Genomic DNA, 72,089 nt, shown 5'->3' with positions numbered 1-72,089 from the left:
AACCAACAATATCCTTACCCTCCGCAGATCTGTAACGTCCAACGATGTAAATCCATCTGAAGGGGTTAAAATATTTTGCAGCCACGAGCTTTGCTAATGCAGTCATGCTCATGGCTGCAAAAACCCCGGATAATGTAGGTAAAGTTGGTCAATGACCTATATTTACCTGCATTTGTGGTGAGGCGCCCTCTGCTGGATGTTTCTAGATCGTGGGAACTTTCCTAGAAAGCTCCCAGGCTCTAGTTCATATGAGGACAACCAGCAGAGGGCGCCCTCTTATGAACTAGAGCCTGGGAGCTTTCTAGGAAAGTTCCCACGATCTAGAAACATCCAGCAGAGGGCGCCTCACCACAAATGCAGGTAAATATAGGTCATTGACCAACTTTACCTACATTATCCGGGGTTTTTGCAGCCATGAGCATGACTGCATTAGCAAAGCTCGTGGCTGCAAAATATTTTAACCCCTTCAGATGGATTTACATCGTTGGACGTTACAGATCTGCGGAGGGTAAGGATATTGTTGGTTTATTATTTTTTCTTTGTCACAGGGCGAGGGTCTTCAGATGGATTGAGGGTTCAATAAATTATTACAACAACCTTCGTTTTTATTTCATTAAAATCATTTTACATAATGTGTGTGTGTATTTTTTAACCCTTTACTAAAATTGGATTAATAATGGATAGGCGTCTTATTGACGCCTCTCCATTATTAATCTGGCTTAATGTCACCTTACAATAGCAAGGTGACATTAACCCTTCATTACCCCATATCCCACCGCTACACGGGAATGGGAAGAGAGTGGCCAAGTGCCAGAATAGGCGCATCTTCCAGATGTGCCTGTTCTGGGGTGGCTGGGGGCAGATATTTTTAGCTGGGGGGGGGGGGGGGCTAAAAACCGTGGACCCTCTCCAGGCTATTAATATCTGCCCTCAGTCACTGGCTTTACTACTCTGGCGGAGAAAATTGCGCGGGAGCCCACGCCATTTTTTTCGGCCATTTAACCCTTAATTTGCCTTCAACCATTAAAATTTAATAGCTACAGGCAAGTAAAGGGTTAATGGCGTAAAAAAAATGGCGTGGGCTCCCGCGCAATTTTCTCCGCCAGAGTAGTAAAGCCAGTGACTGAGGGCAGATATTAATAGCCTGGAGAGGGTCCACGGTTATTGGCCCCCCCCTGGCTAAAAACACCTGCCCCCAGCCACCACAGAAAAGGCACATCTGGAAGATGCGCCTATTCCGGCACTTGGCCACTCTCTTCCCATTCCCGTGTAGCGGTGGGATATGGGGTAATGAAGGGTTAATGTCACCTTGCTATTGTAAGGTGACATTAAGCCAGATTAATAATGGAGAGGCGTCAATAAGACGCCTATCCATTATTAATCCAATTTTAGTAAAGGGTTAAAAAAACACACACACAGTCTGGAAAAAGTATTTTAATTAAATGATCACAACAGGTTTTTGACAATTTTTTTATTTTACAGCAAAGGGTTAACTATTCTGGCTGACCGGAGATGGACTGATAAGTTCATCTCCGGTCAGCCGGTGAGTCCGCGCAGCCGCAGTGATCAAAGAACGAGTCCCCCCGAACAGCGCGAGCTGCCTTCGGGAGAACCCGGTATACAATGAACGGGATCGCTTTACGATCCCGTTCATTGTATCGGCGGCCGCGGTTTAGAGCAGCCGCATGTTATGTGGCTGCTCTAAACTGTAGATCATCGTGGGACACTCGTTTATTTGGATGCTGCGGAGGGTAGGTATATGTTGTGGTTTGTTTTTTTACTATTTTTTCTGACGAGGGATTCGTGGAATTGGGCGTATAGGTGAGTATGGGTTTTTTATTTATTTGAGGTGGCGATCGGCGGGGACAGTTAAGTATATTTTATTTTCACAGGTAACCACTGGTCACCAATGAAAGTTTATAGGGGTGTGGGGGGGGGGGGGGGTTTAATACGGGCCACTGGCCACCAATGATACTTTATAGGGAGGTGGGGGGTTAATACGGGCCACTGGCCACCAATGAAACTTTATAGGGGGGGGGGGGGTTAATACGGGCCACTGGCCACCAATGAAACTTTATAGGGAGGGGGGGGTTAATACGGGCCACTGGCCACCAATGAAACTTTATAGGGAGGGGGGGGTTAATACGGGCCACTGGCCACCAATGAAACTTTATAGGGAGGGGGGGGTTAATACGGGCCACTGGCCACCAATGAAACTTTATAGGGAGGGGGGGGGGGTCATCGTGGATATAAAAAAAAGTGTTTTTTTGCACGCAGGAACAGTTCGATGGGAAATACTGCTCCCATCGAGCTGAGCCTGCTGCTACTATAGGGAATAGACATAGGCCGATGGGAGTAGTAGTAGTCTCATCGGCCTATGTCTGACAACACACATACACCATACACACGAACACACACATAGACACTTACCACACTAATCATGAAAGGCACATCCAGCGCCATCCGGTCATACCAGTCCATGCTGGCAGCCATCATCCAGGAAGACGAATATTGTCTTCCTGGATTATGGGATGCTCCTGGCATGATGGGATGGCCATGTGACTTCCGGTCGGCCGCACTGTGTACCTCCGCAAATCTGCTTGAATTCCGCAAATTTTTTATAGATTTGCAGAATTCAAGCGGTACAATACAAGTCTATGGGCACGGAATCGCCGCGATTCCGCAAATTAATGAACATGCTGCGTATTTTACCGCGAATCTTTTCCGCTGCGGAAAAATACTCAGTATGTGCACATAATTTGCGGTTTCCATTACAATTGATAGGATGCTTAATCTTAGCGTTTTTTTCGCGGTTTTATAGCGTTTTTATAGCGAAAAACCGCGGGAAAACCGCGATAAAAACGCTATGTGTGCACACAGCCTAACAATATTAGATGGCGGAGACAGAACAGATGTATTGCTTGTGCTGCAGCGAATACACATCTATACACACATGCATTGTTTTTTCCTGATGACAATACCACTGCCTGTGTTATGAATCTGTTGAAGGGTCTAAAGCCCACTGATTGCTCAGATTATGTCCCACTAATTCATGAAGCACCCAAACTAAAGGTCCCAGGAGGGATAACCGTATTAGCTGATAATTATACCTGCTATAATTCCCACGACACTACAGGTACACCAGTAGGGGTCTTCGAGACAGGTTTCTGTAAAGAGAACAGTTCCCTAGATACTGACTTGCTAGCTAATCATACACAGTACATGTACGACATTTATTGGTTATGTGGAGATGGTAAGCTCCGTCCTAGGTTGCCTAATGCATGGACAGGTCAATGTACCCTTGTTAAACTAGCTGTGCAGTTCAAGATTTTACCTTGGGATCCAGAGATACCTGATGAATATACCAGAAAGAGGAGAAGTCTTGATCAGCTCCATATGAGTTATGAAGAAGATCCATTGGTATATGTCGATGGCATTGGAGTGCCAAGGGGGGTGCCTGACCAATTTAAAGCCCAGAATCAGATATATGCTGGCTTTGCTTCTTTAATCCACAAGTGCAGATTAATAAAAATGTTGATGGGATCAATTACATATATTACAGTGAACAAAGGTTTGTCAATTTTACCTGTGATGCTTTCCAGGGTATAGTTGAGGAGTTAGGCCCTAACACTAGAATGACCCTCCAAAACCGACTAGCCCTTGATATGATCTTAGCTGAGAAAGGAGGAGTCTGTGGGATGGTGGGAGAGGAATGTTGTACCTATATCCCTCAGAACTCTGGGGTAAATGGAAAGACCATGATAGCCCTTAAAAAGATAAATGGGTTAGCAGCAGAATTAAAATCTAATGTTGGAGTAGACACATCTTTCTTTTCCGGTTGGTTGGGTGGGCTCAAAGGATTCCTTCAACAAGCTTGTCTGGTACTGATTGCCCTCCTTGTAGTTGGATCGATAATTCTCTGTTGTGTTATTCCCCTGTATAAAAAGATTATCACTAAGGCAACTCCGACTGGCACCTTTCTCAACCAAGAAGTAGACTCACCTGAGTACGATGGCACTGATCCAGGGGAGATCCCTAAGTACGTCCCCCTCAAGAAATTAGACAAAACCCCTTATTCTCAGATGATGCTAAGAGATTTAGTTTAGGGACAGCAGGAGAACTCCATGTGAAGCTAGTGAAGGGTTCAGCTGCCTGGAGGCCTCTCACAAGGGGAGAGCTTCTGAGGTGTCTGGATGAAGAAATCCACCTCCCCTTTCCCCATCACATGGACAGTCTCGAAGGATCTTTCTTTTTAGGGAAAAACTTAGTGTTTAGGGGGGATTGTCAAGGTGAAAATATATGTCTTTATACTCTTTGTACTTTTATATATTCTTATGCTGTGAAACAATAAGTTTTTCCCCTTCGCTTATTAATGCATATGTAATTGTATTTAACATGGCTGCCAGTATTCACCTTTGCCCCAGGTTTACTGTTATGAAGGCAATCCAGTAACACAGTGTGCCAGTAATCAGAGCACATACAGTGATCTGACAAAAACCCCAAAACAATAGAACGAGCTCTGAGACGTGGAATCTCTGTAGACCGCAATACCTGAACCTATCCTAAACACAACTAAAGGCAGCTGTGGATTGCACCTGACACTACCTATGCAACTCGGCACAGCCTGAGGAACTGACTAGCCTGAAGATAGAAATACAAGCCTGACTTGCCTCAGAGAAATACCCCAAAGGAAAAGGCAGCCTCCCACATATAATGACTGTTAGCAAGATGAAAAGACAAAACGTAGGGATGAAATAGATTCAGCAAAGTGAGGCCCGATATTCTAGATAGAGCGAGGATAGCAAAGAGAACTTTGCAGTCTACAAAAAACCCTAAAGCAAAAAACCACGCAAAGGGGGCAAAAAGACCCACCGTGCCGAACTAACGGCACGGCGGTACACCCTTTGCGTCTCAGAGCTTCCAGCAAAAACGAATACACAAGCTGGACAGAAAAAAACAGCAACAAAAGCAAAGAAGCACTTATCTAAGCAGAGCAGCAGGCCACAGGAAAGATCCAGAAGCTCAGATCCAACACTGGAACATTGACAAGGAGCAAGGAAGACAGAATCAGGTGGAGTTAAATAACAAGGCAGCCAACGAGCTCACCAGAACACCTGAGGGAGGAAGCCCAGAAGCTGCAGTACCACTTGTGACCACAGGAGTGAATTCATCCACAGAATTCACAACAGTTTACTCTGTTGAAGAAACAAGTTTCACATTCCAGAAGCCAAGTATCGTTTCTCTGGAAATGAAACTTAACGTGACGCCTTAGTTTTTGTTCTTGCCAAGAATCTACTTTCGTTTCTGAAGCTAAAGTATCGTCCCTGGAGAAATGGAAACTTAAAGTGACGTGGAGGAAGGAGGATCTATCATATGACGTCAGACCAACCAGAAGGACTGAATACTAGATACATTGCTTAAACCCCGCCTAACCCTGCCCTCTGCACACCTTCCCCCAATGGACCATATAATGTTGTGTATATGAAATAAAGAGTTCAGTTGCTGTGAGGTTACCACTACGTGTGGAAACATAAGCAGGCACTGAGCTTGAACCAGCTTTTGTCTGACTCATTCTTCACTCCGGTACCACTGCTTTTAATCTGATTTGGAATGATTGGTGGATGAAGGGTATTGTCGTGACGACCCCGACAATTCGAGGACGGACACATTTTCAGGATATAACACGAGGACGGACACATTTTCAGGATATAACACGGGGACGGACACATTTTCAGTATATAACACGAGGACGGACACATTTTCAGTATATAACACGGGGACGGACACATTTTCGGGATATAACGCGAGGACGGACACATTTTCAGGATATAACACGAGGACGGACACATTATCGGGATATAACGCGAGGACGGACACATTTTCGGGATATAACGCGAGGACGGACACATTTTCAGGATATAACACGGGGACGGACACATTTTCAGGATATAACACGAGGACGGACACATTTTCAGGATATAACGCGGGGACGGACACATTTTCAGGATATAACACGAGGACAGACACATTTTCAGGATATAACACGAGGACGGACACATTTTCGGGATATAACACGAGGACGGACACATTTTCGGGATATAACGCGAGGACGGACACATTTTCGGGATATAACGCGAGGACGGACACATTTTCAGGATATAGCGCGGGGACGGACACATTTTCAGGATATAACGCGAGGACGGACACATTTTCGGGATATAAAGCGAGGACAGACACATTTTCGGGATATAACGCGGGGACGGACACATTTTCGGGATATAACACGGGGACGGACACATTTTCGGGATATAACACAGGGACGGTCACATTTTCAGGATATAACACGAGGACGGACACATTTTCAGGATATAACGCGAGGACGGACACATTTTCGGGATATAACACGGGGACGGACACATTTTCAGGATATAACACGAGGACGGACACATTTTCGGGATATAACGCGAGGACGGACACATTTTCAGGATATAACACGAGGACGGACACATTTTCGGGATATAACACGGGGACGGACACATTTTCGGGATATAACACGGGGACGGACACATTTTCGGGATATAACACGGGGACGGACACATTTTCGGGATATAACACGGGGACGGACACATTTTCAGGATATAACACGAGGACGGACACATTATCGGGATATAACGCGAGGACGGACACATTTTCAGGATATAACACGGGGACGGACACATTTTCAGGATATAACACGAGGACGGACACATTTTCAGGATATAACGCGGGGACGGACACATTTTCAGGATATAACACGAGGACAGACACATTTTCAGGATATAACACGAGGACGGACACATTTTCGGGATATAACACGAGGACGGACACATTTTCTGGATATAACACAGGGACGGACACATTTTCTGGATATAACACAGGGACGGACACATTTTCGGGATATAACGCGAGGACGGACACATTTTCGGGATATAACGCGAGGACGGACACATTTTCAGGATATAGCGCGGGGACGGACACATTTTCAGGATATAACGCGAGGACGGACACATTTTCGGGATATAAAGCGAGGACGGACACATTTTCGGGATATAACGCGGGGACGGACACATTTTCGGGATATAACACGGGGACGGACACATTTTCGGGATATAACACGAGGACGGACACATTTTCGGGATATAACGCGAGGACGGACACATTTTCAGGATATAACACGAGGACGGACACATTTTCGGGATATAACACGGGGACGGACACATTTTCGGGATATAACGCGAGGACGGACACATTTTCGGGATATAACGCGAGGACTGACACATTTTCGGGATATAACGCGAGGACTGACACATTTTCAGGATATAACACGAGGACGGACACATTTTCGGGATATAATAATAATAATAATTTTTATTTATATAGCGCCAACATATTCCGCAGCGCTTTACAAATTATAGAGGGGACTTGCACAGACAATAGACATTACAGCATAACAGGAATACAGTTCAAAACAGATACCAGGAGGAATGAGGGCCCTGCTGCTCGCAAGCTACAAACTATGAGGAAAAGGGGAGACACGAGAGGTGGATGGTAACAATTGCTTTAGTTATTCGGACCGGCCATAGTGTAAGGCTCAGGTGTTCATGTAAAGCTGCATGAACCAGTTAACTGCCTAAGTATGTAACAGTACAGACACAGAGGGCTATTAACTGCATAAAGTGAATGAGAACATTTTTTTTTTTTTTTTTTTAAATAGGCCACACAGGGATCGTTAGGTTAATGCATTGAGGCGGTAGGCCAGTCTGAACAAATGAGTTTTTAGGGTACGCTTAAAACTGTGGGGATTGGGGATTAATCGCATTAACCTAGGTAGTGCATTCCAAAGAATCGGCGCAGCACGTGTAAAGTCTTGGAGACGGGAGTGGGAGGTTCTGATTATTGAGGATGCTAACCTGAGGTCATTAGCGGAGCGGAGGGCACGGGTAGGGTGGTAGACCGAGACCAGAGAGGAGATGTAGGGTGGTGCTGAGCCATGGAGTGCTTTGTGGATGAGGGTAGTAGTTTTGTACTGGATTCTATAACGCGAGGACGGACATTTTCAGGATATAACACGAGGACGGACACATTTTCGGGATATAACGCGAGGACGGACACATTTTCAGGATATAACACGAGGACGGACACATTTTCGGGATATAACGCGAGGACGGACACATTTTCAGGATATAACGCGAGGACGGACACATTTTCGGGATATAACGCGAGGACGGACACATTTTCGGGATATAACGCGAGGACGGACACATTTTCAGGATGTAACACGGGGACGGACACATTTTCAGGATATAACACGGGGACGGACACATTTTCGGGATATAACACGAGGACGGACACATTTTCAGGATATAACGCGGGGACGGACACATTTTCAGGATATAACACGAGGACAGACATTTTCAAGATATAACACGGGGACGGACACATTTTCAGGATATAACACGGGGACGGACACATTTTCAGGATATAACGCGAGGACGGACACATTTTCGGGATATAACGCGAGGACGGACACATTTTCAGGATATAACACGAGGACGGACACATTTTCAAGATATAACACGGGGACGGACACATTTTCAGGATATAACACGGGGACGGACACATTTTCAGGATATAACGCGAGGACGGACACATTTTCGGGATATAACACGAGGACGGACACATTTTCGGGATATAACACGAGGACGGACACATTTTCGGGATATAACGCGAGGACGGACACATTTTCGGGATTTAACGCGAGGACGGACACATTTTCAGGATATAACACGAGGACGGACACATTTTCAAGATATAACACGGGGACGGACACATTTTCAGGATATAACACGGGGACGGACACATTTTCAGGATATAACGCGAGGACGGACACATTTTCGGGATATAACACGAGGACGGACACATTTTCGGGATATAACACGAGGACGGACACATTTTCGGGATATAACGCGAGGACGGACACATTTTCGGGATATAACGCGAGGACGGACACATTTTCAGGATATAACACGAGGACGGACACATTTTCGGGATATAACACGAGGACGGACACATTTTCGGGATATAACGCGAGGACGGACACATTTTCGGGATATAACGCGAGGACGGACACATTTTCGGGATATAACACGAGGACGGACACATTTTCAGGATATAGCGCGGGGACGGACACATTTTCAGGATATAACGCGGGGACGGACACATTTTCAGGATATAACACGGGGACGGACACATTTTCAGGATATAACACGAGGACGGACACATTTTCAGGATATAACACGAGGACGGACACATTTTCGGGATATAACGCGGGGACGGACACATTTTCAGGATATAACACGGGGACGGACACATTTTCAGGATATAGCGCGGGGACGGACACATTTTCAGGATATAACACGGGGACGGACACATTTTCAGGATATAACACAAGGACGGACACATTTTCAGGATATAACGCGGGGACGGACACATTTTCAGGATATAACACGGGGACGGACACATTTTCAGGATATAACGCGAGGACGGACACATTTTCGGGATATAACGCGAGGACGGACACATTTTCGGGATATAACGCGAGGACGGACACATTTTCAGGATATAACACGGGGACGGACACATTTTCAGGATATAACGCGGGGACGGACACATTTTCAGGATATAACACGAGGACAGACACATTTTCAAGATATAACACGGGGACGGACACATTTTCAGGATATAGCGCGGGGACGGACATTTTCAGGATATAACACGGGGACGGACACATTTTCGGGATATAACGCGAGGACGGACACATTTTCGGGATATAACACGGGGACGGACACATTTTCGTGATATAACACGGGGACGGACACATTTTCGGGATATAACGCGAGGACGGACACATTTTCGGGATATAACACGGGGACGGACACATTTTCAGGATATAACGCGAGGACGGACACATTTTCAGGATATAACGCGAGGACGGACACATTTTCAGGATATAACGCGGGGACGGACACATTTTCGGGATATAACACGAGGACGGACACATTTTCGGGATATAACACGGGGACGGACACATTTTCAGGATATAACACGAGGACGGACACATTTTCAGGATATAACGCGAGGACGGACACATTTTCAGGATATAACACGAGGACGGACACATTTTCAGGATATAAAGCGAGGACGGACACATTTTCGGGATATAACGCGGGGACGGACACATTTTCGGGATATAACGCGGGGACGGACACATTTTCGGGATATAACACGGGGACGGACACATTTTCGGGATATAACACAGGGACGGTCACATTTTCAGGATATAACACGAGGACGGACACATTTTCAGGATATAACACGGGGACGGACACATTTTCAGGATATAACACGAGGACGGACACATTTTCGGGATATAACACGGGGACGGACACATTTTTAGGATATAACACGAGGACGGACACATTTTCAGGATATAACACGAGGACGGACACATTTTCGGGATATAACACGGGGACGGACACATTTTTAGGATATAACACGAGGACGGACACATTTTCAGGATATAACATGAGGACGGACACATTTTCGGGATATAACACGAGGACGGACACATTTTCAGGATATAACACGAGGACGGACACATTTTCGGGATATAACACGAGGACGGACACATTTTCAGGATATAACACGAGGACGGACACATTTTCGGGATATAACACGGGGACGGACACATTTTTAGGATATAACACGAGGACGGACACATTTTCAGGATATAACGCGAGGACTGACACATTTTCGGGATATAACGCGAAGACGGACACATTTTCAGGATATAACACGAGGACGGACACATTTTCGGGATATAATAATAATAATAATAATTTTTATTTATATAGCGCCAACATATTCCGCAGCGCTTTACAAATTATAGAGGGGACTTGTACAGACAATAGACATTACAGCATAACAGGAATACAGTTCAAAACAGATACCAGGAGGAGTGAGGGCCCTGCTGCTCGCAAGCTACAAACTATGAGGAAAAGGGGAGACACGAGAGGTGGATGGTAACAATTGCTTTAGTTATTCGGACCGGCCATAGTGTAAGGCTCGGGTGTTCATGTAAAGCTGCATGAACCAGTTAACTGCCTAAGTATGTAACAGTACAGACACAGAGGGCTATTAACTGCATAAAGTGTATGAGAACATTTTTTTTTTTTTTTTTTTATAAATAGGCCACACAGGGATCCTTACATTAATGCATTGAGGCGGTAGGCCAGTCTGAACAAATGAGTTTTTAGGGCACGCTTAAAACTGTGGGGATTGGGGATTAATCGCATTAACCTAGGTAGTGCATTCCAAAGAATCGGCGCAGCACGTGTAAAGTCTTGGAGACGGGAGTGGGAGGTTCTGATTATTGAGGATGCTAACCTGAGGTCATTAGCGGAGCGGAGGGCACGGGTAGGGTGGTAGACTGAGACCAGGGAGGAGATGTAGGGTGGTGCTGAGCCATGGAGTGCTTTGTGGATGAGGGTAGTAGTTTTGTACTGGATTCTATAGCGCGAGGACGGACACATTTTCGGGATATAACGCGAGGACGGACACATTTTCGGGATATAACGCGGGGACGGACACATTTTCGGGATATAACGCGAGGACGGACACATTTTCAGGATATAACACGAGGACGGACACATTTTCGGGATATAACGCGAGGACGGACACATTTTCGGGATATAACGCGAGGACGGACACATTTTCAGGATATAACACGGGGACGGACACATTTTCAGGATATAACACGGGGACGGACACATTTTCAGTATATATAACACGGGGACGGACACATTTTCGGGATATAACACGAGGACGGACACATTTTCAGGATATAACGCGGGGACGGACACATTTTCAGGATATAACACGAGGACAGACACATTTTCAAGATATAACACGGGGACGGACACATTTTCAGGATATAACACGGGGACGGACACATTTTCAGGATATAACGCGAGGACGGACACATTTTCAGGATATAACACGAGGACGGACACATTTTCAAGATATAACACGGGGACGGACACATTTTCAGGATATAACACGGGGACGGACACATTTTCAGGATATAACGCGAGGACGGACACATTTTCGGGATATAACGCGAGGACGGACACATTTTCAGGATATAACACGAGGACGGACACATTTTCGGGATATAACACGAGGACGGACACATTTTCGGGATATAACGCGAGGACGGACACATTTTCGGGATATAACGCGAGGACGGACACATTTTCGGGATATAACACGAGGACGGACACATTTTCGGGATATAACACGAGGACGGACACATTTTCGGGATATAACGCGAGGACGGACACATTTTCGGGATATAACGCGAGGACGGACACATTTTCAGGATATAACACGAGGACGGACACATTTTCGGGATATAACACGAGGACGGACACATTTTCGGGATATAACGCGAGGACGGACACATTTTCGGGATATAACGCGAGGACGGACACATTTTCGGGATATAACACGAGGACGGACACATTTTCAGGATATAGCGCGGGGACGGACACATTTTCAGGATATAACACGGGGACGGACACATTTTCAGGATATAACGCGGGGACGGACACATTTTCAGGATATAACACGAGGACAGACACATTTTCAAGATATAACACGGGGACGGACACATTTTCAGGATAGCGCGGGGACGGACATATTTTCAGGATATAACACGGGGACGGACACATTTTCGGGATATAACGCGAGGACGGACACATTTTCGGGATATAACACGGGGACGGACACATTTTCGTGATATAACACGGGGACGGACACATTTTCGGGATATAATGCGAGGACGGACACATTTTCGGGATATAACACGGGGACGGACACATTTTCAGGATATAACACGAGGACGGACACATTTTCGGGATATAACACGGGGACGGACACATTTTCAGGATATAACGCGAGGACGGACACATTTTCAGGATATAACACGAGGACGGACACATTTTCAGGATATAACGCGAGGACGGACACATTTTCGGGATATAAAGCGAGGACGGACACATTTTAGGGATATAACGCGGGGACGGACACATTTTCGGGATATAACACGGGGACGGACACATTTTCGGGATATAACACAGGGACGGTCACATTTTCAGGATATAACACGAGGACGGACACATTATCGGGATATAACGCGAGGACGGACACATTTTCGGGATATAACACGAGGACGGACACATTTTCAGGATATAACGCGGGGACGGATACATTTTCAGGATATAACACGAGGACAGACACATTTTCGGGATATAACACGAGGACGGACACATTTTCAGGATATAACACGAGGACGGACACATTTTCGGGATATAACACGGGGACGGACACATTTTCGGAATATAACGCGAGGACTTACACATTTTCGGGATATAACGCGAGGACGGACACATTTTCAGGATATAACGCGAGGACGGACACATTTTCAGGATATAACACGAGGACGGACACATTTTCAGGATATAACACGAGGACGGACACATTTTCGGGATATAATAATAATAATAATTTTTATTTATATAGCGCCAACATATTCCGCAGCGCTTTACAAATTATAGAGGGGACTTGCACAGACAATAGACATTACAGCATAACAGAAATACAGTTCAAAACAGATACCAGGAGGAATGAGGGCCCTGCTGCTCGCAAGCTACAAACTATGAGGAAAAGGGGAGACACGAGAGGTGGATGGTAACAATTGCTATAGTTATTCGGACCAGTCATAGTGTAAGGCTTGGGTGTTCATGTAAAGCTGCATGAACCAGTTAACTGCCTAAGTATGTAGCAGTACAGACACAGAGGGCTATTAACTGCATAAAGTGAATGAGAACATTTTTTTTTTTTTTTTAAATAGGCCACACAGGGATCCTTACATTAATGCATTGAGGCGGTAGGCCAGTCTGAACAAATGAGTTTTTAGGGCACGCTTAAAACTGTGGGGATTGGGGATTAATCGCATTAACCTAGGTAGTGCATTCCAAAGAATCGGCGCAGCACGTGTAAAGTCTTGGAGACGGGAGTGGGAGGTTCTGATTATTGAGGATGCTAACCTGAGGTCATTAGCGGAGCGGAGGGCACGGGTAGGGTGGTAGACCGAGACCAGAGAGGAGATGTAGGGTGGTGCTGAGCCATGGAGTGCTTTGTGGATGAGGGTAGTAGTTTTGTACTGGATTCTATAGCGCGAGGACGGACACATTTTCAGGATATAACACGAGGACGGACACATTTTCGGGATATAACGCGAGGACGGACACATTTTCGGGATATAACGCGAGGACGGACACATTTTCGGGATATAACACGAGGACGGACACATTTTCGGGATATAACGCGAGGACGGACACATTTTCGGGATATAACACGAGGAAGGACACATTTTCGGGATATAGCGCGAGGACGGACACATTTTCAGGATATAACACGAGGACGGACACATTTTCGGGATATAACGCGAGGACGGACACATTTTCAGGATATAACACGAGGACGGACACATTTTCGGGATATAACGCGGGGACGGACACATTTTCAGTATATAACACGAGGACGGACACATTTTCGGGATATAACACGAGGACGGACACATTTTCGGGATATAACACGAGGACGGACACATTTTCAGTATATAACACGAGGACGGACACATTTTCGGGATATAACACGAGGACGGACACATTTTCGGGATATAACGCGAGGACGGACACATTTTCGGGATATAACGCGAGGACAGACACATTTTCAGGATATAACACGGGGACGGACACATTTTCAGGATATAACACGGGGACGGACACATTTTCGGGATATAACACGAGGACGGACACATTTTCAGTATATAACACGGGGACGGACACATTTTCAGGATATAACGCGAGGACGGACACATTTTCAGGATATAACACGAGGACGGACACATTTTCGGAATATAACACGAGGACGGACACGTTTTCGGGATATAACACGAGGACGGACACATTTTCAGGATATAACACGAGGACGGACACATTTTCAGGATATAACACGGGGACGGACACATTTTCAGGATATAACGCGGGGACGGACACATTTTCAGGATATAACACGAGGACGGACACATTTTCAAGATATAACACGAGGACGGACACATTTTCAGGATATAACACGAGGACGGACACATTTTCGGGATATAACACGAGGACGGACACATTTTCGGGATATAACACGAGGACGACACATTTTCGGGATATAACACGAGGACGGACACATTTTCAGGATATAACGCGAGGACGGACACATTTTCAGGATATAACACGAGGACGGACACATTTTCGGGATATAACACGAGGACGGACACATTTTCGGGATATAACACGGGGACGGACACATTTTCAGTATATAACACGAGGACGGACACATTTTCGGGATATAACACGAGGACGGACACATTTTCGGGATATAACACGGGGACGGACACATTTTCGGGATATAACACGGGGACGGACACATTTTCAGGATATAACACGAGGACGGACACATTTTCGGGATATAACACGAGGACGGACACATTTTCAGTATATAACACGGGGACGGACACATCTTCGGGATATAACACGGGGACGGACACATTTTCAGGATATAACACGAGGACGGACACATTTTCGGGATATAACACGAGGACGGACACATTTTCGGAATATAACGCAAGGACGGACACATTTTCAGGATATAACACGAGGACGGACACATTTTCGGAATATAACGCAAGGACGGACACATTTTCGGGATATAACAAGGGGACGGACACATTTTCGGGATATAACGCGAGGACGGACACATTTTCAGGATATAACACGAGGACGGACACATTTTCGGGATATAACACGAGGACGGACACATTTTCGGGATATAAAGCGAGGACGGACACATTTTCGGGATATAACACGAGGACGGATACATTTTCAGGATATAACACGGGGACGGACACATTTTCAGGATATAACACGAGGACGGACACATTTTCAGGATATAACGCGAGGACGGACACATTTTCAGGATATAACACGAGGACGGACACATTTTCGGGATATAACACGAGGACGGACACATTTTCAGGATATAACGCGAGGACGGACACATTTTCGTGATATAACACGAGGACGGACACATTTTCGGGATATAACATGGGGACGGACACATTTTCAGGATATAACACGGGGACGGACACATTTTCAGGATATAACACGAGGACGGATACATTTTCGGGATATAACACGAGGACGGACACATTTTCGGGATATAACACGAGGACGGACACATTTTCAGGATATAACACGAGGACGGACACATTTTCGGGATATAACGCGAGGACGGACACATTTTCAGGATATAACACGAGGACGGACACATTTTCGGGATATAACACGAGGACGGACACATTTTCGGGATATAACACGAGGACGGACACATTTTCAGGATATAACACGAGGACGGACACATTTTCGGGATATAACGCGAGGACGGACACATTTTCAGGATATAACACGAGGACGGACACATTTTCAGGATATAACATGGGGACGGACACATTTTCGGGATATAACACGAGGACGGACACATTTTCAGGATATAACATGGGGACGGACACATTTTCGGGATATAACGCGAGGACGGACACATTTTCGGGATATAACACGAGGACGGACACATTTTCAGGATATAACGCGGGGACGGATACATTTTCGGGATATAACACGAGGACGGATACATTTTCGGGATATAACACGAGGACGGATACATTTTCGGGATATAACGCGGGGACGGATACATTTTCGGGATATAACACGAGGACGGACACATTTTCGGGATATAACACGAGGACGGACACATTTTCGGGATATAACACGGGGACGGACACATTTTCAGGATATAACACGAGGACGGACACATTTTCAGGATATAACGCGAGGACGGACACATTTTCGGGATATAACACGGGGACGGACACATTTTCAGGATATAACACGGGGACGGACACATTTTCAGGATATAACACGGGGACGGACACATTTTCGGGATATAACACGAGGACGGACACATTTTCGGGATATAGCACGGGGACAGACACATTTCTGTCACATATATAGTTCCTTCAGGCGATATCCCCGTGTAAACCCCCCAGCAGACCTCCACGGCCCGCACACCCATCACCACACACATCCTCCTCAGCCGCCACCAGCTTTACACGTTTTCTCTCAGTTGCCCATCCGCTTTATATACGCGGAGGAGTCAGGTTACAGAGACGACGCATGCGTGCAACAAGGAAGACGCCTAGCATTAAGGTACGCATGCGCATTACTCATCCGGGAGAGACTGCTCAGTAGATGGACTTTATTTGGCGCAATCGCATTGAGAAGCCGGCAGTGAATCCGCGCAGGCGCAGTGGTGACGTCTCCGGGGCGGAAGTGACGCGGGCGCTCAGCCATGGCGGCTGTCAGACGGCTCCGCGTCGGTCCTGTGGCCGCAATGTGAGAGGAGGACGCCGCCTGCATCCGCCCGTACTCGCCCGCTGCCCAGCCGGACCCCTCACCTGCACGCCCGGGATGATGCGGACTCCGGGACTGCTCGGCCTGCGAGGATTCCTGGCGTTCACGGCCAAACTGTGGAGCTTCCTGCTGTATCTGCTGAGGAGACAGGTCCGCACCGTGAGTATCCGCTGCTGGGAGGCCGGAGAGCGGAGGGCGGACAGCGAGAGTGCGGAGCGTGGGGAGAGCGGACAGCGAGAGTGCGGAGCGTGGGGAGAGCGGACAGCGAGAGTGCGGAGCGTGGGGAGAGCGGACAGCGAGAGTGCGGAGCGTGGGGAGAGCGGACAGCGAGAGTGCGGAGCGTGGGGAGGGCGGACAGCGAGAGTGCGGAGCGTGGGGAGAGCGGACAGCGAGAGTGCGGAGCGTGGGGAGAGCGGACAGCGAGAGTGCGGAGCGTGGGGAGAGCGGACAGCGAGAGTGCGGAGCGTGGGGAGAGCGGACAGCGAGAGTGCGGAGCGTGGGGAGAGCGGACAGCGAGAGTGCGGAGCGTGGGGAGAGCGGACAGCGAGAGTGCGGAGCGTGGGGAGAGCGGACAGCGAGAGTGCGGAGCGTGGGGAGAGCGGACAGCGAGAGTGCGGAGCGTGGGGAGAGCGGACAGCGAGAGTGCGGAGCGTGGGGAGAGCGGACAGCGAGAGTGCGGAGCGTGGGTTGAGCGGACAGCGAGAGTGGGTTGAGCGGACAGCGAGAGTGGGTTGAGCGGACAGCGAGAGTGGGTTGAGCGGACAGCGAGAGTGGGTTGAGCGGACAGCGAGAGTGGGTTGAGCGGACAGCGAGAGTGGGTTGAGCGGACAGCGAGAGTGGGTTGAGCGGACAGCGAGAGTGGGTTGAGCGGACAGCGAGAGTGGGTTGAGCGGACAGCGAGAGTGGGTTGAGCGGACAGCGAGAGTGGGTTGAGCGGACAGCGAGAGTGGGTTGAGCGGACAGCGAGAGTGGGTTGAGCGGACAGCGAGAGTGGGTTGAGCGGACAGCGAGAGTGGGTTGAGCGGACAGCGAGAGTGGGTTGAGCGGACAGCGAGAGTGGGTTGAGCGGACAGCGAGAGTGGGTTGAGCGGACAGCGAGAGTGGGTTGAGCGGACAGCGAGAGTGGGTTGAGCGGACAGCGAGAGTGGGTTGAGCGGACAGCGAGAGTGGGTTGAGCGGACAGCGAGAGTGGGTTGAGCGGACAGCGAGAGTGGGTTGAGCGGACAGCGAGAGTGGGTTGAGCGGACAGCGAGAGTGGGTTGAGCGGACAGCGAGAGTGGGTTGAGCGGACAGCGAGAGTGGGTTGAGCGGACAGCGAGAGTGGGTTGAGCGGACAGCGAGAGTGGGTTGAGCGGACAGCGAGAGTGGGTTGAGCGGACAGCGAGAGTGGGTTGAGCGGACAGCGAGAGTGGGTTGAGCGGACAGCGAGAGTGGGTTGAGCGGACAGCGAGAGTGGGTTGAGCGGACAGCGAGAGTGGGTTGAGCGGACAGCGAGAGTGGGTTGAGCGGACAGCGAGAGTGGGTTGAGCGGACAGCGAGAGTGGGTTGAGCGGACAGCGAGAGTGGGTTGAGCGGACAGCGAGAGTGGGTTGAGCGGACAGCGAGAGTGGGTTGAGCGGACAGCGAGAGTGGGTTGAGCGGACAGCGAGAGTGGGTTGAGCGGACAGCGAGAGTGGGTTGAGCGGACAGCGAGAGTGGGTTGAGCGGACAGCGAGAGTGGGTTGAGCGGACAGCGAGAGTGGGTTGAGCGGACAGCGAGAGTGGGTTGAGCGGACAGCGAGAGTGGGTTGAGCGGACAGCGAGAGTGGGTTGAGCGGACAGCGAGAGTGGGTTGAGCGGACAGCGAGAGTGGGTTGAGCGGACAGCGAGAGTGGGTTGAGCGGACAGCGAGAGTGGGTTGAGCGGACAGCGAGAGTGGGTTGAGCGGACAGCGAGAGTGGGTTGAGCGGACAGCGAGAGTGGGTTGAGCGGACAGCGAGAGTGGGTTGAGCGGACAGCGAGAGTGGGTTGAGCGGACAGCGAGAGTGGGTTGAGCGGACAGCGAGAGTGGGTTGAGCGGACAGCGAGAGTGGGTTGAGCGGACAGCGAGAGTGGGTTGAGCGGACAGCGAGAGTGGGTTGAGCGGACAGCGAGAGTGGGTTGAGCGGACAGCGAGAGTGGGTTGAGCGGACAGCGAGAGTGGGTTGAGCGGACAGCGAGAGTGGGTTGAGCGGACAGCGAGAGTGGGTTGAGCGGACAGCGAGAGTGGGTTGAGCGGACAGCGAGAGTGGGTTGAGCGGACAGCGAGAGTGGGTTGAGCGGACAGCGAGAGTGGGTTGAGCGGACAGCGAGAGTGGGTTGAGCGGACAGCGAGAGTGGGTTGAGCGGACAGCGAGAGTGGGTTGAGCGGACAGCGAGAGTGGGTTGAGCGGACAGCGAGAGTGGGTTGAGCGGACAGCGAGAGTGGGTTGAGCGGACAGCGAGAGTGGGTTGAGCGGACAGCGAGAGTGGGTTGAGCGGACAGCGAGAGTGGGTTGAGCGGACAGCGAGAGTGGGTTGAGCGGACAGCGAGAGTGGGTTGAGCGGACAGCGAGAGTGGGTTGAGCGGACAGCGAGAGTGGGTTGAGCGGACAGCGAGAGTGGGTTGAGCGGACAGCGAGAGTGGGTTGAGCGGACAGCGAGAGTGGGTTGAGCGGACAGCGAGAGTGGGTTGAGCGGACAGCGAGAGTGGGTTGAGCGGACAGCGAGAGTGGGTTGAGCGGACAGCGAGAGTGGGTTGAGCGGACAGCGAGAGTGGGTTGAGCGGACAGCGAGAGTGGGTTGAGCGGACAGCGAGAGTGGGTTGAGCGGACAGCGAGAGTGGGTTGAGCGGACAGCGAGAGTGGGTTGAGCGGACAGCGAGAGTGGGTTGAGCGGACAGCGAGAGTGGGTTGAGCGGACAGCGAGAGTGGGTTGAGCGGACAGCGAGAGTGGGTTGAGCGGACAGCGAGAGTGGGTTGAGCGGACAGCGAGAGTGGGTTGAGCGGACAGCGAGAGTGGGTTGAGCGGACAGCGAGAGTGGGTTGAGCGGACAGCGAGAGTGGGTTGAGCGGACAGCGAGAGTGGGTTGAGCGGACAGCGAGAGTGGGTTGAGCGGACAGCGAGAGTGGGTTGAGCGGACAGCGAGAGTGGGTTGAGCGGACAGCGAGAGTGGGTTGAGCGGACAGCGAGAGTGGGTTGAGCGGACAGCGAGAGTGGGTTGAGCGGACAGCGAGAGTGGGTTGAGCGGACAGCGAGAGTGGGTTGAGCGGACAGCGAGAGTGGGTTGAGCGGACAGCGAGAGTGGGTTGAGCGGACAGCGAGAGTGGGTTGAGCGGACAGCGAGAGTGGGTTGAGCGGACAGCGAGAGTGGGTTGAGCGGACAGCGAGAGTGGGTTGAGCGGACAGCGAGAGTGGGTTGAGCGGACAGCGAGAGTGGGTTGAGCGGACAGCGAGAGTGGGTTGAGCGGACAGCGAGAGTGGGTTGAGCGGACAGCGAGAGTGGGTTGAGCGGACAGCGAGAGTGGGTTGAGCGGACAGCGAGAGTGGGTTGAGCGGACAGCGAGAGTGGGTTGAGCGGACAGCGAGAGTGGGTTGAGCGGACAGCGAGAGTGGGTTGAGCGGACAGCGAGAGTGGGTTGAGCGGACAGCGAGAGTGGGTTGAGCGGACAGCGAGAGTGGGTTGAGCGGACAGCGAGAGTGGGTTGAGCGGACAGCGAGAGTGGGTTGAGCGGACAGCGAGAGTGGGTTGAGCGGACAGCGAGAGTGGGTTGAGCGGACAGCGAGAGTGGGTTGAGCGGACAGCGAGAGTGGGTTGAGCGGACAGCGAGAGTGGGTTGAGCGGACAGCGAGAGTGGGTTGAGCGGACAGCGAGAGTGGGTTGAGCGGACAGCGAGAGTGGGTTGAGCGGACTGCGAGAGTGCGGAGCGCGGGGAGAGCGGACAGCGAGAGTGGGTTGAGCGGACAGCGAGAGTGGGGGGAGCGGACAGCGAGAGTGGGGGGAGCGGGGAGAGCGGACAGGGAGAGTGGGGAGAGCGGACAGCGCGGACAGCGAGAGTGGGGAGTGCGGACTGCGAGAGTGCGGAGCGCGGGGAGAGCGGACAGCGAGAGTGCGGAGAGCGGACTGCCAGAGTGCCGAGCTCGTTCTGTGAGGAGTGCAGGCTTCCGGGTTGTGTATAATGAGACAACCGCTCGGTGCTAGCGGGGTCTCGGCGGGGTCTCGGCAGCTCTTTCCCCAGCGGCTCTCAGCCGGGCGGTCCCATCTTGGCGCCATCCAGGTTGAACACTTTCTCCCCAGACCTGGGTTGCGGCGTGGGACAGAATGACGGACGGCTGCGGGATATGGTTTATTTTACTTTTATTACAGGAGATTGAGAGCTTCAGTGCAACTAGGAGTTATGGCTTAATTAGGAATTTTAACCCCTTCTTGCCGCGGCCTTTTTTCGTTTTTGCGTTTCCGTTTTTCACTCCCCTCCTTCCCAGAGCCATAACTTTTTTATTTTTCCGCCATTATGGTCATGTTGGGGCTTATTTTTTGCGGGACGAGTTGCACTTTTGAACGACATCATTGGTTTTAGCATGTCGTGTACTAGAAAACGGAAAAAAAATCCAAGTGCGGTGAAATTGCATATAAAGTGCAGTCCCACACTAGTTTCCTGTTTGGCTTTTTTCTAGGGTCACTAAATGCTAGAACTGACCTGCCATTATGATTCTCCAGGTCAGTACGAGTTCATAGACACCAGACATGTCCAGGTTACGTGTTATCTAAGTGGTTAAAAAAAATTACAAACTTTGCTAAAAAAAATAAAAAATAGCGCATTTTCCGATCCCTGTAGCGTCTCCATTTTTCGTGATCTCTGGGCGGTTGAGGGCTTATTTTTTGCGCGCCGAGCTGGCGTTTTTAATGATGCCATTTTTGTGCAGATACGATCTTTTGATCGCTCGTTATTGCATTTTAATGCAATGTCGCATCAACCAAAAAATGTAATTCTGGCGTTTCTAATGTTTTTCTCGCTGCGCTGTTTAGCGATCAGGTCAATGCTTTTTTTATTGATCGGATGATTCTGAACGCGGCGATAACAAATATGTGTAGATTTGATTTTTTTTATTTTGAATGAGGGGCGATTTAACCCCTTAATGACCGCCAATACGTCTTTTAACTGACCTGAGATATGAGACTAGCCTCTCCATACAGGTGACAATCCAGCAGATGTCGCCGTCCACTATAGCTGACAACTTGCTGCATCAGCCACCATCAGTGTTTGTCCAAATCTGTTTAACCCCTTAGATGCTGCTGTCAAGTGACTACATCATATAAATGGTTAACAGAGTGTGGGGGCTTCCTCTTTATCCCAATTGGTGCCCTCAGATCATGATTTTGTGGTGCTGGTGTTTGCTATGGTAATTCATGACCATATAGCGGCCTTACCATCTGCCGGCTGTTGTAACCTGTTCAGAGACATTTAGGTGGTAAAAATACACATTGTCATTTCTGTCATGCCACTTTGCATTAATTCCTGTAAAGCACCTGAAGGGTTAATAACCTACCTGACTGCAGTTTTCGATATCTCTGGGGGTGCTGTTTTTAGAATGATATCACGTTTGGGGGTTTCCCAATATCTGAGACCCCTAAAGTCACTTCAAACATGGATAGGTCCCTTAAAAAATAAATGTTGTAAATTTCCTTGAAAAAATGAAAAATTTCTGCTACATTATTAATCCTCCTAAAATGCTAAAAAATTAAAATCACATTTTACAAATGGCGCTGATGTAAAGCCGACATGTGGAAAAAGTTATTTATTAATATTTTGCTGTGGTATGACCATCTGGATTAAAGGGAGAATCATATAAACTTTGAAAATTGCTAGTTTTTTTTACATTTTTCTCAAATTTTTGATATTTTTTATTTTTATAAATAAACACAAAACATATTGACCTAAATTTACCATTATCATAAAGTATAATGTGTCACGAAAAAACAATCTCAAAATCACTGGGATTTGTTGAAGCGTTGCGGAGTTATTACCACATAAAGTGACACTGGTCAGATTTCAAAAATTTGGCTCCGTCATGAAGGGGTTAAACTTTTATATATATTTTTTAATTTTTTTCATATTTTAAGCTTTCTTTTTATTTACTTTTGCCATGCTTTTATTAAAAGCCTCCATGGGAGGCTAGAAGCAGGCACAACTGGATCGGCTCTGCTACATAGGAGCGATCATGCAGCTGAATTACAGGCTTGCTATGAGCCCCGACCACAGGGTGGCGCTGACCACAGGGTGGCGTTCACAGCAGGCCGGCATCAGTAACCATAGAGGTCTCAAGGACCTCTATGGTTACTATGCTGACGCATTGCTGACCCCCGATCATGTGACGGGGGTCGGCGATGCGATGATTTCCAGCCGCGCGGCCGGAAGTGTCGGTTAAATGCCGCTGTCAGTATTTGACAGCAGCATTTAACTAGTTAATAGTGACGGGTGAATCGCGATTTCACCCACCGCTATTGCGGGCACATGTCAGCTGTTCAAAACCGCCGGAGCCCACATGAAAGCAGGGGACCCGACCTCCGCAGTAATAGTACGGCGGAGGTCGGGAAGGGGTTAAAGGAGTCTGTGTCTATCTTTGAGTTATAGGAGTTTATTCTGTCTTTACCATATAACTATAGGATTAGTAATGGAGAGGTTCTTCTTGACGCTTCTCCATTACTAACCCGTGGGCTTGATGTCATCTGACAATACAAAGGTGACATCAACCCCACAAATATGAAGCCCACCGCTACAGGGCAAGCGCCAGAATAGGTGCATCTAATAGACGTGCCTTTTCTGGGCAGCTGCGGGCTGATATTTTTAGGCTGGGGGGCCAATATCTAGGCCTGAGAATACCAGCCCCCAGCTGTCTGCTTTGGGAATGTTGGCTGTCAAAAATGGAGGGGACCCGACGCTGTTCTTATTTAAATTATTAAGAATGACGGCGTGAGGACCCCTCTATTCTTGACAACCAGCCGAGCTGAAGCTGACAGCTGAGGGTTGCTGCTCCCAGCTGTGAGTTTTGTCTGGCTTGTTCCAAAAATACAGGGGAACCGACGCCATGGTTTTTTTTTTTAATTATGTACAGCGCAAAAGCGTCAGCGGAATCCTCCCATCTGGCCCTCCTGGTCTCGCTGTTATTAGCAGCAGCAGGCGACGGATGTTGGGAGCTGTAGTCCCATCTGCTGACCCCAGTGCCCGGAGGTGAACTGTATACCTCCGCTCACAGCTGGGCTCCCACTGTCTGACAGTGTGGGAACCGCGGCTCTGATCAGCGAGGATGACTCCACCGCCAATCAGAAGCAGCGTGTGTCATCCACAGCCAGGCAGTAGTTATGGACGCCGAACTTTGAGGATGACTCCACCGCCAATCAGAAGCAGCGTGTGTCATCCACAGCCAGGCAGTAGTTATGGACGCCGAACTTTACTGTTCAGGGTCGCCCATCTCTGTTTATTATAGTGTGTGTATGCGAGTACTGACATTGTACGATTGCTCCATCATACAGTATATACAGTGTATAGTATATAATGACCGGGGGCGATGTGTGTATGTGTAGAATATGTATTAGTGCTGATGTTATACGATATACCGTATATACTGGAGTCATGGTCGGCGGGTGAGGGGGAGCGACGACTGTCAAATACTCACCGGACGCGGCCCTGCGTGTCCCATGGTCTCCGGCACCGCAGTAATCTGGCGTTGTCTCCGGAGACCCGATTAAGCCAGACTAGGGGATTATGGTCCGTTAGGAGGGAAAACTGTCGTCCATACAAATATGGTTGTAACTTTTTGAGTGCCCATACTACCGCCAGGCACTCCTTCTCGATGGCCGCATAGCTCACTTCACGGGGCAGTAGTTTCCGACTCAGGTAAGCTACCGGGTGTTCTTGGCCGTCCGGCCCGACTTGGCTCACTACTGCCCCCAATCCAAACATAGAAGTGTCTGTGTGAACAAGGAAACGTTCAGTTGGATCGGGTGCGGCCAATACAGGGGTATTGGTGAGGGCGTCCTTTAGCTGGCGGAAGGCTTCCTCACACTCTGGGGTCCAGGTTACCTGGCGGGGTTGGTTCTTACGGGTCAGATCAGTGAGGGGCTTGGCCACGCTGCTGTAATTGGGAACGAATTTCCTGTAATACCCCGCTGTCCCTAGAAACGCCATGACCTGGGTTTTAGTGCGTGGGGTGGGCCATTTGGCTATGGCCTCAATCTTGGCTGGTTCTGGTCGCTGTTTCCCACTTCCCACCCAATGCCCTAAATACTGAACCTCTGCTTTGCCCACGTGACACTTGTTTGGGTTCAGGGTGATTCCGGCCTTGTGGATCCTGTCTAATACTGTCTCTAGGTGATTTAGATGCTCTTCCCATGTCGCGCTGTAGATGGCGATGTCGTCCAGGTAGGCACACGCATAGTCCTGGAGACCATCCAGAAGCCAGTCAGCCAGCCTTTGGAAGGTCACCGGGGCATTCTTCATCCCGAATGGCATAACTCAAAACTGGAATAAGCCAAACGGGGTGACAAATGACGACTTGGGAATAGCATCAGGACTAAGGGGAATCTGCCAGTAGCCTTTGCATAGATCGATGGTGGTCAAATACTTTGCCCATGCCAGCCGGTCTAACAACTCATCCACACGCGGCATGGGATACGCATCCGTCACTGTTATCTCATTGAGCTTACGATAGTCTACACAAAACCGTGTAGTCCCATCCTTCTTGGGCACTAACACTACGGGGGATGCCCAGGGAATATCTGACTCTTCAATGACCCCTAAACGCAAATGCCGGTTGTTTGTCGGGGATTCTTTCGTTCATACTCTGTCCTGTACTCTGTACAGTATATAGTGTCCTCCCCTTGTATATACGAAGCAATGAGTACTGACATACGATTGCCGTATACATTATATGCAGTATATAGTGTCCTCCCCTTGTATATATGGAGCGGTGAGTACTGACATACGATTGCCGTATACATTATATGCAGTATATAGTGTCCTCCCCTTGTATATACGGAGCGGTGAGTACTGACATGATTGTCCCATATATTCCTCTCCTTTACAGTATAATGTGTACATTGTCTGGATACTTGTTCTTTCCTGTGTGCCGGTTGTTTCTCGGGGATTCTTTCGTTCGTACTCTGTCCTGTACTCTGTACAGTATATAGTGTCCTCCCCTTGTATATACGGAGCGGTGAGTACTGACATGATTGTCCCATATATTCCTCTCCTTTACAGTATAATGTGTACATTGTCTGGATACTTGTTCTTTCCTGTGTGCCGGTTGTTTCTCGGGGATTCTTTCGTTCGTACCCTGTCCTGTACTCTGTACAGTATATAGTGTCCTCCCCTTGTATATACGGAGCGGTGAGTACTGACATGATTGTCCCATATATTCCTCTCCTTTACAGTATAATGTGTACATTGTCTGGATTCTTGTTCTTTCCTGTGTGCCGGTTGTTTCTCGGGGATTCTTTCGTTCGTACTCTGTCCTGTACTCTGTACAGTATATAGTGTCCTCCCCTTGTATATACGGAGAGGTGAGTACTGACATGATTGTCCCATATATTCCTCTCCTTTACAGTATAATGTGTACATTGTCTGGATACTTGTTCTTTCCTGTGTGCCGGTTGTTTCTCGGGGATTCTTTCGTTCATACTCTGTCCTGTACTCTGTACAGTATATAGTGTCCTCCCCTTGTATATACGGAGCGGTGAGTACTGACATGATTGTCCCATATATTCCTCTCCTTTACAGTATAATGTGTACATTGTCTGGATTCTTGTTCTTTCCTGTGTGCCGGTTGTTTCTCGGGGATTCTTTCGTTCGTACTCTGTCCTGCCTCTTCTTGCCTCATGTTCTTCTTTCTTTTCCTCCTCAGGTCATCCAGTATCAGACAGTCAGATATGACGTCCTCCCTCTTTCTCCTTCCTCCAGGAACCGCCTCAGTAAGTATGGATGTGTATCTGCACCATATAGGCTGCGCTCTGGCGCTGCGGATTACCTGGAGGGGACATTACTGATCCCTCTACCCGATGTTGTACATTTAGGCTGCAAAATTGTGTGAGCCTTTTTCTCTGCACTACAAACCCCAGCATGAACTTCACGTCTAGTACATGATGGGTGTTGTAGTGCCTCTGCTTTGAGTTGCTTGTCTTTGTGTTTCAGACCAGGTGAAGAAGAAGGTCCTAGTCTTGGACTTAGATGAGACCTTAATACATTCTCATCATGATGGGGTATTACGACCGACTGTCCGTCCAGGGACACCCCCTGATTTTATACTAAAGGTGAGTAGTATGCTGCCCCTGTGTGGATGCCTCACCCGCCTGCCCTCTCGGCACATGCTCAGCGCCCGTCCGCCTGCTCGCATCTGCGCTCTGCCATTCACTGGTGTTCGCCTGCCCGCTCAGCACATGCTCAGCGCCCGTCCGCCTGCTCGCATCTGCGCTCTACCACCCACTGGTGTTCGCCTGCCCTCTCAGCACATGCTCAGCGCCCGTCCGCCTGCTCGCATCTGCGCTCTGCCATTCACTGGTGTTCGCCTGCCCTCTCGGCACATGCTCAGCGCCCGTCCGCCTGCTCGCATCTCCGCTCTGCCATTCACTGGTGTTCGCCTGCCCGCTCAGCACATGCTCAGCGCCTGTCCGCCTGCTCGCATCTGCTCTCTACCACCCACTGGTGTTCGCCTGCCCTCTCAGCACATGCTCAGCGCCCGTCCACCTGCTCGCATCTGCTCTCTCCCGCCCATCTGGTGTTCGCCCGCCCTCTCGGTGCCCATCTGGTGTTCGCCTGCCCGCTCGGTGCCCATCTGGTGTTCGCCTGCCCGCTCGGTGCCCATCTGGTGTTCGCCTGCCCGCTCGGTGCCCATCTGGTGTTCGCCTGCCCGCTCGGTGCCCATCTGGTGTTCGCCTGCCCGCTCGGTGCCCATCTGGTGTTCGCCTGCCCGCTCGGTGCCCATCTGGTGTTCGCCTGCCCGCTCGGTGCCCATCTGGTGTTCGCCTGCCCGCTCGGTGCCCATCTGGTGTTCGCCTGCCCGCTCGGCGCCCATCTGGTGTTCGCCTGCCCGCTCGGCGCCCATCTGGTGTTCGCCTGCCCGCTCGGCGCCCATCTGGTGTTCGCCTGCCCGCTCGGCGCCCATCTGGTGTTCGCCTGCCCGCTCGGTGCCCATCTGGTGTTCGCCTGCCCGCTCGGTGCCCATCTGGTGTTCGCCTGCCCGCTCGGCGCCCATCTGGTGTTCGCCTGCCCGCTCGGCGCCCATCTGGTGTTCGCCTGCCCGCTCGGCGCCCATCTGGTGTTCGCCTGCCCGCTCGGCGCCCATCTGGTGTTCGCCTGCCCGCTCGGCGCCCATCTGGTGTTCGCCTGCCCGCTCGGCGCCCATCTGGTGTTCGCCCGCCCGCTCGGCGCCCATCTGGTGTTCGCCTGCCCGCTCGGCGCCCATCTGGTGTTCGCCTGCCCGCTCGGCGCCCATCTGGTGTTCGCCTGCCCGCTCGGCGCCCATCTGGTGTTCGCCTGCCCGCTCGGCGCCCATCTGGTGTTCGCCTGCCCGCTCGGCGCCCATCTGGTGTTCGCCTGCCCGCTCGGCGCCCATCTGGTGTTCGCCTGCCCGCTCGGCGCCCATCTGGTGTTCGCCTGCCCGCTCGGCGCCCATCTGGTGTTCGCCTGCCCGCTCGGCGCCCATCTGGTGTTCGCCCGCCCGCTCGGCGCCCATCTGGTGTTCGCCCGCCCGCTCAGCGCCCATCTGGTGTTCGCCCGCCCGCTCGGCGCCCATCTGGTGTTCGCCCGCCCGCTCGGCGCCCATCTGGTGTTCGCCTGCCCGCTCGGCGCCCATCTGGTGTTCGCCTGCCCGCTCGGCGCCCATCTGGTGTTCGCCTGCCCGCTCGGCGCCCAGCTGGTGTTCGCCTGCCCGCTCGGCGCCCAGCTGGTGTTCGCCTGCCCGCTCGGCGCCCATCTGGTGTTCGCCTGCCCGCTCGGCGCCCATCTGGTGTTCGCCTGCCCGCTCGGCGCCCATCTGGTGTTCGCCTGCCCGCTCGGCGCCCATCTGGTGTTCGCCTGCCCGCTCGGCGCCCATCTGGTGTTCGCCTGCCCGCTCGGTGCCCATCTGGTGTTCGCCTGCCCGCTCGGCGCCCATCTGGTGTTCGCCTGCCCGCTCGGCGCCCATCTGGTGTTCGCCTGCCCGCTCGGCGCCCATCTGGTGTTCGCCTGCCCGCTCGGCGCCCATCTGGTGTTCGCCTGCCCGCTCGGCGCCCATCTGGTGTTCGCCTGCCCGCTCGGCGCCCATCTGGTGTTCGCCTGCCCGCTCAGCGCCCATCTGGTGTTCGCCCGCCCGCTCAGCGCCCATCTGGTGTTCGCCCGCCCGCTCGGCACTCACCATCTCCCGTCTCTTCACAGGTCGTTATAGATAAACATCCAGTGAGGTTCTTTGTACATAAGCGGCCACACGTGGACTTCTTCCTAGAAGTGGTGAGTACAGTCTGGAGACCCCATTATGATGTTTTCTGCCCTGGTAGTAATGGGTTTACAAAAGAAAAAAAAACCATAAAATGTATACTTTATTAAATAACAAGAAAAACGTACCCTCCGGAAAAAGTAGCCTAATAAGTGGGTAGATCAGAAAAGACTTATTGAACGGGAGATATACTCCCCAGATAAGACCAGATCATTAAAGATCTTAGTCAAAAAACCCTCAATAAGCAATTAGAGGTTTCCCCACCCACATGTGGTAGTACCAGTGATAATATTACCTTAGTTATATAGATGTGCAGATGTAGGTGCCATTTCCCTAAACACTATACCACACCTGTATATACATACGCCTACCTAGATGCCGAGGTTGTCACCCTAAGGGATACGAGAATGGCGCCCCGCTCGTACGATGGCGGTCCCTGATGTAATTACACACTATAAGGAGACAGTCAGTAATAGGCGGCAGGTGGCGGTAATAACCTGTAATGGCGAATCGTGTGCTAATATAACATAGGGCCACCCACAATGTGAGGAGAGTAAAGAGACAGATACTAAAGAACTGTGCACACAGATGTATATACACAGGGAAATAAATAGTTTAGGACTCTGCAACATCTTCATGACTTCAATATGGCACCAGGAAAAGTCATTACAGCCGGTGCTGCTCCGATGAAACAGGTTTGTAAGCACCAGATATAAAGGTGAGTACCACAATCCTCATTAATATTGCGTCACTAACCCCCAACTACAAGCACCTAAGTATATAACGTTTGTTCCTGCAGAAAATATATATATATCCGCAGTGTGGAATTTTGTCCTCATCTGTTGGATGTCGGCAGTTGTGGGTCCTGATACACTGACTCCTCACATAGACCAACACACAAAGCCTGTGCGATACTCAGTGGAAACAAGATCACAAAACCTAGCGCATGCGCCGGTACACCCAGGGTGAGGAGTAGAGAAGGGCGCCAAAATGCTACTGTGCATGCGTCGCCAAAGACACTGCATGACACTTAAACAGGTCTATGTAGAAACTGCTTCCTGTTTGGTGTGCGCTAATCCGCCCATAAAGGCTTGTCTGCCCACAGCGCCTACATGATCCTAGCTGGCGCCATTACACTGAAGTCAGATCACTTAGGACTCACTGCGCATGCTCCCCACAGCTGTGAGATACTGAAGGCACTGAAGTCACAGCGCATGCGCCGATGTAACTTAGGCTGTTCGCAGCGTTACAGGATCACTGTGCATGCTCCCTACAGCTGTGAGATACTGAAGGCACTGAAGTCACAGCGCATGCGCCGATGTAACTTAATCTGTTCGCAGCGTTACAGGATCACTGCGCATGCTCCCCACGGCTGTGAGATACTGAGGCACTGAAGTCACAGCGCATGCGCCGATGTAGCTTAGGCTGCGAGCAGCGTTACAGGATCACTGCGCATGCTCCCCACAGCTGTGAGATACTGAAGGCACTGAAGTCACAGCACATGCGCCGATGTAACTTAGGCTGCGAGCAGTGTTACAGGATCACTGCGCATGCTCCCCACAGCTGTGAGATCCTGAAGGCACTGAAGTCACAGCGCATGCGCCGATGTAACTTAGGCTGCGAGCAGCGTTACAGGATCACTGCGCATGCTCCCCACAGCTGTGAGATACTGAAGGCACTGAAGTCACAGCGCATGCGCCGATGTAACTTAGGCTGTTCGCAGCGTTACAGGATCACTGATCATGCTCCCCACAGCTGTGAGATACTGAAGGCACTGAAGTCACAGCACATGCGCCGATGTAACTTAGGCTGCGAGCAGTGTTACAGGATCACAGAGTATAATGCCACATAATACTGCTATATACCATCGGATGGTGTAAACAGAAAAACGCACCCCAAGGCCATAATTAAAACAAATATAAATGATGTATTAAATTATAAACACAATAATGTATAAAGTACTATAAATTTAGAGTGCGACAATACCACCCAAAGCACATATGTACACAAGGATTACAAGGAGGGGTCATAGGAAGATTAAATATATGTAGCCATAAATTATTCCAAAATCCAAGGTATCCATAATTAGATTTCACACATATATCCGAGATATACAATAGATAAAGGATAGACCGTAACAGCTGGATAACCCAGTCATAACGCTGGCTAGTGGTAAGAGACTACTGAATCCTATGAAGCAGCAATAATTTTGTTGCTCATTTACGCCATCCGGCACAAGGGTTCGGAGTTTAAATATCCATTGGCATTCTTTTTGGAGAAGAAGCTTCTCAAGATTCCCACCGCGTGGGTTACGTCGCACCACCTCACGGACACAGGAGGACACTGCTTTGGTGTCATTAGAATGAACGATCCTGACATGTTTGGCTACGGGTGTATCCCTCTTATGCTTTAGATCACCGAGGTGTTCACCAATCCGTCTGCGTAGTTCCCTCTTGGTTTTACCAATGTGATTGAGTGGGCAGGTGCATGTCGCCATGTAAACTACCCCTTCTGTTTTGCAATTCGCAAAATCTCTGAGTAGATCCTATCTGACGTGGTGCCCCTAACGACCTTTTCCCTTCTCACCCACGGGCAGAATTTGCAGTCACCACACCTGAAGGTACCACATGGTTTGCGGTCCAGACATGTGCCAGGAGGTTTAGGTTTATCATACAGACTGTGGACCAACCGGTCCTTGACGGATCTTCCTTTCCTGTACGTGATCTTAGGGGTTGAAGACATAAAGCCTTTCAAATCGGGATCAGCTCTAAGGATCCCCTAATGTTTCTTAAGGATATTATGTACCACGCTAGATTTATTATCAAACATGCCGATGATCCTAGGGACATCCGGTTCATCCATTTTGGGTGACGGATGCAATAGATCATGCCGAACACAACCTGCCGCATGTCTCCATGCTCCATCCAAAACCACTTCCGGATACCCCCTTTGGCAAAATCTATTCTTTAGATCATAAGCCTGTGATACGAACTCGTGACTGTCAGAACAGTTCCTCCTGATGCGCAAAAATTGTCCTTTGGGGATACCCCTACGCAAGGTGCCAGGGTGAAAACTATCCCATCTGAGGAGACCCATTTGTGGAAGTCATAGTAACATAGTAACATAGTTAGTAAGGCCGAAAAAAGACATTTGTCCATCCAGTTCAGCCTATATTCCATCATAATAAATCCCCAGATCTACGTCCTTCTACAGAACCTAATAATTGTATGATACAATATTGTTCTGCTCCAGGAAGACATCCAGGCCTCTCTTGAACCCCTCGACTGAGTTCGCCATCACCACCTCCTCAGGCAAGCAATTCCAGATTCTCACTGCCCTAACAGTAAAGAATCCTCTTCTATGTTGGTGGAAAAACCTTCTCTCCTCCAGACGCAAAGAATGCCCCCTTGTGCCCGTCACCTTCCTTGGTATAAACAGATCCTCAGCGAGATATTTGTATTGTCCCCTTATATACTTATACATGGTTATTAGATCGCCCCTCAGTCGTCTTTTTTCTAGACTAAATAATCCTAATTTCGCTAATCTATCTGGGTATTGTAGTTCTCCCATCCCCTTTATTAATTTTGTTGCCCTCCTTTGTACTCTCTCTAGTTCCATTATATCCTTCCTGAGCACCGGTGCCCAAAACTGGACACAGTACTCCATGTGCGGTCTAACTAGGGATTTGTACAGAGGCAGTATAATGCTCTCATCATGTGTATCCAGACCTCTTTTAATGCACCCCATGATCCTGTTTGCCTTGGCAGCTGCTGCCTGGCACTGGCTGCTCCAGGTAAGTTTATCATTAACTAGGATCCCCAAGTCCTTCTCCCTGTCAGATTTACCCAGTGGTTTCCCGTTCAGTGTGTAATGGTGATATTGATTCCTTCTTCCCATGTGTATAACCTTACATTTATCATTGTTAAACCTCATCTGCCACCTTTCAGCCCAAGTTTCCAACTTATCCAGATCCATCTGTAGCAGAATACTATCTTCTCTTGTATTAACTGCTTTACATAGTTTTGTATCATCTGCAAATATCGATATTTTACTGTGTAAACCTTCTACCAGATCATTAATGAATATGTTGAAGAGAACAGGTCCCAATACTGACCCCTGCGGTACCCCACTGGTCACAGCGACCCAGTTAGAGACTATACCATTTATAACCACCCTCTGCTTTCTATCACTAAGCCAGTTACTAACCCATTTACACACATTTTCCCCCAGACCAAGCATTCTCATTTTGTGTACCAACCTCTTGTGCGGCACGGTATCAAACGCTTTGGAAAAATCGAGATATACCACGTCCAATGACTCACCGTGGTCCAGCCTATAGCTTACCTCTTCATAAGTCGGTTTTCTAAATGTCCTGGTGGTGATCCTGCCCCTACCATTCTTACTGATGATAAGGTCAAGAAAATTAATAGAGTCCCTGTGTATCTCTGACGTGAACCTCATAATGATTTCATTCTCATTGATACATGCAATAAACCGATTGTATTCATCAATTGAGCCGGTCCATAGGATGAACACGTCATCGATCAATCTTGACCAAAATAGGATATTCGGAAACTACCAGGCCTCCAGGTGACAGTATCACCTCTCCTGATGAACCCGTGTCTGGGGGAAACGCGTCGGGAGCTGTGTGTTGGTCTATGTGAGGAGTCAGTGTATCAGGACCCACAACTGCCGACATCTAACAGATGAGGATAAAATTCCACACTGCGAATATATAAATCTTCTGCAGGAACAAACGTTATATACTTAGGTGCTTGTAGTTGGGGGTTAGTGACGCAATATTAATGAGGATTGTGGTATTCATCTCCATATCTGGTGCTTACAAACCTGTTTCATCGGAGCAGCACCGGCTGTAATGACTTTTCCTGGTGCCATATTGAAGTCATTATGATGTTGCAGAGTCCTAAACTATTTATTTCCCTGTGTATATACATCTGTGTGCACAGTTCTTTAGTATCTGTCTCTTTACTCACATCACATTGTGGGTGGCCCTATGTTATATTAGCACACGATTCGCCATCACAGGTTATTACCGCCACCTGCCGCCTATTACTGACGGTCTCCTTATAGTGTGTAATTACATCAGGGACCGCCATCGTACGAGCGGGGCGCCATTCTCGTATCCCTTAGGGTGACAACCTCGGCATCTAGGTAGGCGTATGTATATACAGGTGTGGTATAGTGTTTAGGGACATCTGCACATCTAGATAACTGCGTATTATCACTGGTACTACCACATGTGGGTGGGGACACCTCTAATTGCTTATTGAGGGTTTTCTGACTAAAGGTACCGTCACACTCAGCAACGCTGCAGCGATACAGACAACGATGTGGATCGCTGCAGCGTCGCTGTTTGGTCGCTGGAGAGCTGTCACACAGACCGCTCTCCAGCGACCAACGATGCCGGTAACCAGGGTAACTAAGCGCAGGGCCGCGCTTAGTAACCCGATGTTTACCCTGGTTACCATCGTAAAAGTAAAAAAAACAAACACTACATACTTACCTTCCGCTGTCTGTCCCCGGCGCTCTGCTTCTCTGCACTGTGTAAGCACAGCGGCCGGAAAGCAGAGCGGTGACATCACCGCTCTGCTTTCCGGCTGGCCGGCGCTCACATCCAGTGCAGAGAAGCAGAGCGCCGGGGACAGACACGGAAGGTAAGTATGTAGTGTTTGTTTTTTTTACTTTTACGATGGTAACCAGGGTAAACATCGGGTTACTAAGCGCGGCCCTGCGCTTAGTAACCCGATGTTTACCCTGGTTACCAGTGAAGACATCGCTGGATAGGCGTCACACACACCGATTCAGCGATGTCAGCGGGAGTCCAGTGACGAAATAAAGTTCTGGACTTTCTGCAGCGACCAACGATGTCACAGCAGGATCCTGATCGCTGCTGCGTGTCACACTGGACGATATCGCTAGCCAGGACGCTGCAACGTCACGGATCGCTAGCGATATCGTCCAGTGTGACGGTACCTTAAGATCTTTATTGATCTAGTCTTATCTGGGGAGTATATCTCCCGTTCAATAAGTCTTTTCTCACCTACCCACTTTTTAGGCTACTTTTTCCGGAGGGTACATTTTTCTTGTTATTTAATAAAGTATACATTTTATGGGGGGTTTTTCATTTGTAAACCTGTCTTTACCCTTGTTTCATATTTAGCTTGTAAGCCTAGTAGTAATGGTGACTTGTCTGCAGGTCAGTCAGTGGTACGAGCTTGTGGTATTCACAGCCAGTATGGAGATCTACGGATCAGCAGTGGCTGAAAAACTGGACAATAACCGGGGCGTCCTAAGGAGGCGTTTCTACAGACAGGTGAGACACAAGCGGACCGGCTGGGGTATGCGGTAATAGTCCAGGTGGGAGATTGTCATCACTGACCCCACTACTGCCCACCGCCACCAGCTGTGGTGTCTCATAACAGTCTGGGGGTCTGTGATTGTACCCCCTCCCCTAGACCAGCTGAGATATGTAGTGATAGTCCGGGGGGATCATCATCACTGACCCCACTACTGTCCCCCCACCACCACCAGCTGTGATATATAGTAATAGAGGGGGGTCTTCATCACTAGCAGCAAAGCTGCCACCCTCCACCGCCAGCTGGGATTTATCCTAATATTCTGGAGGAATCTCAGCATTGACCCTACAACGGAAGAAGCCAACAACACCGCGCCTTCCTCTTCTCAGTAACTCGGCTACTCTTGTAGACCTCCACTAACAGCCCTCCAGGGTGTAAACTCAGTGGGCTCCTCTGTCTCTTCTTTTTCTTTTGGCTGCCTCTCCCGCTTAGTCTCCGGCTGCCTCTCCCGCTTAGTCTCCGGCTGCCTCCCCCGCTTTGTCCCCGGCTGCCTCTCCCGCTTAGTCTTCGGTTGGCTCTCCTGATAAGTCCCCGGCTGACTCTCCCGCTTAGTCTTCGGTTGGCTCTCCTGCTTAGTCCCCGGCTGCCTCTCCCGCTTAGTCTCCGGCTGCCTCCCCCGCTTTGTCCCCGGCTGCCTCTCCCGCTTAGTCTCCGGCTGCCTCTCCCGCTTAGTCTTCGGTTGGCTCTCCTGCTTAGTCCCCGGCTGCCTCTCCCGCTTAGTCTTCGGTTGGCTCTCCTGCTTAGTCCCCGGCTGCCTCTCCCGCTTAGTCTCCGGCTGCCTCCCCCGCTTTGTCCCCGGCTGCCTCTCCCGCTTAGTCTCCGGCCGCCTCTCCCGCTTAGTCTCCGGCCGCCTCTCCCGCTTAGTCTCCGGCCGCCTCTCCCGCTTAGTCTCCGGCCGCCTCTCCCGCTTAGTCTCCGGCCGCCTCTCCCGCTTAGTCTCCGGCCGCCTCTCCCGCTTAGTCTCCGGCCGCCTCTCCCGCTTAGTCTCCGGCCGCCTCTCCCGCTTAGTCTCCGGCCGCCTCTCCCGCTTAGTCTCCGGCCGCCTCTCCCGCTTAGTCTCCGGCCGCCTCTCCCGCTTAGTCTCCGGCCGCCTCTCCCGCTTAGTCTCCGGCCGCCTCTCCCGCTTAGTCTCCGGCCGCCTCTCCCGCTTAGTCTCCGGCCGCCTCTCCCGCTTAGTCTTTGGCCGCCTCTCCCGCTTAGTCTCCGGCCGCCTCTCCCGCTTAGTCTCCGGCCGCCTCTCCCGCTTAGTCTCCGGCCGCCTCTCCCGCTTAGTCTCCGGCCGCCTCTCCCGCTTAGTCTCCGGCCGCCTCTCCCGCTTAGTCTCCGGCCGCCTCTCCCGCTTAGTCTCCGGCCGCCTCTCCCGCTTAGTCTCCGGCCGCCTCTCCCGCTTAGTCTCCGGCCGCCTCTCCCGCTTAGTCTCCGGCCGCCTCTCCCGCTTAGTCTCCGGCCGCCTCTCCCGCTTAGTCTCCGCCCGCCTCTCCCGCTTAGTCTCCGCCCGCCTCTCCCGCTTAGTCTCCGCCCGCCTCTCCCGCTCAGTCTCCGCCCGCCTCTCCCGCTTAGTCTCCGCCCGCCTCTCCCGGATCAGTGAGTAATTTCTGTCTCTCTCCTCAGCATTGCACGCTGGAGCTGGGCAGTTATATTAAAGACCTCTCTGTGGTGCACAGTGACCTGTCAAGTGTTGTGATTTTGGACAACTCTCCGGGAGCGTACCGCAGTCATCCAGGTACCGAGATCAGTATGTGTACCCACATATCCATATCCCGTCATGTCACATACGCTGCCAACCATGGAGCTCGCATCCTGTCGTCTCACCTGGCACGCTGCCACCCACTGAGCTCGCGTCGTCTCCCCTGGCACGCTGCCGACCACGGAGCTCACGTCCGGTCGTCTCCCCTGGCACGCTGCCGACCACGGAGCTCTCGTCCGGTCGTCTCCCCTGGCACGCTGCCGACCACGGAGCTCTCGTCCGGTCGTCTCCCCTGGCACGCTGCCGACCACGGAGCTCTCGTCCGGTCGTCTCCCCTGGCACGCTGCCGACCACGGAGCTCACGTCCGGTCGTCTCCCCTGGCACGCTGCCGACCACGGAGCTCTCGTCCGGTCGTCTCCCCTGGCACTCTGCCGACCACGGAGCTCTCGTCCGGTCATCTGACCTGTCAAGTGTTGTGATTTTGGACAACTCTCAGGGAGCGTACCGCAGTCATCCAGGTACCGAGATCAGTATGTGTACCCACATATCCATATCCCGTCATGTCACATACGCTGCCAACCACGGAGCTCGCATCCTGTCGTCTCACCTGGCACGCTGCCACCCACTGAGCTCGCGTCGTCTCCCCTGGCACGCTGCCGACCACGGAGCTCACGTCCGGTCGTCTCCCCTGGCACGCTGCCGACCACGGAGCTCACGTCCGGTCGTCTCCCCTGGCACACTGCCGACCACGGAGCTCTCGTCCGGTCGTCTCCCCTGGCACGCTGCCGACCACGGAGCTCTCGTCCGGTCGTCTCCCCTGGCACGCTGCCGACCACGGAGCTCTCGTCCGGTCGTCTCCCCTGGCACTCTGCCGACCACGGAGCTCTCGTCCGGTCATCTGACCTGTCAAGTGTTGTGATTTTGGACAACTCTCCGGGAGCGTACCGCAGTCATCCAGGTACCGAGATCAGTATGTGTACCCACATATCCATATCCCGTCATGTCACATACGCTGCCAACCACGGAGCTCGCATCCTGTCGTCTCACCTGGCACGCTGCCGACCACGGAGCTCACGTCCGGTCGTCTCCCCTGGCACGCTGCCGACCACGGAGCTCACGTCCGGTCGTCTCCCCTGGCACACTGCCGACCACAGAGCTCTCGTCCGGTCGTCTCCCCTGGCACGCTGCCGACCACGGAGCTCTCGTCCGGTCGTCTCTCCTGGCACGCTGCCGACCACGGAGCTCACGTCCGGTCGTCTCCCCTGGCACGCTGCCGACCACGGAGCTCTCGTCCGATCGTCTCCCCTGGCACTCTGCCGACCACGGAGCTCTCGTCCGGTCATCTGCCCTGGCACTCTGCCGACCACGGAGCTCTCGTCCGGTCGTCTCCCCTGGCACTCTGCCGACCACGGAGCTCTCGTCCGGTCGTCTCCCCTGGCACGCTGCCGACCACGGAGCTCTCGTCCGGTCGTCTCCCCTGGCACTCTGCCGACCACGGAGCTCTCGTCCGGTCGTCTCCCCTGGCACGCTGCCGACCACTGAGCCATTATTCTTCTGTCTCTTGTAGATAATGCGATTCCAATCAAGTCATGGTTTAGTGATCCCAGCGACACGGCTCTTCTGAATCTGCTTCCCATGCTGGATGCCTTAAGGTGGGTGCGGTGAAGCCCGAGGCTGTGACACGTGGTTGATGAAGCGTTCTGTGAGGGAAAGAGTTGAACTCTGACACGTGGGGCAGGGGAAGGCTGTGATGTGTGGTTGGTGTCTGGGCCAGTGACGTGCAGTGAGGGTAAAGTTGTGACGTGTGCTGTGAGGGGAAGGCTGTGACGCATGGTTGGTGTCTGGGACAGTGATGCGTGGGGTAGGGGGAGGCTGTGACCTGTGGGGGCTGTGATGAGGGGAAGGCTGTGATGAGAGGGGGAGGCTATGATGTGTGGTTGGTGTCTGGGCCAGTGATGCATGGGGAGGGAGGAGGCTATAACATGTGGTTGGTGTCTGGACCAGTGACGCATGCTGTGAGGGGGAGGCTATAACGTGTGGTTGGTGTCTGGGCCAGTGTCGTATGCTGTGAGGGGGAGGCTATAACGTGTGGTTGGTGTCTGGACCAGTGACGTGTGCTGTGAGGGGGAGGGTATAACGTGTGGTTGGTGTCTGGACCAGTGACGTATGCTGTGAGGGGAAGGCTATAACATGTGGTTAGTGTCTGGGCCAGTGTCGTATGCTGTGAGGGGGAGGGTATAACGTGTGGTTGGTGTCTGGACCAGTGAGGTATGCTGTGAGGGGGAGGGTATAACGTGTGCTTGGTGTCTGGACCAGTGGTTTGTGCTGTGAGGGGAAGGCTATAACGTGTGGTTGGTGTCTGGGCCTGTGACGTGTGCTGTGAGGGGGAGGGTATAACGTGTGGTTGGTGTCTGGGCCTGTGACGTGTGCTGTGAGGGGGAGGGTATAACGTGTGGTTGGTGTCTGGACCAGTGACGTATGCTGTGAGGCGGAGGCTATAACGTGTGGTTGGTGTCTGGGCCTGTGACGTGTGCTGTGAGGGGGAGGGTATAACGTGTGGTTGGTGTCTGGACCAGTGACGTATGCTGTGAGCGGGATGCTATAACGTGTGGTTGGTGTCTGGACCAGTGACGTATGCTGTGAGGGGAAGGCTATAACGTGTGGTTGGTGTCTGGGCCAGTGACGTATGCTGTGAGAGGAAGGCTATAACGTGTGCTTGGTGTCTGGACCAGTGACGTATGCTGTGAGGGGGAGGCTATAACGTGTGGTTGGTATCTGGGCCAGTGACGTATGCTGTGAGGGGAAGGCTATAACGTGTGGTTGGTGTCTGGGCCAGTGACGTATGCTGTGAGGGGGAGGGTATAACGTGTGGTTGGTGTCTGGACCAGTGACGTATGCTGTGAGGGGGAGGCTATAACGTGTGGTTGGTGTCTGGGCCTGTGACGTGTGCTGTGAGGGGGAGGGTATAACGTGTGGTTGGTGTCTGGACCAGTGACGTATGCTGTGAGGGGGAGGGTATAACGTGTGCTTGGTGTCTGGACCAGTGGTTTGTGCTGTGAGGGGGAGGGTATAACGTGTGGTTGGTGTCTGGACCAGTGACGTATGCTGTGAGGGGGAGGCTATAACGTGTGGTTGGTGTCTGGACCAGTGACGTATGCTGTGAGGGGGAGGCTATAACGTGTGGTTGGTGTCTGGGCCTGTGACGTGTGCTGTGAGGGGGAGGGTATAACGTGTGGTTGGTGTCTGGACCAGTGACGTATGCTGTGAGGGGGAGGCTATAACGTGTGGTTGGTGTCTGGGCCAGTGACGTATGCTGTGAGGGGAAGGCTATAACGTGTGCTTGGTGTCTGGACCAGTGACGTATGCTGTGAGGGGGAGGCTATAACGTGTGCTTGGTGTCTGGACCAGTGACGTATGCTGTGAGGGGAAGGCTATAACGTGTGGTTGGTGTCTGGACCAGTGACGTATGCTGTGAGGGGAAGGGTATAACGTGTGGTTGGTATCTGGGCCAGTGACGTATGCTGTGAGGGGAAGGCTATAACGTGTGGTTGGTGTCTGGACCAGTGACGTATGCTGTGAGGGGGAGGCTATAACGTGTGGTTGGTGTCTGGACCAGTGACGTATGCTGTGAGGGGGAGGCTATAACGTGTGGTTGGTATCTGGGCCAGTGACGTATGCTGTGAGGGGGAGGCTAGAACGTGTGGTTGGTGTCTGGACCAGTGACGTATGCTGTGAGGGGGAGGCTATAACGTGTGGTTGGTGTCTGGGCCAGTGACGTATGCTGTGAGGGGAAGGCTATAACGTGTGGTTGGTGTCTGGACCAGTGACGTATGCTGTGAGGGGGAGGCTATAACGTGTGGTTGGTGTCTGGACCAGTGACGTATGCTGTGAGGGAGGGGAAGGCTATAACGTGTGGTTGGTGTCTGGACCAGTGACGTATGCTGTGAGGGGAAAGCTATAAAGTGTGGTTGGTGTCTGGACCAGTGACGTATGCTGTGAGGGGGAGGCTATAACGTGTGGTTAGTGTCTGGGCCAGTGACGTATGCTGTGAGGGGGAGGCTATAACGTGTGGTTGGTGTCTGGGCCAGTGACGTATGCTGTGAGGGGAAGGCTATAACGTGTGGTTGGTGTCTGGACCAGTGACGTATGCTGTGAGGGGAAGGCTATAACGTGTGGTTGGTGTCTGGACCAGTGACGTATGCTGTGAGGGGGAGGCTATAACGTGTGGTTAGTGTCTGGACCAGTGACGTATGCTGTGAGGGGAAGGCTATAACGTGTGCTTGGTGTCTGGACCAGTGACGTATGCTGTGAGGGGGAGGCTATAACGTGTGGTTGGTGTCTGGGCCAGTGACGTATGCTGTGAGGGGAAGGCTATAACGTGTGGTTGGTGTCTGGACCAGTGACGTATGCTGTGAGGGGGAGGCTATAACGTGTGGTTGGTGTCTAGACCAGTGACGTATGCTGTGAGGGGGAGGCTATAACGTGTGGTTGGTGTCTGGACCAGTGACCTGTGCGGTGAGGGGAAGGGTATAGCGTGTGGTTGGTGTCTGGGCCAGTGACGTGTGCTGTGAGGGGGAGGCTATAACGTGTGGTTGGTGTCTGGGCCAGTGACGTATGCTGTGAGGGGGAGGCTATAACGTGTGGTTGGTGTCTGGGCCAGTGACGTATGCTGTGGAGGGGAAGGGTATAACGTGTGGTTGGTGTCTGGGCCAGTGAGGTATGCTGTGAGGGGAAGGCTATAACGTGTGGTTGGTGTCTGGGCCAGTGACGTATGCTGTGAGGGGAAGGCTATAACGTGTGGTTAGTGTCTGGACCAGTGACGTATGCTGTGAGGGGGAGGCTATAACGTGTGGTTGGTGTCTGGACCAGTGACGTATGCTGTGAGTGGGAAGGGTATAACGTGTGGTTGGTGTCTGGACCAGTGACGTATGCTGTGAGGGGAAGGCTATAACGTGTGGTTGGTGTCTGGGCCAGTGACGTATGCTTTGAGGGGAAGGCTATAACGTGTGGTTGGTGTCTGGACCAGTGACGTATGCTGTGAGGGGGAGGCTATAACGTGTGGTTGGTGTCTGGGCCAGTGACGTATGCTGTGAGGGGAAGGGTATAACGTGTGGTTGGTGTCTGGGCCAGTGACGTATGCTGTGAGGGGGAGGCTATAACGTGTGGTTGGTGTCTGGGCCAGTGACGTATGCTGTGAGGGGGAGGCTATAACGTGTGGTTGGTGTCTGGGCCAGTGACGTATGCTGTGAGGGGAAGGCTATAACGTGTGCTTGGTGTCTGGACCAGTGACGTATGCTGTGAGGGGAAGGGTATAACGTGTGGTTAGTGTCTGGGCCAGTGACGTATGCTGTTAGAGGTAGGCTATAACGTGTGGTTGGTGTCTGGGCCAGTGACGTATGCTGTGAGGGGAAGGCTATAACGTGTGGTTGGTGTCTGGGCCAGTGACGTATGCTGTGAGGGGAAGGCTATAACGTGTGGTTGGTGTCTAGCCAGTGACGTATGCTGTGAGGGGGAAGGCTATAACTTGTGGTTGGTGTCTGGGCCAGTGATGTATGCTGTGAGGGGAAGGCTATAACGTGTGGTTGGTGTCTGGGCCAGTGACGTATGCTTTGAGGGGAAGGCTATAACGTGTGGTTGGTGTCTAGCCAGTGACGTATGCTGTGAGGGGAAGGCTATAACGTGTGGTTGGTGTCTGGGCCAGTGACGTATGCTGTGAGGGGAAGGCTATAACGTGTGGTTGGTGTCTGGGCCAGTGACGTATGCTGTGAGGGGAGGGCTATAACGTGTGGTTGGTGTCTGGACCAGTGACGTATGCTTTGAGGGGAAGGCTATAACGTGTGGTTGGTGTCTAGCCAGTGACGTATGCTGTGAGGGGAAGGCTATAACGTGTGGTTGGTGTCTGGACCAGTGGCTTGTGCTGTGAGGGGGAGGGTATAACGTGTGGTTGGTGTCTGGGCCAGTGACGTGTGCTGTGAGGGGAAGGCTATAACGTGTGGTTGGTGTCTGGGCCAGTGACGTATGCTGTGAGGGGAAGGCTATAACGTGTGGTTGGTGTCTGGACCAGTGACGTATGCTGTGAGGGGAAGGCTATAACGTGTGGTTGGTTTCTGGACCAGTGACGTATGCTGTGAGGGGGAGGCTATAACGTGTGGTTGGTGTCTAGCCAGTGACGTATGCTGTGAGGGGAAGGCTATAACGTGTGGTTGGTGTCTGGGCCAGTGACGTATGCTTTGAGGGGAAGGCTATAACGTGTGGTTGGTGTCTGGGCCAGTGACGTATGCTGTGAGGGGAAGGCTATAACGTGTGGTTGGTGTCTGGACCAGTGACGTATGCTGTGAGGGGAAGGCTATAACGTGTGGTTGGTGTCTGGACCAGTGACGTGTGCTGTGAGGGGGAGGCTATAACGTGTGGTTGGTGTCTGGGCCAGTGATGTATGCTGTGAGGGGAAGGCTATAACGTGTGGTTGGTGTCTGGACCAGTGACGTATGCTGTGAGGGGAAGGTTATAACGTGTGGTTGGTGTCTGGGCCAGTGACGTATGCTTTGAGGGGAAGGCTATAACGTGTGGTTGGTGTCTGGACCAGTGACGTATGCTGTGAGGGGGAGGCTATAACGTGTGGTTAGTGTCTGGGCCAGTGACGTATGCTGTGAGGGGGAGGCTATAACGTGTGCTTGGTGTCTGGACCAGTGACGTATGCTGTGAGGGGGAGGCTATAACGTGTGCTTGGTGTCTGGACCAGTGACGTATGCTGTGAGGGGAAGGCTATAACGTGTGCTTGGTGTCTGGACCAGTGACGTATGCTGTGAGGGGGAGGCTATAACGTGTGGTTGGTGTCTGGGCCAGTGGCGTATGCTGTGAGGGGGAGGCTATAACGTGTGGTTAGTGTCTGGGCCAGTGACGTATGCTGTTAGGGGGAGGCTATAACGTGTGCTTGGTGTCTGGACCAGTGACGTATGCTGTGAGGGGAAGTGTATAACGTGTGGTTGGTGTCTAGCCAGTGACGTATGCTGTGACTGGGAAGGGTATAACGTGTGATTGGTGTCTGGGCCAGTGACGTATGCTGTGAGAGGGAGGCTATAACGTGTGGTTGGTGTCTGGACCAGTGACGTATGCTGTGAGGGGGAGGCTATAACGTGTGCTTGGTGTCTGGACCAGTGACGTATGCTGTGAGGGGGAGGCTATAACGTGTGGTTGGTGTCTGGGCCAGTGGCGTATGCTGTGAGGGGGAGGCTATAACGTGTGGTTAGTGTCTGGGCCAGTGGCGTATGCTGTGAGGGGGAGGCTATAACGTGTGGTTAGTGTCTGGGCCAGTGACGTATGCTGTTAGGGGGAGGCTATAACGTGTGCTTGGTGTCTGGACCAGTGACGTATGCTGTGAGGGGAAGTGTATAACGTGTGGTTGGTGTCTGGGCCAGTGACGTATGCTGTTAGGGGGAGGCTATAACGTGTGGTTGGTGTCTGGGCCAGTGACGTATGCTGTGAGGGGGAGGCTATAACGTGTGGTTAGTGTCTGGACCAGTCACGTATGCTGTGAGTGGGAAGGGTATAACGTGTGGTTGGTGTCTGGGCCAGTGACGTATGCTTTGAGGGGAAGGCTATAACGTGTGGTTGGTGTCTGGACCAGTGACGTATGCTGTGAGGGGGAGGCTATAACGTGTGGTTAGTGTCTGGGCCAGTGACGTATGCTGTGAGTGGGAAGGGTATAACGTGTGGTTGGTGTCTGGGCCAGTGACGTATGCTGTGAGGGGGAGGCTATAACGTGTGCTTGGTGTCTGGACCAGTGACGTATGCTGTGAGGGGAAGGGTATAACGTGTGGTTAGTGTCTGGGCCAGTGACGTATGCTGTTAGGGGAGGCTATAACGTGTGCTTGGTGTCTGGACCAGTGACGTATGCTGTGAGGGGGGGAGGCTATAACATGTGGTTAGTGTCTGGGCCAGTGACGTATGCTGTGAGGGGGAGGCTATAACGTGTGGTTAGTGTCTGGACCAGTGGCGTATGCTGTGAGGGGGAGGCTATAACGTGTGGTTAGTGTCTGGACCAGTGACGTATGCTGTGAGGAGGAGGCTATAACGTGTGGTTGGTGTCTGGGCCAGTGACGTATGCTGTGAGGGGAAGGCTATAACGTGTGGTTGGTGTCTGGGCCAGTGACGTATGCTGTGAGGGGAAGGCTATAACGTGTGGTTGGTGTCTGGACCAGTGGCTTGTGCTGTGAGGGGGAGGCTATAACGTGTGGTTGGTGTCTGGGCCAGTGACGTATGCTTTGAGGGGGAGGCTATAACGTGTGGTTAGTGTCTGGACCAGTGACGTATGCTGTGAGGGGAAGGCTATAATGTGTGGTTAGTGTCTGGACCAGTGGCGTATGCTGTGAGGGGGAGGCTATAACGTGTGGTTGGTGTCTGGACCAGTGACGTGTGCTGTGAGGGGGAGGCTATAACGTGTGGTTAGTGTCTGGACCAGTGGCGTATGCTGTGAGGGGGAGGCTATAACGTGTGGTTAGTGTCTGGACCAGTGGCGTATGCTGTGAGGGGGAGGCTAGAACGTGTGGTTGGTGTCTGGACCAGTGACGTATGCTGTGAGGGGAAGGCTATAACGTGTGGTTGGTGTCTGGACCAGTGGCTTGTGCTGTGAGGGGGAGGCTATAACGTGTGGTTGGTGTCTGGGCCAGTGACGTATGCTGTGAGGAGGAGGCTATAACATGTGGTTAGTGTCTGGGCCAGTGACGTATGCTGTGAGGGGAAGGCTATAACGTGTGGTTGGTGTCTGGGCCAGTGACGTATGCTGTGAGGGGAAGGCTATAACGTGTGGTTAGTGTCTGGTTAGTGGCGTATGCTGTGAGTGGGAAGGCTATAACGTGTGGTTAGTGTCTGGACCAGTGGCGTATGCTGTGAGGGGAAGGCTATAACGTGTGGTTAGTGTCTGGACCAGTGGCGTATGCTGTGAGGGGAAGGCTATAACGTGTGGTTAGTGTCTGGACCAGTGGCGTATGCTGTGAGGGGGAGGCTATAACGTGTGGTTAGTGTCTGGACCAGTGGCGTATGCTGTGAGGGGAAGGCTATAACGTGTGGTTAGTGTCTGGACCAGTGGCGTATGCTGTGAGGGGGAGGCTATAACGTGTGGTTAGTGTCTGGACCAGTGGCGTATGCTGTGAGGGGAAGGCTATAACGTGTGGTTAGTGTCTGGACCAGTGGCGTATGCTGTGAGGGGGAGGCTATAACGTGTGGTTAGTGTCTGGACCAGTGACGTGTGCTGTGAGGGGGAGGCTATAACGTGTGGTTGGTGTCTGGACCAGTGGCGTATGCTGTGAGGGGAAGGCTATAACGTGTGGTTAGTGTCTGGACCAGTGGCGTATGCTGTGAGGGGAAGGCTATAACGTGTGGTTAGTGTCTGGACCAGTGGCGTATGCTGTGAGGGGGAGGCTATAACGTGTGGTTAGTGTCTGGACCAGTGGCGTATGCTGTGAGGGGAAGGCTATAACGTGTGGTTAGTGTCTGGACCAGTGGCGTATGCTGTGAGGGGGAGGCTATAACGTGTGGTTAGTGTCTGGACCAGTGACGTGTGCTGTGAGGGGGAGGCTATAACGTGTGGTTGGTGTCTGGACCAGTGGCGTATGCTGTGAGGGGGAGGCTGCGATCCGTGGAGTCTGTGACGTGCGTGGGAATGGGGCTACTGAGGTCAGACTGACTCCTTTTTTGTGTGGGAATGGCGCTACTGAGGTCAGACTGACTCCTTTTTTTCCCTGCCAGGTTCACGGCTGATGTCCGCTCTGTTCTAAGTCGCAATCTTCACCAGCATCGGCTGTGGTGACGACGAGCCCCCGTGACCCCCTCTGCTGATGGTCCTGTGCCCCCTCATCACCTCCCCCTCTGCCTTACTCCCTCCGGCTGCAGACAGAGACTGTACACCCCAGTAATGAGGACGGGCCGTGCAGAGCTCCTTCCTCTCTACCTCTAGGACACGGATCGCGGGGGAAGAGTGATGCCACAGACTCTGCTCCCCGCCACCCCTTTTTTTCAGGGGCTGGTGCATACATGGGGACACCCGGGGGGCTGGTTTTTAATTGTAGACTTTCTTGTATAAAGAGAATTATTTGAAACCTTCTGTGTTGTGGATTGTGAGGGAAAGCAACCCCTGTGTGTGGGGTGATTACCGGGGCAGGGCCGCAGCAGGGATGGCTTGGTAAGTAAGTGCAGCCATCAGAAGCTGCTCTCCATGTCCAGTATTTTGGTGACTGGTCCGTTTGTATCTGCCCTGGAGGCATCTGAGCAGTTCTACTCTGGGGGATATGGACCCAGTCGGAGTCTCAGAAAGAAAGCTTTATGCTGCGCGATTTACTGCTAAGCGTTGCTAAATCCTTCACATGGAAACCTCCACTATAGGGCGCTTCATATTCATACATGAGCATACGATTCTGCAGCCACCACTAGGAGCCTGTAGTCTGCGGAGGAAGGTGCTGGTTTGTTGCTCCAGGAGAGTCACCAGGTTTTTTTTATTACACCCAGGAATTCCCCCCCTCCCTGACCCAGAAAAGAGAGGGGTGTAGTGGATGAACTGTGGGGCTGAATCCCCGTCTCCCACCCCTCAGTCTAAGCCGGCGAGGGGTGGGAGCTCATTGCTACCGGCAAAGAGGGTCAAGCAAGGCCCAAAACATGGAGGAGCCCAGGAAGACCCAGGAGGGCTGCAAAGCCCCTAAGACTGAGGCAAGGGCCACTGCGGTGTCTCCTCCCGGAGGTGAGCGTAGTACTTGCAGAGGTGCGGCGGTGCCGAAGAATTGGGGCACTAGGGCCGCACGGGAGCCAGTTACCAGCTATGGGTCCCACGTCCATGCGTACCTCAGCGAGGATGAGGAGGCCGGGAAGACCCTGAGGAGATGAAGGAGGTGAGGCAAGCTGCAGACAGAGCCTCCCGCACAGAGAAGTCTGCCCTAACAGCCAGGATGTCCAGCCTGGGGATCTGCATTGAGGGCATGGAAGCCCGGAGAGCCGCGATATTGAACAACAGCGGGCCCTTCCGGGAAAAGCTAGAAGATAAGGACCGATTCCACAACATGGCTGCTGCAAAGGAGCCAGAGGGGTCTCGTCGTCCGACCCAGGTGGAGGAGGTGGACCATGAGGAGATGGAGGAGGCACTGTACCCACCTGGGGGCTTGGTAAGTGATCTCCAGGCCACACACAGCGGGATAGATCCAGTGCAGGTCCCACTCCCATTAGACAATAGTATTTCAGAGGATGACGGGGGTGATGCTGATGATAGCAGCTGCGATAACAGCAGTAGTGGGGGTTGCCTCGTCTTGCAGCAGATCCGTCAGCTAGAGTCCCCAGTAAATTATGCCCACCTGAAGTTTGGGGATGAGGTCTGCGGGGACGAGGCAACCAGGAGGGGGAAAAAGAAAAGGAAAAAAGGAAGAAAACATCGGAGGAGAGGTTGGTGTTTGTCCCCCTTCCTGGGACCCCCCGATCCCGCTGTGTTGAGCCCACTACCCACCCCGGCCCGGGACCTGCAGTGGGTCCGGTGCGAGGGAGCGGGGAGAGTACAAGTCGTATGGCGCAGGTCGCTGTAGCAGAGGGGGCGAGAGTGGGCATGGTCTGGAGTGTGGCCCTGTGGCGGGCAGTAATAATATCTGTGGAGGTAAAATAGTAACATAGGCCGAAAAAAGACATTTGTCCATCCAGTTCAGCCTATATTCCATCATAATAAATCCCCAGATCTACGTCCTTCTACAGAACCTAATAATTGTATGATACAATATTGTTCTGCTCCAGGAAGACATCCAGGCCTCTCTTGAACCCCTCGACTGAGTTCGCCATCACCACCTCCTCAGGCAAGCAATTCCAGATTCTCACTGCCCTAACAGTAAAGAATCCTCTTCTATGTTGGTGGGAAAACCTTCTCTCCTCCAGACGCAAAGAATGCCCCCTTGTGCCCGTCACCTTCCTTGGTATAAACAGATCCTCAGCGAGATATTTGTATTGTCCCCTTATATACTTATACATGGTTATTAGATCACCCCTCAGTCGTCTTTTTTCTAGACTAAATAATCCTAATTTCGCTAATCTATCTGGGTATTGTAGTTCTCCCATCCCCTTTATTAATTTTGTTGCCCTCCTTTGTACTCTCTCTAGTTCCATTATATCCTTCCTGAGCACCGGTGCCCAAAACTGGACACAGTACTCCATGTGCGGTCTAACTAGGGATTTGTACAGAGGCAGTATAATGCTCTCATCATGTGTATCCAGACCTCTTTTAATGCACCCCATGATCCTGTTTGCCTTGGCAGCTGCTGCCTGGCACTGGCTGCTCCAGGTAAGTTTATCATTAACTAGGATCCCCAAGTCCTTCTCCCTGTCAGATTTACCCAGTGGTTTCCCATTCAGTGTGTAATGGTGATATTGATTCCCTCTTCCCATGTGTATAACCTTACATTTATCATTGTTAAACCTCATCTGCCACCTTTCAGCCCAAGTTTCCAACTTATCCAGATCCATCTGTAGCAGAATACTATCTTCTCTTGTATTAACTGCTTTACATAGTTTTGTATCATCTGCAAATATCGATATTTTACTGTGTAAACCTTCTACCAGATCATTAATGAATATGTTGAAGAGAACAGGTCCCAATACCGACCCCTGCGGTCCCCACTGGTCACAGCGACCCAGTTAGAGACTATACCATTTATAACCACCCTCTGCTTTCTATCACTAAGCCAGTTACTAACCCATTTACACACATTTTCCCCCAGACCAAGCATTCTCATTTTGTGTACCAACCTCTTGTGCGGCACGGTATCAAACGCTTTGGAAAAATCGAGATATACCACGTCCAATGACTCACCGTGGTCCAGCCTATAGCTTACCTCTTCATAAAAACTGATTAGATTGGTTTGACAGGAGCGATTTCTCATAAACCCATGCTGATATGGAGTTAAACAGTTATTCTCATTGAGATAATCCAGAATAACATCCCTCAGAAACCCTTCAAATATTTTACCAACAATAGAGGTTAGACTTACTGGCCTATAATTTCCAGGTTCACTTTTAGAGCCCTTTTTGAATATTGGCACCACATTTGCTATGCGCCAGTCCTGCGGAACAGATCCTGTCGCTATAGAGTCCCTAAAAATAAGAAATAATGGTTTATCTATTACATTACTTAGTTCTCTTAGTACTCGTGGGTGTATGCCATCCGGACCCGGAGATTTATCTATTTTAATCTTATTTAGCCGGTTTCGCACCTCTTCTTGGGTTAGATTGGTGACCCGTAATATAGGGTTTTCATTGTTTCTTGGGATTTCACCTAGCATTTCATTTTCCACCGTGAATACCGTGGAGAAGAAGGTGTTTAATATGTTAGCTTTTTCCTCGTCATCTACAACCATTCTTTCCTCACTATTTTTTAAGGGGCCTACATTTTCAGTTTTTATTCTTTTACTATTGATATAGTTGAAGAACAGTTTGGGATTAGTTTTACTCTCCTTAGCAATGTGCTTCTCTGTTTCCTTTTTGGCAGCTTTAATTAGTTTTTTAGATAAAGTATTTTTCTCCCTATAGTTTTTTAGAGCTTCAATGGTGCCATCCTGCTTTAGTAGTGCAAATGCTTTCTTTTTACTGTTAATTGCCTGTCTTACTTCTTTGTTTAGCCACATTGGGTTTTTCCTATTTCTAGTCCTTTTATTCCCACAAGATATAAACCGCTTACACTGCCTATTTAGGATGTTCTTAAACATTTCCCATTTATTATCTGTATTCTCATTTCTGAGGATATTGTCCCAGTCTACCAGATTAAGGGCATCTCTAAGCTGTTCAAACTTTGCCTTCCTAAAGTTCAGTGTTTTTGTGACTCCCTGACAAGTCCCCCTAGTGAAAGACAGGTGAAACTGCACAATATTGTGGTCGCTATTTCCTAAATGCCCAACCACCTGCAGATTTGTTATTCTGTCAGGTCTATTAGATAGTATTAGGTCTAAAAGTGCTGCTCCTCTGGTTGGATTCTGCACCAATTGTGAAAGATAATTTTTCTTGGTTATTAGCAGAAACCTGTTGCCTTTATGGGTTTCACAGGTTTCTGTTTCCCAGTTAATATCCGGGTAGTTAAAGTCCCCCATAACCAGGACCTCATTATGGGTTGCAGCTTCATCTATCTGCTTTAGAAGTAGACTTTCCATGGTTTCTGTTATATTTGGGGGTTTGTAACAGACCCCAATGAGAATTTTGTTACCATTTTTCCCTCCATGAATTTCGACCCATATGGACTCGACATCCTCATTTCCTTCGCTAATATCCTCCCTTAAAGTGGACTTTAGACAAGACTTTACATAGAGACAAACCCCTCCTCCTCTCCGATTTTTACGATCCTTTCTAAACAGACTGTAACCCTGTAAGTTAACTGCCCAGTCATAGCTTTCATCTAACCATGTCTCGGTTATTCCCACTATGTCAAAGTTACCTGTAGATATTTCTGCTTCTAGTTCTTCCATCTTGTTTGTCAGGCTTCTGGCGTTTGCGAGCATGCAGTTTAGAGGATTTTGTTTTGTTCCAATCTCCTCGCTGTGGATTGTTTTAGAAATGTTCTTACCTCCCTTCTGAGTATGTTTTCCTGGATCTTCTTTGTTCGAGTCTAATGTTTTTCTTCCCGTCCCCTCTTCTTCTAGTTTAACGCCCTCCTGATGAGTGTAGCGAGTCTTCTGGCGAATGTGTGTTTCCCAGGTTTGTTGAGGTGTAGTCCGTCTCTGGCGAGGAGTCCATCGTACCAGTAATTCACACCGTGGTCCAGGAATCCGAATCCTTGTTGTCTGCACCATCGTCTTAGCCAGTTGTTTGCATCAAGGATCCTGTTCCATCTCCTGGTGCCATGCCCGTCTACTGGAAGGATAGAAGAAAAAACTACCTGTGCATCCAGTTCCTTTACTTTCTTCCCCAACTCTTCAAAGTCCTTGCAGATTGTCGGTAGGTCTTTCCTTGCCGTGTCATTGGTGCCAACATGTATCAGAAGAAATGGGTGGACGTCCTTGGAGCTGAAGAGCTTTGGTATCCTATCGGTCACATCCTTGATCATCGCACCTGGAAGGCAGCATACTTCTCTTGCAGTTATGTCCGGTCTGCAGATGGCTGCTTCGGTGCCTCTCAGTAGTGAGTCTCCCACCACCACCACTCTTCGTTGCTTCTTGGCTGTACTTTTTGCTGTCACTTGTTGCTGTGTGCCCTTTTCTTTTTTGCTTGCTGGTATTGCTTCATCCTTAGGTGTGCCATCTTCATCCTCTACAAAGATTTGATATCGGTTCTTCAGTTGTGTGGTTGGTGATTTCTCCATGGTCTTCTTGCTTCTTTTGGTCACATGCTTCCACTCATCTGCTTTTGGAGGTTCTCTGACACTTTTTTCACCTTCTGTGACCAGTAGAGATGCTTCTGTTCTGTCTAGAAAGTCTTCATTCTCTTTGATGAGTTTCAAAGTTGCTATTCTTTCTTCCAGACCCCGCACCTTTTCTTCTAAAAGGGCCACTAGTCTACACTTCTGACAGGTGAAATTGGATTCTTCTTCTGGTCGATCTGCGAACATGTAGCACATGCTGCAGCTCACCATGTAGGTTGTCACATCTGCCATGTTGCTCCTAGATCCTGCTGACTTGCTGTGTGTTTTCCTTCTTGTGTAATCTACTCAGGTGTCCAGGCCCGATCCTCTGTGGAAACTGGGGACGGCCTGGTGCCTGCTGCACCCGCTGACGCTCGGGGCGTAGGGGCTGTGGGTACCTTGCCGGTGGTCACCGCTCCCCGCAGTGTTGGCGGTGCGCTGTCAGCCGGGGCCGCATCATCGGCGGCGTGTGCTGTGGTGTCGGGGTCCCCCACATGCAGATCCGATGCTGGGTCAAAGTCCGGGACCCCGGCACCGGTTATCATCTCGGGTGCAGCTGTAATGGCTGCGGCAATGCCGTCCCGGACCGCATCCTCGCCGGAGAAAGTCGCACTGCCGGGGTCCTCTGCATGTGTGTCACCTGTATCTGTGGGGGACCCGGTGGTGAAGTGCACACAGGAGCGTGGAGATGGTCTGCAGGAGAGGCTGGAGCAACAGTCTGCAGCTGCCAGCACATGCTCTGCTGAAAAGCAGGGTGTGGTAATCAAACCCTGCAGTATCCCTCTTAAAGGGGCAGCTGCACTGCAAACAGCAACAACCCCAGCAGAAAGCAGTAAAAAAAAAAATGCAAAAAAAAATGTAAATAAGAATGGAAGTGGTGTGAATAGGGTCTGTGATAATGGTGACGGGTCAGGGGCGGTTTCTGCTGGAGGCATGGTTGGTGTGAATGGTGCCAGTGCGGGGACTTCTGCTAGTGAAAATGGTGAGGCTGAGGTAAGTGAGGTGGAGATGGTTGACTGTGAGGTTCAGGGAATATAGGGGCTGGTCCATCATCCCCCTCACCTGCAGCCACCATTAGTTATGCGGCTGCTGCTGGTGGGGTTCCACAGGGGTCTTCCTCATCTCCGGACCCAGGGAATGAAGTTTTTTGCCGCTGTTTCCTGGAGGCCCTCAAAAAAGGGGAGCGGACGATCAATGTAGAGGGAAGAGAGGTGGCGTTGTCCTACTGGCTAGATAAGTTTGGTCTAGCTGCCTTCCAAGAGAAAAGGGGGGGGGGGGGAGACAGTGTGGTCCCTCCCGACAGCCGGGCAGGGGGTCTCCAGGAGAAATGTGGTTCGTCTTCGGTGGAGGGGCGATGAAGCGTGTCCATCCAGGACAAATGTGGTGAAGCTCCTCATGAAGATGGACTTCAGGGCTATTGACATCTTTGCTCTGATACATCCTTTTGGGACCTCCACCTTTGATATCAGCTTTGTTCGTCCGGAGGGCTTTGAGCTCTTTTGGTCGAATTATGAGCTGGTAAAAGAGGAGCCCGGCTGGCAAGGGTTCACCGTAGAAGCAATTTCTCGCCAAACTGGGCCTAAGAAAGTGACCGTTTTAACATGCAATGAGTCTTTCTGGCGTTGACATAATGACCTGGTTGAGGCGGTACGGCGAGGTTGTGGAGGTCCCTAAGAAGAACGGGACGATTTTGGTATCTGGTCAGGAGGCTGGACCTTCATGGTAAAGTTGAAGCGTTCAGGTGGCACTGTCACCCACATCCCTTCCTTGGCTTTTCTGAGAAGGGATCGGATTCTGGTCTACCAGGGGCAGCTGAAGGTCTGCCACAGGTGCGGTGATCCTCGCCTCTTCAGCGCGGGCTGCAAGGTGCAGAAATGTGCCTTGTGTGGCGAGGTGGGTCACCTCGCCACATCCTGTGGTGTCATTCGATGTCAGCTGTGTGGTGATTTAGGTCACCCGTTCAGCCGCTACTCTCGTTCCTTCTCTAATGCCATGGCCAGCCGGGCGGCGGGGAGCCGCAAGGAAGTTCCTGGCGGTGCAACTTCTGCAGAAGTTGGAGGTGGTAGCAAGGGAAGAGCTGAGGAATGGCAGGGCTAGGGGCTCTTCTTACCAGCGGAGGCAGGCAAAGCGTCAGGAGGGCAGGAGGAGCCTCGGGAAACTGGGGTAATGGCTGCCCCCTCCGAGGCGACGGCCCATGTCACTGAGGTCCCGGGGGAGGAAGCCGTGAATGAGAAGATCAGACGGATGGAGAATGAGGAAGTGGCTGATCTCAGATGCCTCTCAATATGAAAGTTTTGATGAGGATGGAGGGGAACAGCCAAAAGAAATGGGTGACAAGGGTATCAAGAGTGCCAAAAGTTAAAAAAAAAAAGGTGGAAAATCTTCCCTGACCAAGGTGTCTAAGGAAGGTCCCACCGACTCCCCTCTGATCACCCTATCTAACTGGTTCCAAGCTCTTGACAACCCTGCTGAGACTGGAGTCGGGGGTGAGGTTCCGGAGGTAACATCGGGAGGGCCTTTGGGAGGCGGGGGAGTCCCTTCTCCGGGGGAAGTGTCTTCCTCGGGAGGTGGGGACGACCCTGGGTCCGGAGATGTGAAAGCGGTGAAAGGGATGGATACCTCTGTCTCTCTGAAAAGAAGAGGGGGGACTTCATCGTCCGCAGATGAGCGGGCTAGGAAAATGGGTGGGGGGAAGAAAAAGGCCATCTAACTCGATCACTCATGATGGCGGCACCCACCCCGTTGACTCTAGCGACCATTAATGTCGCTAGTATAAAGTCTGATGTGGCTAGATTTTTCTCACCCGATTTGAGGCTGAAATTTTGTTTTTGCAGGAGACCAGGCTTACGGATATGGGGGCCATACGCAAGGCGGAGAGCGAGTGGAGGTGCGGGTCTTCGTACTGCTCTCTTGCGGCCGATCCGTGTAGCAGGGTGGCAGTCCTTTTTAAGACTGCATCGGTTGAATGCCGGAGAGTTATTGAGGTAGAAATGGGGAGGTGCCTGTGTCAAGGTGAAAATATGTCTTTATACACTTTTGTACTTTTATATATTCTTATGCTGTGAAACAATAAGTTTTTCCCCTTCATGCTTATTAATGCATATGTAATTGTATTTAAGATGGCTGCCAGTATTCACCTTTGCCTTAGTTTTTGTTCTTGCCAAGAATCTACTTTCATTTCTGAAGCTAAAGTATCGTTTCTGGAGAAATGGAAACTTAAAGTGACGTGGAGGAAGGAGGATCCATCATATGACGTCAGACCAACCAGAAGGACTGAATACTAGATGTATTGCTTAAACCCTGCCTATCCCCACCCTCTGCACACCTTCCCCCAATAGGTCATATAATGTTGTGTATCAGGAAATAAAGTTCAGTTGCTGTGACGTTACACACGAGCATGCAATGAGTTTGAACCAGCATTGTGTCTGACTCATTCTTATCCGGTACCAACATGCTCTCAATCTGATTTGGAATGACTGGTGGATGAAGGGTATTGTCGTGACGACCCCGACAATTTGGCGCAACCAACGTGGGGCGTGGCCCGCAATCCGAGACCCCCTGGACCCATGCCTGGACGTCCGTGGATGACACCCGTAGTGGCTGACCTCGAGGACTGATCACCCTCCAAACACGGCAAGTGGAGAACACATACTATGTATGTGTCACACTTGCTAGTGTTTCAGCCATTATTGGTTAGTCTGTGGTCTCCTTGGGTCTGGGGAGTGACCGGTCGAGTGGTGAGACCAAGCGCGATCCCGTGCCACGCTTCGAACCAGCAACTGAGAGACGTTGCATTCTGCACGTCCTCATGTACACCACACCTCCTCCACCGGTCATTGTACTCCATTCAACCACCCTACCCGTGACTGTTGCCTAGTAGTGATAGAGTGAAAGATTAAGAAGTTTGTGGATTGGGGGCGGCTTAGAGGAAGGGATAGGAGACGTAGCCTCTGTGATATTGCACGCACATACATCGGTAATTAAGACGTCCCAAGAGGGGGACCACCAGAAACACAGTGGAGGGGTCTCACTAGGAGACAGCCTCCCAACGTTTAGAATATCGTGACCGGGCAGACTGTAATCACTGGTGTTCAGGTTAGGGAAAAATATTGAGCGCGAGACTCTTTATTCATAACACGTCGAGCGCGAGGCTCCGTGTTAGGACACAAGTGTTGCTGTCGCTGTCAGCGGCCTGCTGCAGAAGAGCGTAGTATTCTGTGAGTCATGTTGCGTCTCTTATAGCAGAAGTCCGTGCCCCACGAGTTAAGTGAGGATGCTGTGGAAGTCAAGACAATAGTAGAGTCACGGGAGGGCAAGAAGGCAGTCAAGAATGTTGAAAGATAAAGGACTGTTAGAACAAGCGCAAGCTCATCTGCGAATCGCGCGAGGTTTAAAGAACGAGGAATGGAAAAAGGTTGATGGAGAGGAAAGATGAAAGGATGCAGAGCCCGTGTTTGGTTATAAAATACCTCAATCATTAGTTTTTCTAGGGTGTCCTGGCTTATGAGTTGTGTGAAGGTTTTGTAGAAATTAAGTCTGAGAACTACTGTATTTCGTTACTCTGTGTGGTTTTCCGAGACACCCGATGGGAGGGGTCAAACAGCTGCGCTGTGCCTTTCTTCTTTGTGTTGAGGAATGCTGTCATGTTCTTATCTGTTCCGTGTTTCTGGTATGGAGGGGGTCGAGTCGCTGCGTCCTCTCCTTGTGTAGTAAGAATTATTGTAAGTTTAAAATGAAATATGGTGTCCGGACGATGCATTAAAAGTAGTACAAAGTTTCCAGAAGAACTTAACCCATTCTGTATCAGCAGCTGCGCTCTGTAGCCCCCACCACAGCTTCAAGGAGCAGAAACAGCAGCTTCAAGGACACAGCTAGTTCCTTATCAGTGGCCCATTAGACTCCAGCTCCAGCCCCCCTCCCCTACACAAATCCAGTCTCATACTCCAATATCCATTTTAACCCTGTGTCTGGAAATCTCCCTCGCCACGTTAATTCTCAGACCAAGACAAGACAGATGGATTTGTAAACATTGCGGTCAGACAGACCCAGACTGGAGAAATGCTTGTATAATCTGTGCTGCAACCCAACCTAAGTGAATTACGCTGAATCCTGTCCAGATAAGATCACATGTAGTGATATAAGAAGCTGACACAGGATTGTGGGTAGTGGGGACATTAACTTTTGGGAGTAAGCTGACAGTAATCCTTTTGGGAAGGAGCTGTAGACCAGCATGTCATGTCACCCCCAACCGGTCATCTAGTTACCCCCACCACCAGAGAACCAACCACATCAGGTAGTGTAAGACAGATACAGGAGTATTATCCATGGAAGCCCTCTGACTAGCTAGCTACGCTAAAATAATTGGCTGACCCTGAGAACAAACCTTTCCCATTTTACAAAGATAATATGATGGATGTATAAGTGCACCTGAGCAGACCTAGAGAGTTGGTGAGCCAAGATGTTGGTCAGATGGTCCTTACGTTATATAACCCCTATGCAGATGAGTATAATGAGATGTGTATCTTACACGCCCTTTCCCGATCAGTTTGAGAAAAAAAAAAAGGGGGGGGGGGATAGTGTCTTTAACCCTGTCAGTTAGAATATCCCTATGTCACGCTGCTTCAGTATGTAGGTAATTTTTTTTTTTTTTTTGTGTGCACAGACAGAGCAGGAAGCCATTGTTGCCACTGTTAGTTTTCGCAAGTACCTGGCAGATCTGAACTGTCGGGTTTCGGCCTCGAAACTTCGGTTCTGCCTTGGTCAAGTGATATTTTTGGGTCACTGTCTCCTTCAGGGTGCCAGACACCTCACAGAAGAAAGGAAAATAGCCGTCAGCTACAAAAGATGAGACTGAGCTCCAGCGTTTTCTTGGACTATGTACTTATTGTTGTCAGTGGATACCGGACACATCCCGCATAATGCTACCTCTCTACAAGGCCCTGAAAGACTGTTCAAGATATGCTGATGATTTTGGCAGATTCCACACAGGATACGCTGTTACTATGGAAGACACTGTAGTGCACGGAGCTGCACTCCCTCCCTCCCTGTCAGGACAAGAAGCAGAACGTCAGGCTCTGTCAACTGCATGTGTTCTGGCCAAAGACAGGCGGGCTAATAAATACACGGACTCACAATATGCATTTGGTATTGCTCATGATTTCGGAGCCCTATGGGCCAATCGAGGGTTTGTTACTGTGATGAGGGAACAGCCGCCATCTTGGAACAGGCATGCTATCAGATTGGCGTGACTCCATTTTGTCTCCTGGACACAGGAGTGCTCCTGGACCCCCACCTTTGCTAATGAATAGAGTTCCTATTAGTATGCTAACGGGCTGAGCTCAGGGTAAACTGTAGACGGTAGTTCAAAGCCCCGTGAGGAAACCACGCCACCAGGGGGCTTGGAAATGCTTGGGGGCTTAATTAAAACACGCATGCCAAGTGGCCACTGGATACACATCTATTATGGCAGCCCAGCCAAACCGTCTCCAACATGGAATTGTGAATTATGGACGCATCGTCCGAGGTACAGGCTCATAAAAAATATTCTCCTTACCCTAAAGAAATGGTGCATCTAATAGTGCGATTCCCGTGGCGGTGGGAGGTCTGAAACCCGAGATATAGGGATCAGCCTCCCACAGGGACCGAATGGGTCCAGGTTTGATCCCAGTACGACCGGCAGAACAAACCACAGGCGCTGGTACTGCCCGTGTGCTGATCCGATCATCCTGAGAGAAGTTATCCCATTTATTAGATATTGGAATAAATCTTGCAGGGAGACAGAGGGGGTGGAGATTGCTAAGCCCACCCAGCTGCAGGCAGGGGGGCTCAGCCAGGTACAAGAAGAAGCTGAGGTCACTGGGAGGGTCTCACTCCACAGAAGAAGATGATGATGATGACATCTTAAGGAACAGGGTATGCCAGCCAGGGGGGAGCAAGCACATGCTTTCTGGGGGCTGCCCGGCAACTAAGTTTTTGGACCTGCGGAATGCTATGCCCCCCGGCTTCCACAAGCGACCTTCGACCTGGTAAATTGACCTCCAGCTTTATACCTTTAAGCCTTGTATTATTGTTGTTATATTGTACTCTGACTGTAACTCTTGATATATTGTGATTGTATATTTCTTGTAATTATCTAGTGCGCCCTTAAGGCAATGAAATCATAAATTAATTTTGGGCTGATCCTTTTACTCTGATTGCGAATCTTAGAATGCCCAGGGTGGGTAACAGGGCAGTCTCCCCGGCGGCCATTTGCTCTAGGTGCAGTCCCTTTACTGACCTGAGAGACAAAGGGGGCGCCGGAGAGCTGGACCTGTGTAGTGACGTCACGGATTGGTGACGTGGGAGGAAGGGGTAATCCTTCACAGTGGTGGCAGCGTACGTGGGATCAGAGTAATAGTGTGCGTGGGACCCCTACTCCCAGACACTAAAGACTACCAGTGGTAACTTTCACTGCTGGGGTCTTAAGGTCAGCCCAGCACTAGACGGTCAGAGTGTAGATATAATAAGTTGTGTGCAAGGTCAGGGGTACAGCTGTGTCAGTAACCAGAGGTTTCAAAGATGGCGGAGGGCACCAGGAGTGCAGTGAGGGCGCAGGCCAGTGCTATGGCTTATGAGGAGGTGGTGGTGGACGGTACTGTTCCAGGCGAGGGGGAGCTCAGCCCAGACTCCCCAAGGAGCCAGCCACCCGTGCTTAGTCCGGCAAGGGACTACCCACCACCTACCCGCCCCAGCCTGTCCACATCAGCGGCCCTTGTTGCAGCGGCAGTAGCACGTCTCGAGGCGGGTAATGAAGACGCCTATATGAGACTCATGGCAGCTGCAGAGAAAGCAGCGGAGGCCGAGCGTGCAGAACGCCGTGAGGCAGCGGAGCGGGCAGAGAGAGCTGCTGAGCGGGCAGCGGCAGAGAGAGCAGCGGAGCGCCAGCACCGACTGGAGATGGCTCAACGCGGGCTCCCGCTGGACGCCCTAGCACCGCCAGAGTCCAGGGTTTCCAAAGTCCGGGCCGAGGACTTCCCTCTGCTTGAGAAGGATGGAGACCTGGATTCCTTCTTGCTGGCCTTTGAAAGGACCTGCCTTCAACACCATCTGGCCCCGGATCAGTGGGCAAGATACCTGACCCCCCGTTTGAGGGGTAAGTCCCTGGAAGTTTTGGGGGACTTACCTGCCGGGGCGGAGCAGGACTACAGCAGCATCAAGCGGGCGCTGATCCAGCACTACAACCTCACCCCAGAGTCCTACCGCAAGAAGTTCCGGAGCCTGCAGCGGGGCCCAAAGGACACCTGGACCGACCACATGCGGGCGTTGCTGAGAGCTGCAGAGCACTGGACCTCGGGTCTAGCGCTCACCACCCGCCAGGAGGTCCAGGAACTGTTCGTCATGGAGCAGTTCTTGTGGAACTGCCCAGAGGACCTCCAGCAGTTCCTCCGTGACCGGAAACCGAAGGGGGCTTCTGCTACAGCCGCCCTGGCAGATGAGTATGCCAATAACAGGGCGCCTGAGCCGAAGAAGCCTGCCAGCAGCACCTGGAGAGGGGGTAAGCCCAATCCTGCCCCTGTTTCCCCAGCCCCCAGAGTGCAAGGGGTGTACCCCCCTGCTGCCCTCTCCAGGCCAGGCGCAGAACCCAGACGTTGTCATCACTGCAACCAGCTGGGGCACTTCAAGACAGCATGTCCCCAGCGTCTTAAGGCCCCATCCATGTCCCCAAAACCGTCCACTGTTTTATGTGTGGGAGGGGGTGGTGGGAGGTCCCTGGACAATTACCAACCCGTCACTATCGGCCGCTCAGCGGTCATGGGACTGCGGGACACAGGCGCTGAACGAACCCTAGTACGTCCTGAGGTGGTGTCCCCTCAAGACTTGGTGCCAGGGAGAACCCTGTCCGTCTCCGGAATTGGAGGCGTGGAACCGGCGCTGCCTGTCGCAAAGGTGTTTTTGGACTGGGGCGCCGGGAGGGGAATGCGGGAGGTGGGAGTAACGTCGAATATTCCTGCTAATGTATTACTTGGGACCGATTTGGGGCGGCTAGTGTCTCAGTATGTGGCCACTGAACCCCCAAGTTCGGCTCCCCAAGAATGTCATGACTCTACTGTGAATGTTGATGTGTTGAATGTGCCTCCAACAGTGGGGGAGGGAGTGAAACCTGAGGGTACTCCATACACTGACACCACACACACGGGGCTCACGGGGAGGACAGGTGAGGAGACTGTAGGGGAGAGCTCAGAGGTGGAGGGAGGGGCTGCTATGGGCAGTGTAGGGCCCCTAAGTGAATCCCGCCTGCTGAGTCTAGGGCCCCTGCAGGAAGAGGAACAGGCCATGGGGGGAGGAGGCGTCCCAGGAGAGGAGCCACCAGGTAAGACCCCAGGGCAGGAGTTCCACACACCCGGGATGTCAGGAGGGCAGGGAAGTCTGCCTGACCCGGCGACTTGGTCAGGAGCCGGGGGGAAGCAGGCGCTACCCATGGGCACAGTGGTCGTGGCCGCTGTCACCAGGAGTGGGAGCGCCGGAGCCCAAGGAGCCTTGCAGAGGTCCGACGGCTTCCCCCTCTCTGACCAAGTGGCTGCCGAGTCAGACAGCAGCCAGGAGACAGATCCCGGGGAGCTGACGGTGGATGTGGCGGTGTTGTCCATTCTCGCCACATCGAGTCAGGGATGTCAGGAAGCGCTGGAAGCTGACGCTAGCCTGAAAGCTCTTAAGGAGCAGGCGGCACAGCCTCCCGGGGAGTCAGACCACGAGCAGGTGGTCTGGGACCAGGGACGGCTGTACCGGGTAACGGTCCAGCAGGGTTCACCGGAGGCGTGGCCCAGGGACCGACAGTTAGAGGCAGCCTCTGAGAGAGAGAGAGAAGGAGGAGGGGGCAGAGGCAGCCTCAGAGAGAGAGAGGAGGGGGCAGAGACAGCCTCAGAGAGAGAAGGAGGAGGGGGCAGAGACAGCCTCAGAGAGAGAGGGGAGGGGGCAGAGACAGCCTCAGAGAGAGACAGAGGAGGAGGCGGAGACAGCCTCAGGAAGAGAGGGGAGGAGGCAGAGACAGCCTCAGGAAGAGGAGGAGGGGGCAGAGACAGCCTCAGAGAGAGAGAGGAGGAGGCAGAGACAGCCTCAGAGAGAGGAGGAGGGGGCAGAGACAGCCTCAGAGAGAGAAAGGATGAGGCAGAGACAGCCTCAGAGAGAGACAGGGGAGGAGACAGCCTCAGAGAGAGAAAGGAGGAGGCAGGGACAGCCTCAGAGAGAGAAGGAGGAGGGGGCAGAGACAGCCTCAGAGAGAGAAAGGATGAGGCAGAGACAGCCTCAGAGAGAGACAGAGGAGGAGGCGGAGACAGCCTCAGGAAGAGAGGGGAGGAGGCAGAGCCAGCCTCAGAGAGAGACAGGGGAGGAGACAGCCTCAGAGAGAGAAAGGGGGAGGCAGGGACAGCCTCAGAGAGAGAAGGAGGAGGGGGCAGAGACAGCCTCAGAGAGAGAGAGGAGGGGGCAGAGACAGCCTCAGAGAAAGAAGGAGGAGGGGGCAGAGACAGCCTCAGAGAGAGAGAGGAGGGGGCGGAGACAGCCTCGGAGAGAGACAGAGGGGGAGGCAGGGACAGCCTCAGAGAGAGAGAGGAGGAAGCCGAGACAGCCTCAGAGAGAGACAGCGGAGGAGGCGGAGGCAGCCTCAGAGAGAGAGAGGAGGGGGCAGAGACAGCCTCAGAGAAAGAAGGAGGAGGGGGCAGAGACAGCCTCAGAGAGAGAGAGGAGGAGGCCGAGACAGCCTCAGAGAGAGACAGCGGAGGAGGCGGAGGCAGCCTCAGAGAGAGAGAGGAGGGGGCAGAGACAGCCTCAGAGAAAGACGGAGGAGGGGGCAGAGACAGCCTCAGAGAGAGAAAGGAGGAGGCAGGGACAGCCTCAGAGAGAGAAGGAGGAGGGGGCAGAGACAGCCTCAGAGAGAGAGAGGAGGGGGCAGAGACAGCCTCAGAGAAAGAAGGAGGAGGGGGCAGAGACAGCCTCAGAGAGAGAGAGGAGGGGGCGGAGACAGCCTCGGAGAGAGACAGGGGGGGAGACAGAGTCAGCCTCAGAGAGAGGAGGGGGCAGAGACAGCCTCAGAGAGAGACAGGGAAGGAGGCAGAGACAGCCTCAGAAAGAGGGGAGAGGCAGAGACAGCCTCAGAGAGAGAGAGAGGAGGGACAGAGTCAGCCTCAGAGAGGAGGAGGCAGGGACAGGCTCAGGGAGAAAGTGGCAGAGACCATGGTAATGCTGATGGGTTGTCCCGGCAAGGAGGAGGTGTGGAAGGGCGCATGGGGGAACACAGGAATGTGATGCCCCCTAGCGCCCTCTAAAGCAGGGAGGTGTGATGAGGGAACAGCCGCCATCTTGGAACAGGCATGCTATCAGATTGGCGTGACTCCATTTTGTCTCCTGGACACAGGAGTGCTCCTGGACCCCCACCTTTGCTAATGAATAGAGTTCCTATTAGTATGCTAACGGGCTGAGCTCAGGGTAAACTGTAGACGGTAGTTCAAAGCCCCGTGAGGAAACCACGCCACCAGGGGGCTTGGAAATGCTTGGGGGCTTAATTAAAACACGCATGCCAAGTGGCCACTGGATACACATCTATTATGGCAGCCCAGCCAAACCGTCTCCAACATGGAATTGTGAATTATGGACGCATCGTCCGAGGTACAGGCTCATAAAAAATATTCTCCTTACCCTAAAGAAATGGTGCATCTAATAGTGCGATTCCCGTGGCGGTGGGAGGTCTGAAACCCGAGATATAGGGATCAGCCTCCCACAGGGACCGAATGGGTCCAGGTTTGATCCCAGTACGACCGGCAGAACAAACCACAGGCGCTGGTACTGCCCGTGTGCTGATCCGATCATCCTGAGAGAAGTTATCCCATTTATTAGATATTGGAATAAATCTTGCAGGGAGACAGAGGGGGTGGAGATTGCTAAGCCCACCCAGCTGCAGGCAGGGGGGCTCAGCCAGGTACAAGAAGAAGCTGAGGTCACTGGGAGGGTCTCACTCCACAGAAGAAGATGATGATGATGACATCTTAAGGAACAGGGTATGCCAGCCAGGGGGGAGCAAGCACATGCTTTCTGGGGGCTGCCCGGCAACTAAGTTTTTGGACCTGCGGAATGCTATGCCCCCCGGCTTCCACAAGCGACCTTCGACCTGGTAAATTGACCTCCAGCTTTATACCTTTAAGCCTTGTATTATTGTTGTTATATTGTACTCTGACTGTAACTCTTGATATATTGTGATTGTATATTTCTTGTAATTATCTAGTGCGCCCTTAAGGCAATGAAATCATAAATTAATTTTGGGCTGATCCTTTTACTCTGATTGCGAATCTTAGAATACCCAGGGTGGGTAACAGGGCAGTCTCCCCGGCGGCCATTTGCTCTAGGTGCAGTCCCTTTACTGGCCTGAGAGACAAAGGGGGTGCCGGAGAGCTGTGCCTGTGTAGTGACGTCACGGATTGGTGACGTGGTAGGAAGGGGTAATCCTTCACAGTTACTACCGCCGGGACTCAGTGAAGAATGTTGAAGCTGTTAAAACCCTTATGGACTCAATCGAATTACTTACCCAGGTGGCCATTATCAAAGTTAAGGAGCACGGTACTAGGAACAGGCCACAGACTGTTGGTAACACCTTTGCGGATATGCAAGCAAAAGCCGCTGCTCTTCTGCCCGTTGAACAGACCATACCAGCTATGGTGACCACACGCTCTCAGCGTAAACAGTTACAAGAAACACTGACTCTACAGGAACCTGATGATCTATGCCAGACTGAGGTTTTCTGTCGGACCCCGCAAGACCGCTTAATGACGATGCAGAGAATGTCTCCAAAGGAAGAAATGAAGCAGTGGAAGCTGATGGAGCACGTATGGACAATGGTCGCTGGAAAAAGGACCAACTTGTGTGTTTCCCTAAGCAGATGTACCCTGCTATTGCCACGTGGGCGCATGGGCCCACACATCGAGGTATCTGTCAGACCTGCAATCCCGGTCAACTTCAACGTGTAACCCCGAAGCACCTTGCTAAGCCCGACTATCCTTTCCAAAAGCTCCAGGTGGACCACATCACGTTGCCTAAGTCTGGAAGGTATGAATATTGTCTGGTGGTTGTCGACATGTTCTCCAGTTGGCCAGAAGTATTCCCCGTTACCAACGTGACTGCAAAGATCACAGCAAAGAAACTGGTGATGGAAGTTATATGCAGATATGGTGTTCCAGAAGTTGCTGAAAGTGACCAAGGCCCGGACTTTTCTTCTCATGTGTATCAGGAGGTTCTGACAATGCTTGGATCCACTGTAGCCCTCCATACTCCATACTCTCCACAATCCAGTGGGAAAGTTAAGAGGCTGAACGGCACGCTGAAGGGACAATTGACCGAAATGATGCAGGAGACTACGGCTCCATGGCCAGGGCTCTTATATATTCGTACTACCCCTATTGCAAAATATGGCCTGTCCCCATGTGAGATATTGTTTGGTGCTAGGTTCTCAGTTGTAAATTTTCAGTCTCAGTAGTTGTCAGAAGAAACTGACCGTGCTGTTCAATATGTTATTCAGCTTAGTAAAAATGTTGCTAACACCCATGTTTTAGTTTCTTCTTTCGTTCCAGATTCAGCAGAAACCGATATTGGTCACAAATTGAAGCCTGGTGGTTTTATGGTCGTGAAAAGCTATGTCAGTAAAGCTGGAAGGAAGGCCTTCGTGGATCCACGTATCGCAGTGCAAGCTGGTCAAATAGACTAGTAGCAAATAAGGGGACATAATGTTTTAGTTTTTCGTATTTCCATATACCGTATATACTCGAGTATAAGCCGAGATTTTCAGCCCACTTTTTTGGGCTGAAAGTCCCCCTCTCGGCTTATACTCGAGTCATATACCCGGGTGTCGGCAGGGGAGGGGGAGCGGGGGCTGTGTAATCATACTTACCTGCTCCCAGTGCGGTCCCTGCAGTCCCTGGCTTCTCCGGCGCTGCAGCTTCTTCCTGTACTGAGCGGTCACATGGCACCGCTCATTACAGAAATGAATAGGCAGCTCCACCCCCATAGGGGAGGAGCCGCATATTCATTGCTGTAAATGATCGGTGCCATGTGACCGCTCAATTACAGGAAGAAGCTGCAGCGCCGGAGAAGCCAGGGACTGCAGGGACCGCGCCGCAGCAGGTAAGGGGAGCGCAGCGCTATAATTACCTGCTCCTCGCTCCGGCTCCGTCTGCAGCGTCCTCTAGCAATGACGCTCAGGTTAGAGGGCGCGGTGACGTAGTCAGTGCGCGCCCTCTGCTGAGCGTCAGTGCTGGAGACGGAGCCGCAGAGGAGCAGGTAATTATTGAAAGCGCCGGCGTCCTGAGAAGAGAGGTGAGTATGTGATTTTTTTTTTTTTTTTTTATGGCAGCACCAGCAGCATTCTAAGGAGCACCTATGGAGCCATAAAGGTGCAGAGCATATAAGGGGCACAGCATTATAAGGAGCATCTATGGGGCCATAAAGGTGCAGAGCATATAAGGGGCACAGCATTATAAGGAGCATCTATGGGGCCATAAAGGTGCAGAGCATATATGGGGCACAGCATTATAAGGAGCACCTATGGAGCCATAAAGGTGCAGAGCATATAAGGGGCACAGCATTATAAGGAGCATCTATGGGGCCATAAAGGTGCAGAGCATATAAGGGGCACAGCATTATAAGGAGCACCTATGGGGCCATAAAGGTGCAGAGCATATATGGGGCACAGCATTATAAGGAGCACCTATGGGGCCATAAAGGTGCAGAGCATATATGGGGCACAGCATTATAAGGAGCACCTATGGGGCCATAAAGGTGCAGAGCATATATGGCACAGCATTATAAGGAGCACCTATGGGGCCATAAAGGTGCAGAGCATATATGGGGCACAGCATTATAAGGAGCACCTATGGGGCCATAAAGGTGCAGAGCATATATGGGGCACAGCATTATAAGGAGCACCTATGGGGCCATAAAGGTGCAGAGCATATATGGGGCACAGCATTATAAGGAGCACCTATGGGGCCATAAAGGTGCAGAGCATATATGGGGCACAGCATTATAGGGAGCACCTATGGGGCCATAAAGGTGCAGAGCATATATGGGGCACAGCATTATAAGGAGCACCTATGGGGCCATAAAGGTGCAGAGCATATATGGGGCACAGCATTATAAGGAGCACCTATGGGACCATAAAGGTGCAGAGCATATATGGGGCACAGCATTATAAGGAGCACCTATGGGGCCATAAAGGTGCAGAGCATATATGGGGCACAGCATTATAAGGAGCACCTATGGGGCCATAAAGGTGCAGAGCATATATGGGGCACAGCATTATAAGGAGCACCTATGGGGCCATAAAGGTGCAGAGCATATATGGCACAACATTATAAGGAGCACCTATGGGGCCATAAAGGTGCAGAGCATATATGGGGCACAGCATTATAAGGAGCACCTATGGGGCCATAAAGGTGCAGAGCATATATGGGGCACAGCATTATAAGGAGCACCTATGGGGCCATAAAGGTGCAGAGCATATATGGGGCACAGCATTATAAGGAGCATCTATGGGGCCATAAAGGTGCAGAGCATATATGGCACAGCATTATAAGGAGCACCTATGTGGCCATAAAGGTGCAGAGCATATATGGGGCACAGCATTATAAGGAGCACCTATGGGGCCATAAAGGTGCAGAGCATATATGGGGCACAGCATTATAAGGAGCATCTATGGGGCCATAAAGGTGCAGAGCATATATGGCACAGCATTATAAGGAGCATCTATGGGGCCATAAAGGTGCAGAGCATATATGGGGCACAGCATTATAAGGAGCATCTATGGGGCCATAAAGGTGCAGAGCATATATGGGGCACAGCATTATAAGGAGCATCTATGGGGCCATAAAGGTGCAGAGCATATATGGGGCACAGCATTATAAGGAGCACCTATGGGGCCATAAAGGTGCAGAGCATATATGGGGCACAGCATTATAAGGAGCACCTATGGGGCCATAAAGGTGCAGAGCATATATGGGGCACAGCATTATAAGGAGCACCTATGGGACCATAAAGGTGCAGAGCATATATGGGGCACAGCATTATAAGGAGCACCTATGGGGCCATAAAGGTGCAGAGCATATAAGGGGCACAGCATTATAAGGAGCACCTATGGGGCCATAAAGGTGCAGAGCATATATGGCACAGCATTATAAGGAGCACCTATGGGGCCATAAAGGTGCAGAGCATATATGGCACAACATTATAAGGAGCACCTATGGGGCCATAAAGGTGCAGAGCATATATGGGGCACAGCATTATAAGGAGCACCTATGGGGCCATAAAGGTGCAGAGCATATATGGCACAGCATTATAAGGAGCACCTATGGGGCCATAAAGGTGCAGAGCATATATGGGGCACAGCATTATAAGGAGCACCTATGGGGCCATAAAGGTGCAGAGCATATATGGGGCACAGCATTATAAGGAGCATCTATGGGGCCATAAAGGTGCAGAGCATATATGGGGCACAGCATTATAAGGAGCACCTATGGGGCCATAATCAACGGTGCAGAGCATATATGGGGCACAGCATTATAAGGAGCATCTATGGGGCCATAAAGGTGCAGAGCATATATGGGGCACAGCATTATAAGGAGCACCTATGGGGCAATAATGAACGGTGCAGAGCATTCTATATAGCACAGTTGTATATGGAGCATCTATGGGGCAATAATGAACGGTATGGAGCATCTATTTTTATTTTTGAAATTCACCGGTAAATGCTGCATTTTCTACCCTAGGCTTATACTCGAGTCAATAAGTTTTCCCAGTTTTTTGTGGCAAAATTAGGGGGGGTCGGCTTATACTCGGGTCGGCTTATACTCGAGTATATACGGTAATAATATTGGTAACCGCATGGGACAGTCTAAATTCCCCAATATCCTTGAATAATAAGTTTGTACAATATCATGAAAGATTAGTAGTACAGATGGGTATAGCCAATAAAATTGTCAGTTATACAAATGTGGGATAAATTGGTTAGGGCCACAGATTATCCAGATGATCAAATTTGGGATATATTGGATATACTTAATACTACTGCCTGTGTCATGAATCTGTTGAAGGGTCTAAAGCCCACAGACTGCTCAGATTATGTCCCACTAATTCATGAAGCACCCACACTAAAGGTCCCAGGAGGGATAACCGTATTAGCTGATAATTATACCTGCTATAATTCCCACGACACTACAGGTACACCAGTAGGGGTCTTCGAGACAGGTTTCTGCAAAGAGAACAGTTCCCTAGATACTGACTTGCTAGCTAATCATACACAGTATATGTACGATATTTATTGGTTATGTGGAGATGGTAAGCTCCGTCCTAGGTTGCCTAATACCTGGACAGGTCAATGTACCCTTGTTAAACTAGCTATGCAGTTCAAGATTTTACCTTGGGATCCGGAGACACCTGATGAATATACCAGAAAGAGAAGTCTCGATCAGCTCCACATGAGTTATGAAGAAGATCCATTGGTATATGTCGATGGCATTGGAGTGCCAAGGGGGGTGCCTGACCAATTTAAAGTCCAGAACCAGATCTATGCTAGCTTTGTTTCTTTAATCCCACAGGTGCAGATTAATAAAAATGTTGATTGGATCAATTACATATAGTGAATAAAGGTTTGTCAATTTTACCTGTGATGCTTTCCAGGGTATAGTTGAGGAGTTGGGCCCTAACACTAGAATGACCCTCCAAAACTGACTAGCCCTTGATATGATCTTAGCTGAGAAAGGAGGAGTCTGTGGGATGGTGGGAGACGAGTGTTGTACCTATATCCCTCAGACCTCTGGGGTAAATGGAAAGACCATGATAGCTCTTAAAAAGATAAATGGGTTGACAGCAGAATTAAAAACTAATGCTGGAGTAGACACATGTTTCTTTTCCGGCTGGTTGGGTGGGCTCAAAGGATTCCTTCAACAAGCTTGTCTAGTACTGATTGCTTTTCTTGTAGTTGGATCGATAATCCTCTGTTGTGTTATTCCCCTGTATAAAAAGGTTATCACTGAGGCAACTTCGACTGGCACCTTCCTTAACCAAGAAGTAGACCCACTAGAGTGCGATGGCACTGATCCAGGGGAGATCCCTAAGTACGTCCCCCTCAAGAAGATAGACAATACCCTTTATTCTCAGATGATGCTAGGAGATTTAGTTTAGGGACAACAGGAGAACTCCATGTGAAGCTAGTGAAGGGTTCAGCTGCCTGGAGGCCTCTCACAAGGGGAGAGCTTCTGAGGTGTCTGGATGAAGAAATCCACCTCCCCTTTCCCCATCACATGGACAGTCTCGAAGGATCTTTCTTTTTAGGGAAAATCTTAGTGTTTAGGGGGGATTGTCAAGGTGAAAATATATGTCTTTATACACTTTTGTACTTTTATATATTCTTATGCTGTGAAACAATAAGTTTTTCTCCTTCATGCTTATTAATGCATATGTAATTGTATTTAAGATGGCTGCCAGTATTCACCTTTGCCTTAGTTTTTGTTCTTGCCAAGAATCTACT

At 51.2% G+C, this 72,089-nt stretch overlaps 1 protein-coding gene across 2 annotated transcripts; it reads left to right on the top strand.

Annotated features, from left to right (window-relative positions):
• The first annotated feature begins 17,593 nt into the window (after nt 1–17,593).
• CTDNEP1 (CTD nuclear envelope phosphatase 1) lies at nt 17,594–48,299 on the top strand. Of its 2 annotated transcripts, none has more exons than XM_069767633.1 (8): nt 17,594–17,837; nt 27,576–27,642; nt 27,863–27,981; nt 30,083–30,154; nt 36,358–36,474; nt 38,129–38,240; nt 39,773–39,857; nt 47,950–48,299. In XM_069767633.1, the coding sequence occupies exons 1-8, from the start codon at nt 17,736–17,738 to the stop codon at nt 48,008–48,010; spliced, it is 735 nt and encodes a 244-aa protein (XP_069623734.1). In that variant the 5' UTR covers nt 17,594–17,735; the 3' UTR covers nt 48,011–48,299. The 2 variants fall into 2 exon arrangements, with proteins under 2 accessions (XP_069623734.1, XP_069623735.1); XM_069767634.1 differs by having other exon boundaries at nt 17,594–17,828; nt 47,950–48,152.
• Nucleotides 48,300–72,089: the final 23,790 nt, after the last annotated feature.

Source organism: Ranitomeya imitator, chromosome 4 (assembly GCF_032444005.1).
Source record: "Ranitomeya imitator isolate aRanImi1 chromosome 4, aRanImi1.pri, whole genome shotgun sequence".
Lineage (NCBI taxonomy): Eukaryota > Metazoa > Chordata > Amphibia > Anura > Dendrobatidae > Ranitomeya > Ranitomeya imitator.
Note: the sequence above shows the minus strand (reverse complement) of the source record. Positions and strands in the feature narration are given on the sequence as shown.

Excerpts from the sequence above, each read along its gene's own strand:
- CTDNEP1 (XM_069767633.1), top strand. The coding sequence starts at position 17,736 with ATGATGCGGACTCCGGGACTGCTCGGCCTGCGAGGATTCCTGGCGTTC. Across the intron at positions 36,475-38,128 it reads GGAGGCGTTTCTACAGACAG|CATTGCACGCTGGAGCTGGG; the intron begins GTGAGACACAAG and ends CTCTCTCCTCAG. Across the intron at positions 39,858-47,949 it reads CCCATGCTGGATGCCTTAAG|GTTCACGGCTGATGTCCGCT; the intron begins GTGGGTGCGGTG and ends TTTCCCTGCCAG.